This window comes from Chionomys nivalis, chromosome X (assembly GCF_950005125.1).
Source record: "Chionomys nivalis chromosome X, mChiNiv1.1, whole genome shotgun sequence".
NCBI classification, from domain to species: Eukaryota; Metazoa; Chordata; class Mammalia; order Rodentia; family Cricetidae; genus Chionomys; species Chionomys nivalis.
In genome coordinates, this window is record NC_080112.1 from 19,157,473 (window position 1) to 19,211,891 (window position 54,419).

Below are 54,419 nucleotides of genomic sequence, written 5' to 3' on the forward strand. Positions count from 1 at the left end.
GGGAGAAAGCAGAGAAAACAGATGAGAGAAGAGGAAAAAAGACAGGAGAGTAAGAAAGTGAAAAACTGAGGTAGAGAAGCAGAGGAGGAAAGGGAATAAAAAAAGAGAAGAAAGAGGGAGGAAGAGTATGGATGACTGACATAGAGGGAAGACAAAGGAATAGGTAAGAGGGAAGATAAGGAAGCATGAGAGAAAAGGGAAGAAGAGTGATGAGAAAGTGGGAAGGATCAGGGAAAGCGAGGGAGAAGAAAAGAGGGAAGAAGAGGAAAAGTTGATGAGGGTGGAAGAAGGGCAATAAGGAAGAAAAAAGAAGAGGAACAGGATAGCGGAGGAGAAGTTAATAAGAGGGAAGGGGAAGGAGGAAGGAAGACTGGATTAGGAAAGATGAGAGGCGGGAAGAGAAAAAAGATGAGGTAGCAGATAAGAGAAAGGGAGGATGGAGAAGAGAAGGGAATAAAGAAGAGAAGGTAAGAGAGAATATAAAACAAAATGGAGGGGAAGATAAGTGGACAAAGGGGTGAAGGAATAAAAGAGGAAACCTAGGGAAGTAGATGGGTACAGGAAGGGGGAAGAGGAGAAGATAGAATGTGGAAGAGGAGGAGACAAGAGAGAACAGGGAAGAGGAGTGGGAAGAGGAGGAAATTGTAGAAAAGTATCAGGTAGAGGAGGCAATAAGGAAGAAAAGGCAGGAGGGGAGAAAAGGAGAAATATTAGAAGTAGAAGGAGGATGGAGAGAAGTTGATAAAGGAAAAAAAGCAGGATAGAGGAGGGAGGACTAGAGATAGTCAAGACAATTGAGGGGTGAGGAGGGCAGGGGAAATAGAGGGAGAAAGGAAAAGGTGCAAGAAAGGAGAACAAAGGGAGTGAAGAGGAAAAATGTGAGTGGAAGAGGAAAGAGCTGGGAAGAGGGGGAAGGAAAGAAGGGTAGAGAGGAGAGAGGACAAATGAGAAGGGAAGAGAGAAGATAGGCAAGGAAAAAGGGGAAGAGGAAAGATGACTCTAGAGGAAGGAAGAGGGAAGAAATGGGAGAAGCATAAAAAAGAAAAGAGAAGAGAGAGAAATGTAAGTAGAGAAGAGGAGCTAAGGCTACAGAAGTGGGAGGAAGGAAGGGAAGAGGTTGAGAATGAGGAGTCAGGAGGGAAAGGGAGAAATAGGAAGAGTGTTGAAGAAGAAGAAATAATTAGGAGAAAAGAAGAGACAGAAGGAAAAAGATTGCAGAAAAACAGAAAGAAGGAAAAAGAAGGAGATGAACGGAAGAAGAGGGTGGAAGCAAAGGGAAGAGGGAATTGGATGAATGGGAGGGAAGGAAAGATAAAGGAGTTATAAGGAGATATGAGGGAAGAGGAGGGACTAGGGAGGAGGAAAGAGGATGGAGGAGGAAGAAGAAGGTGGATGAAAATAGAGAAAGTAGGTTATAGGGAGAAAGAGTGAAGTTTAGAAACAGAGGATGAGTAGGGAAGAAAGAAGATGACCTAACAGGAGGGAAGAGGAAATATGAGTGAGCAAGAAGACAGAGGAGAAAAAAGGATAGGGGAGGGAAGAACAGGTAGAAAGGAAAAGGGAAGAGGAGGGAGGAGAAGGAAAGAGGCAAGACTAGAGAAGTAGTCAGTGGTAGTTAGAGAAGGGAGTATGGAAGAGGAAGGAATAATTTAGAAGGAATGGGAGATGTGACTGCAGGGAAGAGGGATTTCATTAAGGAGGAGGGATGGAAAGGGAAGAATAGAAATACAAGAAAAGGGCTAAATAGAGAAAAGGAAATGTATGGAGGGGGGATGAAGGGAGGAGGAAGGACAGAGGAAAATCATAGAAGAAGAAAATTGAAGTAACAGGAGAGAAGGGTGAACAGGAGGAATGAGAGAAGATGGTAGAGAAAGAAGGAGGGAAGAGGAAGGAGGAAAATGGAGGGAGAAGAACTAGACAAGATGTGTGAAGAGGAAGGAGGAGATCTGAAAAGGGATGTGGAAAAGATTGGTGGGAAAAAGAGGGAATAGGAGGGAAGAGAGAAGTGGAGGGAGGAAGGATGTGGAAGGAGGGGATAAGTGGAAGAATGCAAGAAGAAAGAGGAGGTAGGAGGGAAGAGAAAGAGAATGGAAGACTAGGAAGGAAGAAATTTGAGAAAAGGTAGGAGATGTAGTAGAGGAAGTAGAAAATAATGAAGTGGGAAGATGAGGGACTAGAGAGGAAGGAAGTATAGGTAAGAGGGAAGATGAGGGAGATATGAGGAGGAAACAAGAGAGGGAAGAAAAAAGAAGATGGAATAGGTTTGAGAAGGGTGGAAGGAAGAAAGAGTATATCAGAGGAAGGCAGAGGATGTAGTAGCAAAATGAGAAAGATGAGATGTGGAGGGAGGAGGGGAGAAGGGGAGGGTACACCAATATTAGAAAAGGAAAATGTAAGGAGGGGATAGGACAAAGGAGAGTCATGGAGGATACAGAAGTGAGGGAAGAGAAGAGGGGGTAAAGGAGAAGGAAATATGAGGGAAGAAAAGAAAGAATAGAAATGATGGAAGGGAGAGGAAGGAAGAGGGAGGAGGGAAGAAGGTGGAGAAGGGGTTAGAAGGGGAAGGGAAAGTGAATGAAAACGGAAGGGAACAACATGGGAGGGAAGAGGTGAGAGGAGAGAGGAAGAAGAGAGAGAAGAGGCATGCAAAAGAGGGAGAGAAGGAAGGATCCAGGTGGGAAAAGAAGGGAAGTGAAGAGAGGGCAGAAAGCAGGAAAAGAAGGGAAGAACAAGGAGGGAAGATGCAAGAGGAGGGAATGGAATAAGTGGGTGGAGGTGGGTGAGAGAGTAGGGGGAAGGAGAAAAGAGGAAAGTGTAGGAAGACGGAAGTGAGGATAAGTGGTTGGTGAAAAGAAGAGAAAGATTATAGGATAGTTGAAGAGGAGGGAAGAGATTGGCGGAAATAGAAACGAGAAAAGACAATCAGAGAGAGAAGATGAGGGAAAAGGAAATAGAGGAATGAAAAAAAAGAGGGAAGAGAGAGGAGGAAAGTGGGAATTTAAAGAAGTAGATACCAGGTAAAGAGGGAATAGAAAGGGGAAGCTAAGCAAATAGGAAGAAGGAAAGAATATGTACCAGGGAGGAGGAGGTAAAAGAAGGGTAGCATATGGAGGGAGATAATAGGGTGCATGAGTAAAGAAGATGCATAAGGAAAGGCTGGGGATGAAGAAAGATGACACAATAGGAGGAAAGAGGGAAGAGAATAAAGGAAAGGAAGGGGAGAAGTCAGAGGAGAGGAGGAAGAGTGATAATGGAATATAAGGGAAGAGGAATGTAACAGGATGAAGGAAGGAAGTGGAGAACAGAGGAAGAAATGAAGGGAAAGGGAGGATTGAGAGGAGAGAGTAGGAAGATTGAGGAGGAGTGAAAAGAAAAAGAGGAGAGAGTCCATGGAAGGAGTGAAATGGAGAAAGAAGCAGGGGGAAGAGGAACAAAGAGGGGAGCCTGGAGAGCAGGAATAATGAGAAAGAAGAGACAGGCACGGTGATAAAAGGAGTGTAGGAAAATTGAGAACTAGGCAGTAAACGTGTGTGGAGGGATAAAATAATGAGGAGAAAAGATAATAAATAGTAGGGAGACTAGGAAGTAGGAGAGAAAGGTGACACAGCAGCAGACATAAGCAAACATTTGACAGTGAAGTGGACGGCAGAAGAATGGAAAGGTCTTAAGTATTCAGAAGACTCCATGAGTCTGGGCAAATGGCCAGAATCATGGTGACAAAACAAAAAGGAGCCTGGGGTGAGTTTGTAAAGCTATAGGACATTTAATGTATGTAGAGTTGACTGAAGAGGAAGGGCAGATCATAAGGTTGATGGTAGATCACTGGGGAAGAATACAGGAGAATAGAATGTAGATGAAGAAGAGAGAAGGAGGCACACTGAAAAAGGAAATAACTGTCATCAGGACAACAGAAAATTGGGGAAGAGAGCAGGAAGCTCAGGAACAGGGTAGAGGTGAAGGGAAGAGGCCAGACACTGCAGGGTGGTGAGGAAACAGATAGCTTAGGGGGCATTAGAAGGATGGTGTGGAAAGAAGATGGGGCTAAACACAAGATGTTGGAGGTGACAGGAGATTAGGAAGAGGGGGACAAATGGAAATGTCAAAAGTCTGAGAGGAAGGCAAGATGTATGCTGCAGGGAGCATCATGTACCAGACACTGTGTACCATTGTTGACAGTTGGCTGGGTTGTGAAAGAAGGGTGAAATTGATGGATAAGGAAGAAGAATAAAGACAACGATACCTGTGTGCATAAAGAGTAAAAACCAGGGATGGGCAGGAACGGGGCATGGGATAGGTTCAGTTTGCTCTCTGCAGGAGAGGAAGTGGCTCATATATATGGCAAAATGGCTGGGATAGACAGGAAGCTAGGAAGGAGGACAGGAATAGGTACAGGTGATCAGAAGCAATGTGTGAGGGAAGGAGAATGAGGATGTAAAGAAGAGAATAAGGAGTGTGATAGGAGCCCTGGGTTTGATTAGAGGCTGATAGGATCAGGGTGAATGGTGAAAAAGAAGACACATGTCCTATAGACCCGGCTAGCTCAGTTGGTAGAGCATGAGACTCTTAATCTCAGGGTTGTGGGTTTGAGCCCCACGTTGGACACCATCTGTAGAAGGAGCTGTGGGTTGCGTTCCTGCCACCCGGCTCCAAGCCACCTGGCTAGCTTATGCCCCAAAATAACAACATACAAATTGTATTCATTTAAAAACTGCCTGGCCCAGTAGTTTCAGCCTCTTATTGGCTAATTCTCACAAACTGCTTTAACCCATATTTAGTAATCTGTGTAACACCATAAGGTGGTGACTTACTGGGAAAGATTGAGCATGTTTGACCTGGCTGCTGGCTCCATTGCATCTGACCTCACTTCCTTCTACCCAGCATCCTGTTCTGTTTACTCTGCTTACCTAATTTTCTGTCTGTAAAAGGAAGAAAATAGGGGGAGGAGAAAAAAGGAAGGAACAAGTATGATGATAGAGGGAAGAAGCTTGAGAGAAGAGGAGGAAGAAGGGAAGTGTAGGGAAGTGGGAAGATACACAAGGAGGAAATAGGGGAGAAAAAGAGGGAAGTGGAAGGATAAAGGAAAAATAGATAGGAAATAAAGGTGAATGAAAAGAAAAAGAGGAGCAAGGAGGGAAAACAGGAAGGAAGAATGAGGAGGGAAGAGGAGGAACAAGGAAGGGACAAAGAAGGGAAGACAAAGAAGAGTGGTGGGAAGAAGAGGGATGAGTAATAAAGAGGCAGAGGAGGAAAGAGGGAGTAGAAGAAAAGATGAAGGTTGAGGAAGAACAGAGGGAAGAAGATGGAAGAGAGAGGGAAAAAGAGTATGGAAGAGTTAAGACTGACAAGGGAGGAAGAAGAGAGAAGAGAGAAGAGGATGGGAGGTGGGAATTGGATTGAGGAATGAATAAGACAAAAGAGGGAAGTGTGAGAAGGTAAGTGGAGGAAAAACCAATTAGAAAGAGAAATGAAGAGGGAAGAAGGAGGAGGAGAAAATTGTTAGGACTGGAGATAGAAGAGAGTGAAAAGAAGAGGAGGGAATAAGGAAGAGAAAAGAGGAGGGAAGAATAGAAAGCAAGGAAGTGAAAAGAGAGAAGAGGAAGGAAGAGGATGGAGGAGGGCAGAAGAGAGAATAAAAAGAAAAAGGGGTAGAAAAGAGGACGATCAAGAGAAGAGAGGGGAACAGCATAAAGGATGCTGGAGCCAAGGCAAAAAGGAGAGATAAAGGAGCAAAGAAGTGGACAGTGGATAGAAGAGGCAGGTAAAGTGGGGAGAGAAGAAAAGGGAAGAGGAAGGAGTAGGAAAAAATGGACAAAAGTGGAGGGGGTAGGAGGGAAGAAGTTGAGAGAAAATGGAATAAGGGGGGGGAATTAATGGAAAGAAGAGGGAGTGACACAGAGAAGGGAGGAAAGGAGGAACACTACATAAGTTGGAAGAGGGGAGAAGAAGAAAGAGAAGGGAGACAGGAAAGGGAAAAAACAAGAAAGAGGAAAGAGTAGGTAGAAGTAAATCAGAAGGATTGAAGGAGTGGAAACAAGGCCAGAAATATAAAAGAGGAGATGGAGTAATGAAAAGGAGAAAACCAGGCAAGACCCAAGTGATAGAACAGGAGGAAAGTGAAGGAAGGTATAGGGATTTAGGACAAAGAGGAATGATGAAAGAAAAGAGAGAAATAAAGAGGAGGGATTAGGAAAGAGAAGGAAAGAGAAGAAAGGCGAGAGAAGGGAAAGAATTGAATAAGGTAGATGAGGGTGGAAGATAGAGAAGAAAGGTGTATGGCAGGTAAGGAGGCTAGACAAGGGGAAAAGGAAAAGGAGTAAGAGAGGGAAGATAGAAAGGACAGTAGAAGAGGGGAAATGAGAGGATAAAAGGGGACAATGTGAATATAGTGGGGAAGTTGAATGAAGCAGTGAGAGATAAGGAGGGAATGGGGAAGAAAATGAAAGGGAGAGAGAGTTGAAGAGGGGAGACTAATAGAAGATAAGGGAGTGTGAAAGTGAGGTAAGGGAAAATACTAGGAGAAGGGGATTTAAAAGGAGAGTGAACAAAAAGGAAGAACAAACAGAAGACATTAAAGAGGAGAGAAGAGGTATAGTGATGAGGTGAGCAGGCCTGCTTTTCGTCCTGCCCAGCTCCTGCATGGTTAGCTTTACACCCGAAAGAATAACACACAAATTGTATTCTTTTAAACACTGCTTGGCCCATTTGCTCTAGCCTCTTACTGGCTAACTCTCACATCTTGCTTAACCCATTTCTAATAATCTGTGTAGCACCATGAAGTGGTAGCTTACCAGGAAAGATTCAGCATGTCTGACCTGGTGGCTGGCTCCATGGTGTCTGCCTGAGGCATCTGCCTCATTGCCTTCTTTCCAGCATTCTGTTCTGTCTATTCCACCTATCTAAATTCTGCCCTATCAAAAAAGCCAAGGCAGTTTATTAACTAATGAAAGTAACAAATAGACAGATGACCCTCCTCTATCAAAGAGGAAAGAAAGGAGAAGAAGGAACAAGGAGGAAAAAAGTTGGAAGAAAGAGGAAGGCAGAAGAAATGGGATGAAAGAGGATGGGATGGATAAAAGAGGAGAGAAGAGAAAGGACAAAGGAAGATCAGGGAAGAGTGAGTGGGAGGGGAAAAGAGGGCAAAGAAAAGAGAAATGAAAAGAGAAGAGGGAAAGGGGCAAGACAAAAGAGGAAAGAAATGGGAGATAGGGAAGAAAATGGAAGAAGACTGAGGAGGACAGAAAAGGGAAGAGGTGGTAATGAGGACCCTAAGAGAGACACACATAGATATAATCTATGTGGGAAATAGAAAAAGGCAAGATCTCCTGAGTAAATTTGGAGCATGGGGACTTTGGGAGAGGGTTGAAGTAGAGGGGAGAGCTAGGGAGAGGAGCAGAGAAAAATGTAGAGCTCAAAAAATCAATAAAAAACAAGGATGTAAGAGGATAAAATCATGGAGGGGGTATTGTGAAGAGAAAAGAGGAAGGAATGAGAAAGGTGAGGCTATAGGGAAGAGAAGGGATGGGGCAAGAAAAAGGAAAGAATAGGGTGGGAAGTGGAGAATGAAAAGATGAGAGAAGAGTAAAGTACAGAATACTTGCAGAATGAGGGAAAAGGAAGATAGAGGGGGAGGAGTGAAGAGCCATAGGAAGAGATGTGGGAATAGTGAAGAGGAGGGATGAGTAAGAAAAATGATAAGAAATAAAGAATAAGAAAAAGGAAGATGGGAAGAGAAGAAAAGAGAGAACTGGAGGGAAAGGAGGAAGGATAGGAGGCAGGAAGAGAAAAAAATGGGAAGGGCAAGGAAGAGAAGGGAGAAGAATGTAAGTAAGAGAAGGAACAGGGAAAGGCTGGAAGAAAAGAGGAGGTCAGAAGGTGAGTGTAACAGAAAGGAGAGAGGAGAAAAGAGGAAGTAAGAGAATGAGGATGGAAGTAGAGGAAAGAAAAGGAAGAAAAGAGGACAGCATGGAAGAGGGAAAACAACAAAAATATTAAAAAATAGTGTAATATAAAAACAAATTAATGTTTTATAGACCCTGGGAAAAGAATTTTCAGCAAAGTACAAGAATTTAAAGCATTACTTTTTGTAATTTTGTAATTCTTTACCATGGAATAGCTTGGGATGTCAGTTCTGTTTTAAGTAGCAGAACTGATAACTAAGCAAGGAAACATAATTTGGATTATAAAATTCTTGCTTTAATAAAAATTCCTTAAACAGTGAAAAAAAGAGGAAAGAGGGAGGACAGAAAAGGAAAGATAAGAGAAGAGAAGATAGGAAGGAAGGAGAGTAGAGGTAGGATGGAGGCTGAATGGAGGAGGAAATAAGAGTTTGAAAGGGAAATGAGGGTTTATATAAAGAGAGGAAGGAGGGGACCTAAGCCAGAGTGGGACTGAGGAAGCAAGCTCCACAGGAGGGGTAGAAAATCTACTTCAGGGACATCAGCAGATCAGCATTGAGCCAGCAACCTGGGCCAGAGTAGACCTGAGACAGGGAACTCTACAGGAACAGGTACAGGGGAGCAACTGCTGACTAAGAGAGACAGAGATAGAGATCAGTGAGGGTCCAGGCATTAATCTGAGACCTTCAAGGGAGTAGAACTAAGCCAGGAAAACTGTGAGTCTGGGAGTCAGCCTAGGACTTCTGAGGAACTAGGTCTGAACCAGTCCTCTGTGGGTCTTGGCATGAATCTGGGACCTCTAAGGGCGTGGGCAGGAACCAGAGATCTCTGAGGTGCAAGGCATGAGTCTAAGACCTCAGAGTGCAGTAGGCTTGATCCAGGACCTCTGTGTTTCTTGGTGTTGTTCTGGTACTTCAAAGGGAATAGACAGGAACAAGAAATTTCTGTGGGTATGAGCATGAGTCTGCGACCTCTGAGGGTGTAAGCCTAAGCCAGATCCTCTGTAGGTCTGGGTGCACCTGAGCCTGAGAACTCCAAAGGAGTAGACAGGATTCAGAGACCTTTGTAGGACCAACTCTAATTTAAGGACCTCTACAAGAGCAAATACAGACAAGGATTTACAGAAACAGGTCAAAGCCAACAACCTAGGCTAGAACAGGCCTAAGATAGCAAACTCCAAGTGAGTGGAGCAAAATTTGGGAGTGCTGAGCAACATCCAGGAACACAGAGTGACCAGAGCAATAACAGGAACCGTGGCACTAACTGTACCCATGAGGAAAACCCATCTGATCCTTGGATTCATTGACACCTAGAAGATATTGATCAACAGAATCACTGACAGCCTGAGCAACACCTAGTAGAAGAAAAGATGATGAAGCAAAAAATATCACATGAAAAAAAGAAAGCATATTTAACAAGTGGTGCTGCCATAACTGAAAATCAACATGTAGAAGAATGAAAATAGACCCATATCTACCACCATGCACAAAACTCGAGTCCAAATGGATCAAAGACCTCAACATAAAGCTGGCCACACTGAACCTTATAGAAGACAAAGTTGGAGTATACTTGAATGCATTGACACAGGAGACCATTTCCTAAATATAACCCCAGCAGCATAGACACTAAGAGAAACAATTAATAAATGGGACCTCCTGAAACTGAAAAGCTTTTGTAAAGCAAAGGACACAGTCAACAAGACAAGATGACAGGCTACAGAATGAGGAAAGATCTTCATTAACCCCACATCAGACAGAGGTCTGATCTCCAAAATACACAAAGAACTCCAGAAATTGGTCATCAAAAGAACAAATAATCCAATAAAAATGGAGTACAGACTTAATAATGGAACTCAAAACAGAAGAATCTAAAATGGCTGAAAGACACTTAAGGTAATGTTCAACATCCTTAGTCATCAGAGAAATGCCAATCAAAACAACTCTGAGATTCAATCTTATACCTGTAAGAATGCCCAAGATCAAAAGCACTGATGACAACTTATGCTGGAGAGGCTATGGGGAAAAGGTTACACTTCTGCATTGGTAGTATGGAATGCAAGCTGGTACAACCCCTTTGGATGTCAGTGTGGCGATTCCTCAGAAAATTAAGAAACAACCTCCCTCAAGATCCAGTAATAACACTTTTGGGTATATATCCAAAGGATATCCAATCAGGCCACAAAGACATGTGCTCACCTATGTTCATAGTAGCTTTGCTTGTCATTGCCAGAACCTGGAAACAACCTAAATGCCCCTTGACTGAAGAATGGCTAAGGAAAATGTGGTACATTTATACAATGGAGTACTACACAGCAGAAATATAATGACATCTTGAAGATTGCTGGCAAATGTATGGAGCTAGAAAACATTATTTTGAGTGAGGTAACCCAGACTCAGAAAGGCAATTATCACATGTACTCACTCATAGGTGATTTTTAAATATAAACCAAAGAAATCTAGCTGTCAAACCACAATCCCAGAGAACTTAGACAACAATGTGGACACTACGAGAGACTGACATATATCTAATCTACATGGGAAGTTGAAAGTAGAAAAAGACAAGATCCCCTGAGTAAATTGGGAACATGGGAACCTTTGGAGAGTGTTGAAAAGGGTGAGGACATTGGCAGGGTGGGGAGTTGAGAAAAATGTAGAACTCAAAAAATTAATAAAAAAGTAAAAAAGGTAAGAAAACATGCAACACCACAAAAAGCAATGCGACACCACTAAAACCTTAAGACCCTAAAACAGCAAGAATTGAACAACCAAATATAGATGAAGCAGAAGAAAATTACCTAAAATATACCTTCAGGAGAATATTTGAAACTCTTAAAGAAGAAATGAGAAATTCCCTGAAAAAAATGGAGGAAAAGATAAATAACAATTTAAAGACATCATCAAATCCCTTAAAGAAAACCAAGAAACAAATCAAACATATGAAGGAAACTATTCAAGACTTGAAAACTGAACTAGAGACAATAAAGGAAACCCAAGCCGAGGGAATTATCAAAACAGAAATCATGAGAAAATGATCAGGAACCACAAATGTAAGCATGAACAGCAGAATACAAGAGATGGAAGAGAGAATCTCAAGTGCTGAAGATACAATAGAGAGAACAGATTAGTCAGTCAAAGAAAACATTAAATCAAACAAAAGTGTAACACAAAATATCCAGAAAATATGGGACACCATGAAAAGGCCAAACCTAACAATAATAGCTATAGAAGGAGAAGAAGTGAAACTGAAATGCATAGAAAATATATTTAACAAAATCATAGAAGAAAACTTTCTCAATCTAAAGAAAGACATGCCTATGAAGATAGAATAAGCTTACTGAACACCAAATAGACTGGATCAAAAAAAAAGTCTCCTTACCACATAATAATCAAAACAGTAAACATACAAAGTAAAAAAAAATATTAAGAGCTGCAAAGGAAAAAGGTCAAGTAACATATAAAGGTAAACCTATTAGCATTACATCTGACTTCTCATTGGAGACAATGAAAACCAGAATTCATGGTCAAGAATTATGCAGCCATTAAGAGACAATGCATGCCAGCCAAGACTACTATACCCAGCAAAACTTTCAATTACCATGGAAGGCCAAAACAAGTTATTCCACGACAAAAACAGATTTAGCCAATACCTAGCCACAAACTCAGTCCTATACAAAATACTAGAAGGAAAACTCCAATTCATCGAAGTTGGCTTCATCAACAAAAGCACAGACAATTGGTGGTCTCAAAGCAGCAAATCCAAAATAAGGGAAAAACGCACAAATTAACATCATCAACAATGAAAACTAAATTAATAGGATATCGTAATCACTGATCATTAATATCCCTTAATATAAATGGGCCCAACTCACCTATAAAAAGACAAAGGCTAACAGATTGGATACAAAAACAGAATCCATCCTTTTTCTGCATACAAGAAACACTTTTCAATCTCAAAGACAGACATCGTCTCAGAGTAAAGGGTTGGGAAAAATATTCCAATCAAATGGACATAAGAAACAAATGAGTGTAGCTCTCCTAATATCTAACAAAATAGACATCAAATTAAAATCAGTCAAAAGAGACAAAGAAGGACATTTCATAATAGTCACAGGAAAAATTCATCAAGATGAAATCTCAATACTGAAAATCTATGCCCCAAATACAAGGGCACCCTCGTATGTAAAAGAAACACTTCTGAAGCTTAAGTCATACATTAAATCTCATACACTAATAGTGGGAGACTTTACCAGTCAACTCTCACCACTAGACAACTCATTCAAACAAAAAATGAACAGAGAAATAAGGGAACCAACAAATGTTATGACTCAAATGAACTTAACAGAAATCTATAGAATATTCCATATAAACAAAAAAGAATATACCTTCTTCTCAGCACCTTATGGAACGTTTTCCAAAATTGACCACATACTTAGTAACAGAACAAACCTCAACAAACACAGAAAAATTGGAATAACCCAATGTACCTTATCAGATCATTATGGTTGAAACTAGAAGTTAACAGCAATACTATTTCCAGAAATCGCACAAACACATGGAAATTAAACAATGCTCATGTGAATCATCTATGGTGGTCAAGGATGAAATAAAGAGAAAAATTAAAGACTTCCAAAAGCTCAATGAAAATTATCACACAACATTCCCAAATTTATGGGACACAATGAAAGCAGTGTTAAGAGAAAAGTTTATAGCACTAAATGCCTACATACACAAGCTGGAAAAAGCTCACATTAGTGAATTAACAGAACATTGGAAAACTTTAAAAGAAGAAGAAACAAACTCACAAAAGAGATTCCTCCCTCTCATATCCTCTTCCATTTATCTTCCTCTTTCCTCCTCTTCTCCACTCTCCTCTCCTGTCTTGTCTTGCCCAGTTCCACCTTTCCCCTCCTTTTCACTTTTACCTCCTTTTCCCTTCTCTCCACATACCTCCTCTTCCCACTTACCCCTTTTCCCTCTTTCCTCCACTTCCCTCTTAACTCTACATCTCCACTACTCTTTCCTATTTCCTCCTATCTTCCCTCTTCCACCCTCTTTTCTCAGGTTCCCAACTTTCTCATCTTGATTCTTTCTTTCTTGTTCCTCTTCCCTCCTGTCCCCACTCCCTGGTCTCTCCTCTTCCCTTCATTTTCTCATCTTCCCACTTCCTTCTTTCTTTCCTTTCCTTCTTTTCTTTTTCCTTCTCTTCCTGCCTCCTCTTTCCTTTATTCTACCTTCTTCTTCCATTGTCTTTTCTCTTCCCTCTTCTTTTCTTTCCCATATCCCTATTACCTCCTGTTCTATTTTCCCTTCTCTTCACTCTCTCCTCTTCCCCTTCTTTCTTCTTGCTATTCTAGTCACTTGCACCCCATTTCCTTGTCTTTATTTTCTCCCCTTCTATCCCACTCTTGTTTCCACTTAAATATCCATCCTTTTCACTCTACCTTTTTCTTCTCGCATTCTACTTCTTACATCCTCTTTACTCTTCCCTCATGTTTCCATATTATCTTTCATCTTACCTTCTTTCCCTTCATCCTTTCTCTTTCCTCTGCCTTCTTCCTTTGCCATTTATGCTTTTTCCTCTCGTTTTCTCCTCTCTGCTCTCTCATCCCCATCTTCCCTGTTTTCTTCATTCTTTTCTTTTTTCTGTCCTCTTATCTCTCTCCTCCATCCTATTTTCTATCTTCTTTCCACTTCACTCCTCTTTCCTTTTCTATCCCCTTAACTCTTCTTTTTTCCTCTTCCCTCATTGATTCTCTTACCAGAATCCATCTTTGCCTCACTTCTTCTTTCCTATCCTCCCTCTTCCTTTTGCCCCTTCTAATACCCTCCTCTCTTCTCTTCCTTCTTTTCTATTCTATACTATTTCTACTTCCTCTTATTTATTCTTCCTTTCTTTTTTCTCTTCTATACTCTTCCTCTCTCTTTCCTCTTTCTTAATCCTTACTGCTCTTCCATTTTCTTTCTTCATCCCTTTTCATTTTGCATTACTTTTCCCTCTTCTCCATGCTTCCCCTTATCCTTAATCTCCTCTCATTTTTCCTCTTCCCACATCTTCTTCCTCCCTCTTTTTCTTCCTTTCCTTTGTTCCCATTGCTGCTTCTGTCCATATTACCCTTATTGCCTCCTCTTTCCACTGCATTACACTACTCTTCCCTTCTCTTCCTTTTCTCCTGTCTTCCCTAGTTTTCTTCTGCTCTCCTTTTTGTCTTCCCTACTCCTCACTAATCTATCATTTCCCTACCCTCTCATCTGTTTTTCTACTTCTGCCTTCTTCCCAAATCTTCCTCTTTTCTCCTCTTGTCCTGCCTCTTATTTTCTTCCTCTTCATTTCTCTTCCCTTTCCAATCCACTCTCTTACTCTATATTTATCCTTCCTTTGGTTCTTTCCCTTGGTCATCTTCCTTACTTTCTCTACTTCAATCTTTCTATCTCCCCATGTCTCTCCTTCTGTTTTATTATTTTTTATTGAGATCTACAGTTTTCTCTGCTCCCCTCCCTATTTCACCCACTTGTTTCTTACTTTCAGCCACACTGAATGTTTTAGAAGACAAAGTGGGAAGTACATTTGAACGCATTGGCACAGGAGACCAATTCTTAAATATAATCGCAGCAACAAGACACTGTGAAAAACAATTAATAAATGGGACCATCTGAAACAGAAAAGTTTCTGTAAAGTAAAGGATACAGTCAACAAGAAAAAAAAACAGCCTACAGAATGGGAAAACATCTTCACTAACCCCACATCAGACAGAGATCTGATCTCCAAAATACACAAAGATCTCAAGAAATTGGTTATCAAAAGAGCAAATAATCCAATAAAAATGGAGTACAGCTGCTCTTTCTTCCCATCGCTCATTGCCCACACAAGCCGTCCAGCTAACTAACTTTCATAGCATGGCCAACTTCGAGCGTACCTTCATTGCCATCAAGCCAGATGGCGTGCAGCATGGCCTGGCAGGAGAGATCATCAAGCGCTTCGAGCAGAAGGGGTTCCACCTGGTGGCCAGGAAGTTCCTTTGGGCTTCTGAGGAATACCTGAAGCAGCACTACATTGACCTGAAAGACCGTTATTTATTCCCAGGGCTGGTGAAGTACATGAACTAGGGGCCTGTGTGGCCATGGTCTGGGAGGGGCTCAATGTGTTGAGGACAGGCCGAATGATGCCGAGAGAGACCAATCCAGCTGATTCTCATCCAGGCACCATTCGAGAGGATTTTTGCATTCAAGTTGGCAGGAACATCATTCATGGCAGTGATTCAGTGCAAAGAGCAGAGAAAGAGATCAGTCTATGGTTTAGGCCTGAAGAATTGGTTGACTACAAATCTTGTGCTCATGACTGGGTATATGAGTAGAGATGGATAGTTCTCGCATTACTGATGGATCCTTGGGCACAACTCTTCATTCCAGAGAATGAATCATCTTTTCTAAAACAGTAAAGACTTTGGAACTGAAAAAAAAATGGAGTACAGACCTAAACAGAGAACTCAAAACAGAGGAATCTAAAATGGCTAAAAGACACTTAAGGAAATGTTCAACATCCTTAGTCACCAGAGAAATGCAAATTAAAACAACTCTGAGATTCCATGTCATACCTGTAAGAATGACCAGGATCAAAAACCCTGATGACAACTTATGCTGAAGAAGTTGTAGGGAAAAGGGAACACTTCTGCATCTCTGGTGGAAATGCAAACTGGTACAGCCCCTTTGGATGTCAGTGTGGCAATTTCTCAGAAAATTAGGAAGCAACCTTCCTTGTGACCCAGTAGTAACACTTTTTGGTATATATCCAAAGTATGCTCAATCGTGCCACAAGGACATGTGCTCAGTTATGTTCATAGCAGCATTGTTTGTTATTGCTAGAATCTGGGAACAAACTAAATGCCCCTAGACTGAAGAATGGATAAGGAAACTGTGATACTTTTACACAATGGAGTACTATACAGTAGAAAAATTATCGATATATTGAGTTTTGCAGACAAATGTACAGAGCTAGAAAACATTATTTTGAGTGACGTAACCCAGACACAGAAAGACAATTATTGCATATACTCACTCATAGGTGACTTTTAAATATAAAGCAAAGAAAACCAGGCATCAAACTACAATCCCAGAGAATTTAGACAATAATGAGGACACTAGGAGAGACTTACATAGATCTAATTTACCCAGGAAGTAGAAAGACAAGATATCCTGAGTAAATTTGGAGCGTGGGGAATTAGGACATGAAAAAAAGTGGAAAGATTAAGTACAGGAAAGAGGAGGGAAGAGAATGAAAGAGGCAAGGGAAGAAAGGAGAGAAGTAGATGATAGAGGAATGTGAAGCAAAGAATGTGCAATAAAGGATGAGGGAAAGGAGGGTATGAGGGAATCTGAGAGAATTTGGTAGAAACAGGAATAAGGAACAAGGGATGAAGAAGGCAGAGGCAATAGAGGAAAGACGACAGGGCAGGGATAGAAGATGAAGGAAAAGGAAGTGGGAGCTACTAGAGATTGGAATGGAAGAGAAGGTAAGAAGAAATATTAGAGAAGGGGAGTGAGAAGGCATGAGGAGGGAAGAAGTAAGAGAAGGAAAAGGAAAGCTATAGATAGGAAGAAGAGAATAGTGGAAGGAACTAGGAAGTGCAGAATAGTATAAAGAGAAAGGAGGAGGTAAGAGAATGGAAGAGGAAAGGTGGGGGAGAATAAAAGAGAAGGGGACTGGAAAATAGTTAGAAATGGGTAGTAAAGGAAAGAGGAGAATAGAGGAAGTAATGGGAAGATGACTGAAGAAGAGAAAAAGGGAGAATAGGGATGATAAGGGAAAGGGGGAAGAAGGAGGGATACTGCAAGAAGAGGAAAGGGAGTGATACAGAAAGAGCAGTGAAGATTGAAGGGAAATGAGAAGGAAAGTGTAGGGATGAGGAAGGTTAGGGAATGGGAGGAAGGGGCGAATAGAGGGGAGAGTGGAAGGTGCAGAATAGGATGAAAGAGGACTATAAAAGAAAGTGGGACATAAGGGAAAAGTAGGAAAAAGGAAAGGAGGGTAGAAGATGAGGAGAAAGAGAAGAGAGTCAAGGGAAGAGTGTAGAATAGATGATAAGGGAGGGAAATGAGGAGTGGAGTAAGGATGGAAAGGGGAAAGAGGAGGTAAGGAATGAATAGAAGAAAAGAAGAAAGAGGGGATAAGAAGAACAAGGAGGAAAAAGAAGGAAAGAGGATGGAAGAGGGAGGTAGAGTGGTGAAGGAGAAGAGGATAGTAGAGGATGAAAGAAAGAAAAGAAAAGGGGAGTTGAACAGTGAGGGAGGAGGAAAAGCAAGAGGAGGAAAGAATGATTTTGGAAGTGGAGGGAAGAAGAAGTTAATATAAAAGTGTCTACAAGGGAAGAGGAAAGAAGAAAGAAAAATAACAATGGGTAAAGAGGATGGAAGAAGAAAGAGGGAGGGCAAAAGCGGGAAGAGGTGGCAAAGAGAAAGGGAGGGAGGAGGCAATAGAAAAGAGAAAAATGAAGTAAGAGGAATGATAAGGGAAGTATTGGGGGGAGCAAAGAGCAGAGAAGAGGGAAAAGAATAAAAGGAGAGAGAAGGAGGGGAGGGAAGTGTATTGAGGTATGAATAGCAGAGGAGTGGAAAACAGAAAAAGGAGAGAAGAGTATAGTAGAGGACTAAATATGAATGAAAAGGTCAGAGGGAAAAGAAAGCAAGAGGGACAAGGAGGGAGGATGAAAGAGCAAGGGAAAAGAGGCATGAGATAAGAGTAGGACTGACTAAGCAGAGAGAAGTGTGAAGGAGTGGGAAAAGGAAGAGTAATGAGGAGGGAGGAAGCTAGAGGAAAGAAGAGGAGGAAAAACGAAAAGAAGATAAGAAAGAAGGGAATGGAGAAGGGAACAGGACTGATTAGGGAATAGGAGAGAGGTGAGTAGAGCAAAAGATTTGAGAAGGAAGGGAGAAGAGAAAGGATGAAGAGTTTGAAATATGGAAGAGAATGGTAAAGGAGTAAGTAAATTGATAGGGAAAGAGGTTGAGAGGGAAAAGGAGAGAACCTGATGGCATAGGGAAGAGAAGGGAAAAGGGAAAGGGTGGAAAAAGAGAAAAGTGGAGGGAATATGAGGGAAGAGGAAAGTTGAGATAAGAAGATGAAAGATGGAAAATATTAAAGTGGAAATGAGGGGAGAGAAGGAAATAGGCAAGAGAAAGGAAGAAATAATGGGAGGGAGGAAATAAGCGAGAAAAGGAAGGATGAAGAATGGAAGTCTTGAGAAGAGGAAAAGGAGGGAAGAGCAAGAGGAAAGAGTAGGGAGAGAAAAGAGGAGCAAAAAAGGCAAGTGGAGGGAGAAGTGATGAGGACAGAGGCTGGCAGAGTAGAGTGCTGAGAGTGATTGAAGAAGAAACATGAGGGAAGATCAGGGAAGGAGAAAGTTAGAAGAAAAGGGAAGTGGGAAACAAAGGGAAAGAAAAGGAGAAGAAGGAGGAAGATGGGAAAATGGAAGACTGAAGTAGTGGGAGGAGGTAACAGGAATGTGGTTGAAAAAGGAGGCAAGAGAAAACAAGAGAATTGTGAAAGATGGGGGAAGAAGGAAGTAGAAGAAAGTGTGGAAGGGAAGTATGAGGGAAGAGGAAGGGGAAAGAAATGCGAGGGAAGATGGAAGGGGATGAGATAAGAGAAGGGAGAAGGGGAGAGAAAAGAAAAGGTAAGAGGGAATGGGAGGGAGGAGGGAAAGTGACATATGAGGAAAGAGGAGGTAAGAGGGAAAGGGAAATTTTAGGGAGGACGAGGTGGTACAAGGGAGGAGCGAGGATGGAACAGGAGTCAGGAGTAGAAAGGGCAGGAGGAAAGAATAGGGAAAAATAGTAGGGAAGAGGGATGAAAAGTAAAAACTGAGGTAGATGGAGGGAAGAGGTATGAGGAAGGAATAGAAGAGAGAAGGGAAGTGAGTCAGATAGGGAAGTGGAGAGAGTAGTGAAGAGGAGGGAAAGGGAAGGAGGAAGAAATAGAATGGAGGGAATATGGGAAGGTAGAGAAAAGGAAAAAGAAGTAGAGGAAGGAGGGGAGAATATGAAGGAGGTAATATGGAAGAGGAGAAAAGAGAGAAGACTGAAGATAATGGAGGATGGAAATGGAAGGAAAGAAGAAGCAAAGAATATGTAGGGAAAATAAGAAGAGAGGGGTGGATAGGAGGGAGAAAGGAAGCAGGAGGAGAAAGATCAAAAGAGTAGGAAATAGATTAGAGGAAGAATGAAAAGGAATCAGGAAGAGGTGAGAAAATAAAAAAAGAGAAGGAAGTTGAGGGTATAGGGATCAGGAGAAAGTAGGATGGAGGAGAGAGGTGTGTAGATTAGGAAGAAATATGTAGAAGGATGGAGATGAGGAGGATGTATCACATGGAAGGGACAAAAATGAGGGAACATGGAAAAAGGAGCAAGAGTAAAGAGAACAAAGAGAATGGAGGGGAAAGAGGAAGGAAGTGGATGGAGGAGGAAAGCAAAGGAAAAAGAGATGAGAAAGGGTTGGGTGAAGGTAAGAGAAAGGAATAGAGAAGAGAAATATGGTAAGAGGAAGCATGGAGATGTGTTAGCAGGAGGAAAGAGGAAGAATAAGCAGATTGAACAAGTAAGAGGGCAGAAGTGGAGAGAATAGAAAAAGGAATGAGATTGTAAGAGAGATGAGGAGGAAGAGGAGTAGAGAAAAGTATAGAAGAGGTAAGAGAAAAGAAGTATGAAAGTGATGAAGAAAAGAAGAGAAATGGGAGAAAGGAGGGAAGAGGAGGGATGTCAAAGAGTAGGGAAGAGAAAAGAATAGATAATAGGGCCTACAGAGAATATTAAGTAAGAGATACAAGGAAGGAAATAAGAGGAGGTAAGAGAAGAATAAAAGAAGGAATAGGAGGGAAGAATACAAAGGAGGAGCAGAAAAGAGGAAAGAAAATGGAAAAGAATTTAGAAGGAGAGAGTATAGAAAAGTAGGAAGAGGAGAAGTCCAGGGGAAAGGGAAGTGAATAGAGGGAAGAGGATGGTTGAATGAAGAACTGGAACATGGAAAATAGATGGTAGTAGAGAGAAGAAAAGGCAAGATGAAAGAATACAAAGAGAAAAGAGAGGGAAGAAGAGTAAAGAGGGAAGCTGAAATAAGAGGAGGAAGAGGGAGGAGAAAAGAGGAGGGAAGAGGAGTGCAGTGAAGAGTGAAGATGAAGGAATAAGAGGAAATAGAGAGGGAGGGAACAGAAGGGAACAAGAATGAGGCAGAGGAAAAGAAGCAGGAAGAAGTGGGAATAGAAAAGAATGGGACAAGAGAAGGGAAGAGGAAACAAGAGGGTGAATGAAGATGAAGGAATAGACAAGGGGGAGGAAGAAGTGGGATGCAGATTGAGGAGGAAATAAAAGAGCAGATGGAAGATTAGGGTTGGCTGTAAGAAAGGAAAGGGGAAGAGGAGTGAGAATGGAAGAAAAAGGAGTGGGAATCAGTAAAGAAAGTCTAAAAGATAATAAAGAGAAAGGACAAGAGGAGAGAGAAAGGAAGTGAAGGGAAAGGAATGAAGAGAGGAGAGAAAAGGAGGGTGGAGGGAAGAGAAGGAGGATGCAGGAAGAGGAGTGATTAAGGGAGAAGAAGGAGGTGAGAAATGGAGAGAAGAAGAAAGAAGGAAGAGGGAAGGGAGAGTTGAGGAAAGAAGAGCTAAGGGGAGAAATGAGAGAATACAGGGTTGAAGAGTAGTAAGAATGGAAGAGGGATTTAGAGGGCAGGAAATGAAGAAGTCATTATAAAAAGAGAAGTGGAAAGAAGTAGGAAGGGTAGAGAAGTAGAAATGGAAAGGAGAAGGGAAATAAAGGGAAACTGGAAGGGAAAAGAGAAAAGGGGAGAGAAAATGGAATAGGAAGGAGAAGGGAGGAGGGCAGAAAAGTTAAAGGATTTAAAGTGAATGGAGAAGAGATGAGGTAATAGATAGTGGTAAGGAGGATGAGGGAAGAGAATGAGGGAGGCAAGCAGAAGATGAGGGAATAGGGGAGGGTAGCAAGCAATAAGGAAGATAAATGGAAGAAGATGAAGAGAGGAGAGAAGACAAAGAAGTGGAAGGAGGCAGGAATAGGTAGAAAGAAAAGGAAAGCAGATAAAAGTGGCTGGAGGATGAGTGAGGAGGAAGGAAGCATAAAGTAGGAGGAGTTCTGAATAAGAGAGAAGAGTGTAATGGAGTGTGGAGGAAAAAGGAGTTTGGAAGGAAACAAGAGTGAGGAAAGAAGACAAGGGAAAGAAATAGAGAACAGGAAGATGAAGAATGGTATTGGGAACAAATGGGAAGAGGAAAGAGGAGGGGAGAGTGAAGGAAAGTGGAGGGAAGAATCAGGAAGGATGAGGATGGAAGAAGTAAGGGGAAGAGGAGGGATATGGGAAGAGGGACAAGGAGGAAATTAGCAGAAAGAGGAGGGAGGTAAGATGAGAGAAAAGAGAAAAAAGGAAAGGAAAAGGAGAGTATAGGTTGGAGGAAGATTGAGAAGGGAATAAGAGAAAAAGAAAAATGTGAGAAGAGGAGAGGAGAAAAAAGTGGAAGATAATGGAATTGAAAGAGAAGGGAGATAATAGGACCAAATAGTAAGGGGAAGGATGAGGGAAGAGGAGAGATGAGGAATGAACAGAAACGCAGGGTGAAAAGGAATGAAAATAGAGTATAGGGAAGAGCAAAGAGATGGAAAGTATAGCGACAAGTGAAAAGAAAAGAGGGTAAAAAGGAAATTGAAAGGAGGAGGGAAAGAAAGTGGAGCTGCAGAGAGATAAAATAGAGGAGGCTAAAGGATGGGGGAGAGAAGACATGAAGAGGCAAGAGAATAGAAGTGTTGAGTGGCGACGGGAATGATGATGGAAGAGAGACAAGGAAAGAGGAAAGAAGAGGAAGCATTAAGAGGAGAAGAAAGAAGATGAAGTCAAGGAAAGGGAAGAAGTTGGAAAAAAGAAGAGGAAAAAAGAGTGAAAGGCAAAGAGGCAGTAGAAGGAAGAGAAGGGAGGTGTGGAGGGGAAGAAGGAATAACAGGAAAGGATAGAGGAGAGAAGAGGCAGCAAGAAGGGTATGGAAGTGTAGGATGATGAAAGAGGGTAGAGTAAGAAAGAGGGAAGGCAAGAGAAGAGGATGGAATACAAGAAAGGACAGAAGTGTAGGGAGGAGGGCTGAAGTGGGAGGAGAAAATAGTTTGGATGACTGAAGAGAGAAGCAGAAATTGGATGTAAAAAGCAATAGAAGGGAAGATGATTGAGAAAGGAAAGGTAGGACGGAAGACAAGGAAGGAGGGTATTGGGGGATGGTACATGGAATAGAAACAAGAGAGAGGGAGAGAATGGAGGAGAAAGCAGGTAGGAGCATAAAGGGAAGAGAAAAGTATAAGGAGGAGGGAGAGGGAGAGAAGACAATAGTGGAGAGAGGATTGAATTGGGGAGGGGGAAGATGGCAGAAGACAGGAGAGGAGGGAAGAGGAAAGAATATGGAAAAGGAAGGAAGAAGAAGAAATTGTAGAAAAAAATCAGGTAGAGGAGGCAATAGGGAAGAGAAAGCAGAAGGGAAGAAAGTGGAAAAGAAATATTAAGAGGAAAGAGGATGGAGGGAAGTTGAGAAAGGAATAAGAAGGTTAGAGGAGGGACAAATAGAGATGGTCAAAAGAAAGGAAGGATGATGAGGGAGGGGAAAATAGATAGAGAACAGAAGATGTGCAAAGAGGGGGAAAGGAGAAAGGGGAGGACATATGAGAAGGGAGGAGGGAAGATGAGCAAGTAAGGGGGAAGAGGAAAGAGGGCTGTAGAGGAAGGAAGATGGAAGAAGTGGAAGGAGAGAATAAAAAAGGGAGAACAGAGGGAAAGTAAGGAGAATGAGTGAAGGGGGAAAGTGGGAAGAGGAGAGGAAAGGGGTTAGGGAATAGAAGGGAGGAGGGAAGAGGCAAGCTTAGGGAAGAGGGGGAGGAGAGGAGTGTTGGAGAGGAAGGAATATTCAGGAGAGAAGAAGAGAGAGGAGGGAAGAAGGAAGAAGTTTTCAGAAAAACAGAAGGAAGGAAAAAAGAGGCAGATGAAGGACAGAAAAGGGTGGGAGTGAAGGGAAGAGGAAATTGGATGAAGGTGAGGGACAAAAAGATAAAGGAGTTATAAGGAGATATGAAGGAAGAGGATGGTCTAGGGAGGAGGAAAGATTGTGGAGGAGGAGGGAGAAGGTTGATGAAAGTAGAGGGAGGAAGTAATGAGAAGAATGATTGAAAATGAGAAACAGAGAATGAGTAGGGAAGAAAGAAGATGACCTAACAGGAGAGAAGAGGAAATATGAGTAAGGAAGAAGGAGACAGAGAAGGAAATAGGATAAGGGATGGAAGAGCAATAAAGAGCAGGTAGAAAGGAAAAGGGAAGAGGAGGGAGAAGAAGGAAAGAGGCAAGAATAGAGAAGTAGTCAGCGGTAGTCAGGGAAGGGAGTATGGAAGAGGAAGGCACAATTTAGAGGAAAGGGGAGAAAGGTGACTGCAAGGAAGAGGGATTTCACTAAGAAAAAGGGATGGAAAGGGAACAATACAAATACAAGAAAAAGGTTGAATAGAGCGGAGTAAATTATGGAGGAGGGAGGAAGGGAGGAGGAGGACAAAAGAAAATCATGGAAGAAGGAAATTGAAATCACAGGAGAGAAGAGGAAACAGGAGGGAAAAGGAAAGAAGAAGGTGGCAGGAAGAGGGAGGAGGAAAGAGGATGGAGGAAGACTAGGAAGAATGAATGAAGGAGGAAAAGAAGACCAAAGAGGAATGTGGAAAATGTTTGTGGGAAGAGGAGAGAAGAGAGAAATGGAGGAAAAAAGGAATTGTAGGAAGGTGCATAAGTGGAAGAATGTAAGAGAAAAGATGAGGGGGGAGGAAATTCGAAGGCAGGGAAGGAATAGAAGAGGAGAGGAGAGGAGAGGAGAGGAGAGGAGAGGAGAGGAGAGGAGAGGAGAGGAGAAGAGAGAATAGAAGATGAGGAAAGGGGATTTGAGAAATGGTAGGGAAAGTATAGAAGGAAGGAGAAAAGAGAAAATTAGGAAGTTAAGGTAATAGGGAGGAGGAAAGTAGAGGAAGGAGGGAAGAGGAGGGAGATGGCAATAAGAACAGGAAATAATAAAGGGAAGAAGAAAGAAGGTGGAATGGGTGTAAGAAGGGTGAAAAAAAGAAGAAATAGAGAAGAGGCAGGCAGAGGAGGTAGTAGCAAAGATGAAGATGGTGAGATAAGGATAGAAGAGGGTATAAGCAGACAGCATAGAAATATTAGAGAAGGAAGAAGGAAGGAGGAAAGAGAAAGAAGGGGATAGGACAAAGGAGAGTCATGGAGGACATAGAAGTGAGGGAAGAGGAGTGAGGAGGGGTAAAGGAGAAGGAAATATTAGGGAAGAAAAGAAAGGATAGAAATGATGGAAGGGAGATGAAGCAATAGGGAAGAGGAAAAAGGATAAATGGAGGATCAAGGAGGGGTGAAGAGAAAATGAGAGATTCAATGGAAGAAGAGAAATGGATAAAAAAGCAGGGGAAGAGTATCAAGGAAGGAAGACAGCAGAGCAGGGATAGGAAGCCGAGGAGAAAGGCAACATGCTTAAAGAAGGGTATGAAAATTGGGAGATAGGCAGTAGATGTGTGGGGGATAAAATGATGAGGGGAAAAGATAATACTAGAGAGACTAGGAAGTAGGATGAAAAAGGTGACAGAGCAGAAAATGCAAGCAAACATTGGAGAATTAAAGAAAAGCAGAAGAATGAAAAGGACTTGAGTATTCAGAAGAGTCCATGAGTGGGCAGAAGTGCAGAACCCTAGTGACAAAACAAAAAGGAGCCTGAGGGGCTGGAGAGATGGCTCAGAGGTTAAGAGCACTGCCTGCTCTTCCAAAGGTCCTGAGTTCAATTCCCAGCAACCACATGGGGGCTCACAACCATCTGTAATGTGGTCTGGTGCCCTCTTCTGGCCTGCAGGCATACACACAGACAGAATATTGTATACTTAATAAATAAATAAATAAATATTAAAAAAAAAAACAAAAAGGAGCCTGAGGTGAGTTTGGAAAGCTATAGGATATTTAATGTATGTAGAGTTGACTAAAGAGGAGGGAGAGATGGTGAGGGTGATGGTAGATCACTGGGAAAGAATACAGGAGAAGAGAATGTAGATGAAGAAGAGGAGAGAAAAAGGCACACTGAAAGCGTATAATGTCAGCAGAACAACAGTAAGTTAAGGAAGAGAGCAGGAAGCTCGGGACCAAGGTAGAGGTGGGGAGAAGAGGCCAGACACTTCAGGGGTGAGGATACAGGTAGATTGGAGGGATTGGAAGGATGGGGTGGAAAGTAGATAGTGCTGAGGGCAAGATGTTGGAGGTGACAGGAGATTAGGGAGGAGGGACAAATGGAAGTGTCAGGAGACATACAAAGAGGTTAGTGGTGACAAAAATGATCAGAATCATAAGAGTGCAGAATACCTAGGAAGAGGTGAACTGTTTTCTCTGTGTGCCAAGTGAGTGGAATCAAAGGCTCTGGAAATTGAGAATTCTGGGAAAGAGGTTCATAGGAAGTATAAAGGCTGGGGACATACACAAAGTCAGGTCAGAAAGATGGGCAATGGGCTGACTTCTGTAAGGCTCATGAGGAGGTTAGAAGGTTCCAGGAATTCCCCAGAAACACAGGGAAATGAGCAGACTGGAAATGATAGATATCATGAGGGATGGCAGCTGAGAATGTGGGTACATGTTCTTGAGCAGAGTGTGAGTCTCTAGTAGAACATAAGGATAATGAGTATAAGAGATTAGAAGGTCGAGATAGATGGCTCAGCAGGTTAATGCACTGGCTACTCTTCTGAAGATTCTAAGTTCAATTCCCAGCAACCAATTGTTGCTCACAACCTGTAATTGTGATTAAATTATATATAATACAATTGTATATTTATATATATAATTATATCTATAAATAATTAAACCTGATGCCCCCTTTCAGCATAGAGATATTTATGCAGTCAGGGTGCTCATATCTTAAAACTCCCTAAAAGAGAAAGGAAGGAAAGTATGGGGAAGCGAAGGACTGGGGAAGAGATTAACAGGATATGGGGAGGAGGGCAGGAGACATAGTGGGATTGCTGGAAATTAAGAGAAATGGCAGGATGTCAAGGGGTAAGCAGATATTATGGGCAGAAGACATAGGTGGGAAGTGATTGCCAAAGATGGAAAGATTGGAAATGCTAGGTCTGAGGATGGGGATAGGAGACTTCTGCATGTGAGAAGGGACAGGAGAGAAGTGTGTTCCTGGGGAGAGTACAGCACTGGGTTTGGAGCAGACCAGGGTACCAAGGAATCTGAATACCAGACCAGGAGGATCCAATTGAAATTTAACAGATGGAGAACAGAAAGAAGGCATGTCAGAAGGCCAAGGATGGTACAGACAACTGTTGAAAGCTTGACATCTGGGTTGAGATGTCAGGAACTTGTGGGAAGAAGGCAAATGCTCTGAAGGAAGGCAAATTGCCAAGAATTTCGGATCAGAGACCGAGGTAAAGGGAAAACCCTCTTATCAGGGTTATGAATGGGTACTGGAAAGGAGGGAGGAGTCTGAGGAGGACAGTGAGACTCAACAGGATTGGAGGCTTCAGGTGCTCCTAGAAGAACAGAGGAACTCAGAAGTTTGAGAGGATTGCTGGGACAATGACGGAATAGCCAGGGTGAATTCATACTCCAGGAGTAGAGGGAAGTGTCTCAGGTTTGGGGACAGCCTGTTTGGATGCACAGAACCTGAATATGAGTGTAGACACATGAGGAAAATTCAGAGACTGCCCTAGGATACAGTGCTGCTTAGCAGAGCAGGATACACACCAAGAGCAAAAAGACTGGAATAAGGGAGGAAATTTGTGGAAACATAAAAAGGCTAGGAACATTTAGAGGGGCAGGGAGGATAGGGACCAAGAGAACAGGAGGCTTTGGGGAGAGTAGAAGGCATAGGGAGGAACAGAAATCTGAAGAGGCGGTCACATACTTGTCAGTTTAGCAGGAAAGGATACAACAAAGAGGAGGATCATAAAGATTAGAGCAAATAAATATTGAAAGGGAGTTTAGGAGACTGAGAGGAAGGCAAGATATATATATATATATATATATATATATATATATATATATATATATATATACTGCAGAGAACATCATAACCAGATAGACTGGGTTGTGAAAGACAGATGAAGTTGATAGATAAGGAAGAAGAATAAATACAACAATACCTGTGTGCAAAGTGATTAAAAACCTGGGATGAGCATGGGATGGGCCCAGCTTGCTCTCTGCAGGAGAAATGGCTCAGATATATGGCAAGATAATTGGGAGGGACAGGAATCTAGGCAGGAGGACAAGCATTTGTTTAGGTGATGAGAAGCAATATGTGAGGGAAGGAGAGTGAAGATGTAGGTAGGAGAATAAGGAGGGTGATAGGAGGCCTATGTTTGAATGGAGGCTGAGAGGATCAGGATGAATGGTGAAAAAGAAGACACATTTCAGACAGGGCAGAAGGCCAATAGAAAGGTGGGAGACTGCTGCACAAGACTGGGCTGGGAAACATGCCCACAATTTCAGAGAGACCAGGGGAGAATGGGGGTGAACAATCTGTCTCAGCACTTAGGACAACTGCCTGATCCTCCACAGGCCAGAGGTTTACTGCCAAACTCAAACCTGAAGTTCACAATGTCTTCAGCTCAGTGCTAAGGGCATCTGAGAAACTCTTTTAGGCCATCCAGGCACAATAGATGCAGTTGCTTCCTCAAACATACACAGGCATTCATAGAAAAGTTTTAATGATTCTTAAGAGGAATTTTTACTAATTGTGAAGATATTTGCCTGCACCTGTTAGGTGAAGACTGAGCTCTGAAGGGAGTTTATGGTAAGGGTGAATTCTAAATAGGCTTTACAGGATGATGTGGAGAAGGTAGTCTAGAGAAAGAGGTAGGGAGCAGGTCACACTATGGCAGATTAAGTGCTTAGACTATCAAGGAGGGAAGGCACCATAGAGGAGGTTTTCAGGGACAAATCATGCCACTTAGTTTAGATAGTTTGCAAATACGTCTTGTGTTGAGTCCAAGTTGTCTACTAGGGCAAGAAACATGGGAGAGGGCCAGGTTTTATGGTCCATATATTCAATCACAGCATAATGGAGGTATAGGAAGGTAGATCTCTGAGTGGCAGGCCAACCTCTTCTACTGAGTAAGTTTCAGGGTACCCAGGGTTCCAGGGTTGTTACACATAGAAATTCTGGCTAGGTAAACAGAAGTAGAAGAAGAAGAAGAAGAAGAAGAAGAAGAAGAAGAAGAAGAAGAAGAAGAAGAAGAAGAAGAAGAAGAAGAAGAGGAGGAGGAGGAGGAGGAGGAGGAGGAGGAGGAGGAGGAGGAGGAGGAGGAGGAGGAGGAGGAGGAGGAGGAGGGAGGAGGAGAATGAGAAGAAGAAGTAGCAGAAAAGAAGAAGAGGAGTAGGAAGAAGAAGAAGAAGAGGAAGAAGAAGAAGAAGAAGAAGAAGAAGAAGAAGAAGAAGAAGAAGAAGAAGAAGAAGAAGAAGAAGAAGAAGAAGAAGAAGAAGAAGAAGAAGGGGAGGAGGAAGAAGAGGAAGAGGAGTAGGAAGAAGAAGAAGAAGAAGAGGAAGAAGAAGAAGAAGAAGAAGAAGAAGAAGAAGAAGAAGAAGAAGAAGAAGAAGAAGAAGAAGAAGAAGAAAAGACAGGTGAAGAGCAGAGGAAAAGGGGAAGATGCAGGATTGAGGGTTGAAAAAAGGAAGTTAAGGAAAGAGGAAGGACAACAAAAGGGGAGGTAGAAGAAAAGTGAGAGGAAGGAAGGAGGAAGAGGAATAAAAGGCAGGACAGAAATGAAAAGCAGAGGAAAAAAGTGGAGAGAAAGGGGAAAGAACATGGTGGAGGAAAAAAAAGAAGGAATATGAATAAAAAGTGGAAAAGATCAAGACAAAATAGGTACAGGAAGAGAAAAGAGATTAGAAGAAGAGAGAAAGACAGAATATTGAAGGTGAAGCAAAAGGGAGGAGAAGACGGAAAATAAAGGAGTAGTGAAGTATGGGAAGAATAAAACAGAGGAAGAAGGAAAGAGAGTAAACAAGCAAATGTTTAGAGGGTGAAAAAGGAGAAATGAGGGAAGAAAATGAAAGAGGAAAGAAGCAGAATAAAGAGTAGGGGAGGACAAAAGAGGAAGAAACAGGTATGATAAAAGAGGAATGAAAGAATAAAGACAAAGGAGTATGGAAGACAGAAAATAAGGGAAGAGGAGAGGAGAGGGAAGATAGACAAGGAGGGAATAGGGTAGAAAAAGAGGGAGCAGGAAGGATGAAGGACAGAGAAAAAAGCTGAGTGAAAAGAGAAAGAGGTGAAAAGGAAAAAGGAGGAAAAAAGATGGAGGAAAGAAGATGGAAGAATGAAAATATAAGAGGAGGAAAAAGGAAGGGACAGAGGAGGGAAGAGAAAGAAGAGTGGAGGTAATAAGAGAAATGAGGGATAAAGAGCCAGAAGGGGAAAGAGGAATAAAGGAAGGGACGGAGAAAAGAAGATGAAGGAGAAAGGAAGAAAGTATGGAGGAGTTAAGACAGACAAGGAAGGAAGAAGGAAGAGGATGGAGAGGTGACAGAGGATGGAAAGGGGAATTGGATGGAGGAATGACCAGCAGGAAAGAGGGAAGTATGAGGAGGTAAGTGGAGGAAAACATAAATAGAAAGAGGAATGAAGTGGGAAGAAGAAGAAGGAGACAGAAGTTATTGGGACTGGAGTTAGAAAAGACTGAAAGGAAAAGGAGGAAATAAGGCAAATAAAAGAAGAAGGAAGAGTAAAGAGCAAGAGAGTGAAAAGAAAGAAAATAGAGGAAGAAGATGGAGGAGGGAAGAGAAGAGTATAGGGAAAATGATGAAGTAAAAGAGATAGTGGTGCAGGGATGAGGAAACAGAGAAAAGAGGAGGGAAATGCAATAGGGAAGTGAGGGATGAGAGAAAGAAGGAGGAATGAAGAGGGCAGAAGATAGATGAGGAAGGTAAAGAGAGGAGAGAATAAAAGGGAAAATGACAGAGTAAGGAAGGAAGGAGACAGGAGTTTAGGAGGTATGATAGAAGAAGATGGGAGAATATGGAATAAGAGGGAGGGGAAATGAATAGAAAGAAGAGGAAGGAACACAGAGGAGGGAGAGAGAAACACTAGGAAAGATGGAAGAGGACAGAAGAGGAAAGGGAAGGAAGGCGAGAAAGAAAAGGAGGAAAAAAGAACAAAGAGGAGGTCGGAGGATATAGAATAAAGGAGTGAAAAAGAGGTAGCAAGGAGGGAAATATAAAAAAGGATGGGGAGTGGTGAGGAGGAGGGAAAGAAGAAGAGCAGAGAAGTAGAAATTGGAGAAAAGTGGAGGAAGGAAGAGAGAAGCAAGACAAGAAAGATCAGTGAACAAAAAGGGAGAAAGGAAGAGGATTCACTAGGAAAGAGGAGGGAAAAGATGAAAGGATAGAGAGAAGTAGGATGAAATAGGGTACATGAGGGTGAAGGGAAGAGGAGGAAGATTGTAAGAGGCAGAAGGAGTAAAAATCAGTGAAGAAGGAAGAGAAGGGAAGAAGTGTGGGTGGGAAGATGAAAAAGAAACTAGAGGAGGGAAAGTGGATGATGGAAGAGGAGGTTGTGGAAAGAGTGGAGAAGTGGGAAGAAAAGGGGGGAAGAGGACAGAAGAGATAAGAAAAGTGAGAGGAGGGAGGACAGAAGAGGGAAGAATAGTATAAAGGAGTAGGGTGGAAGAGAAGAGAGGAACACAGGGAGAGATGGGGAGAAGTGAAAAGGAGAGTGGAGGAAAAGGAAGAAAAAGCAGGGAACATTAAAAGGGAGAGAAGAGGGAAGAGAAGGGAAGAAGCAAAGAGGAGACAGGATGAGGAGGGAAGTGGAAGGTGCAGGGAAGGGGAGGTAAGAGTATGGGTTTGAGAAAAGAGTAGAGAAATGACAAAAGAAGATGAGGAAAGAAGGAGTAGGAGGGAAGAGAAAGGAGAAGAAAAGAGAAGTGAAAGGGAAAATGGAGAATAAGAAAGAAAAGGGAAGAAAGTGGAAGCAGCCTGAAGAGGACAGAAAAGGGAAGGGAAGGCAAGAGGGGCAAGGAATAAAGGAATGGAAGCAGGGAGGGAGGTTTGTGAAGGAAAGGATGAAAGAATAGGAAAGAGGAGGGAAGGGGTAAGAAGAGGAAGAAATAAGGAAGGAAGAGGAGGAAGGAGAGAAGATGGAAGAGGAGTATAAAAGATACCAGCAGGATGAGGAAAAGGGAATGAATAAGAGAGAGGAGGAAAGAGATCTAGGAAAAGAGGAGGCAAGAGTGAAGAAGAGGGATGAGTAGGGGGAAAGAAATAGGGAGAATAAAAAAGAAAAAAAGAAGGGAAATGGTGGGAGGTGAGGATTAAAGGGAAGAGGAGGAAGGAGAGGTGATTGGAAAGGATAGTGAAGAGGAAGGGGAAGCATAAAAGGGAACAGAAAAGAGGGAAGAGAAGTAAGGAGGGAAGTGATGCAATAAGGAAAAAGAAGGAAATATGGAAAAGGAGGAAGAAAAAGAGGAGGTAGGAAGGAGAAGAAAACAGGAAGAAGGATGGAAGGTATATGAAGGAAGAACAATAGGGAAATGGGAATACAGGGAAGATGAAAGAAAGAGAAGAAAAGAAGAGAGAACAGTATGGAGGAGGGATGAGGTAGGAGGGGTGACAGCAGAGGGAAAATTAGAGAAGAGGACAAATGAAGGAGAGAAATGGAAGAGGAGTAAGTATGGTGGGAGGGAAAGGAGATTTTATGTAAAAGGAGGGAGCAGGAACATGGAGAAAAATGGAAAGAGGGAAGAGGGGTGAGCAGGGAAGAAGAGCAAGGAGGAAAACATGGAGTAAGCGATTTGAAGGAGGAGAAAAGTTGATGGAGGAGGAAGAAGAAGGAAAGAGGTGGGAGAAGAGAAGAGGAGGGAATGGTAAGAGAAGGGAAGAAGAAATAAATAGGGAAACAGAGAGAAGAGAGGGTAGGAAAAGAACAAGGGAGGGAGCAGTATGGAAGAGGAAAATGATGACAGAGTAAAGAGGAGGGAATAGAGAGGAAGAGGGAAGAGTAGGCAGAACAGAGTAATGAGTGAAACAGGGAACAGGAGGGAGGAGGGAAAGTAAAGCACAAGGGAAGAAGAAGGAGGAGGAAGAGGAAAGGGGAGGAGGAAGGACTAAAAAGGATGAGTGAAGATGAAGGAGGAGGACTAAAGAGGGATGTGGATGGGTTTGGTGGGAAGAAAGAGGAAAGAGGATGTAGTGATGAGGTAAGTGGGCCGTGTCCTGCAGCCCAGCTAGCTTTACCCAAAATAATTACACAGAAACTGTATTCATCTAAACACTGCCTGACCCATTAGTTCTAGCCTCTTATTAGCTAATTCTCACATCTTGATTAACCCATTTCTAATAATCTGTGTAGCACCATGAGGTGGTGGCTTACTGGGAAAGATCCTAACCTACATCCATCTTGGAGAGGAGAGCCATGGCGTCTGCCTGACTCTGCTTCTTTCTCCCAGCATTCTGTTCAGTCTACTCTGCCTATCTATGCTGCTGTCCTATCAAAAGGCAAAAACAGTTTCTTTATTTGACCAATGAATGAAGGCATAAGTCATAAACAATCCCACACCAGTTTGGAATTATGATTAATAGGGTGGTATTTATTTAAAGGGGAAAAAACTTACAGATCACCATCCCAGACAACAGCCCTCTGTGCAATCAGGAAGAAGTCTAGTCGCCGGAACTGGAGCAGGAAGTAAAGAGAGAGCGAGGAGGGAAGTAGCCGCTTTTTTAAAGGGAGAGAGACCACGCCCCAATGAGCTGGTATCTCAGCGGTTATTGGCTGGAGGAGCAGAAGGACCTCCCGCAACACCTCCCCCTTTTGTTTAAGTAAGAGAGTTCTTTTTTTTTTTTTTTTTTTTGGTTTTTCGAGACAGGGTTTCTCTGTGGCTTTGGAGCCTGTCCTGGAACTAGCTCTTGTAGACCAGGCTGGTCTCGAACTCACAGAGATCCGCCTGCCTCTGCCTCCCGAGTGCTGGGATTAAAGGCATGCGCCACCACCGCCCGGCAAGTAAGAGAGTTCTAAACCTACTATGAAATTATATACAATAACTACAAATATCCTATTCTAACTAGCTTAGGTCTTGTATAATAAATAGCTTGACCAAGTCATGAGTGGAAAGTAAGTACATTTATATAGTCTTCAACTCCATCAAAGATCTGAGAAGGGAAATAATGTTACCTGAGTAATTAGGAAGTGCAATCAAACAACTTCCAAAACATGCGACAAATCACAGAGACAACTAGTTACCTGGGCAATCACCCAAGGTCACGTTTGCAGCATTGAAGCAACCAACTTTGGCTAAGGCCTAACATAACTGACATACCATTTTCAAAGGCAAGAAACTTGTCAAAACTATCTTACCCTGTCTTGGCAGGATATGACAGTCCTGTTTTTTCCATTCACAGATACTCTGTATTTCTGTCAGTGGTTGAGGTATGGGCATTTCTTTGCCCAAAGGCCAGTTCAGTCAAGAAGAAAGGCTCCAGATGGAGTGTCTTTGGTGCTCAACATTCTCTCAGGAATAGAGCGGTATTGCCAGGAGCAATTGTGTCTCACTACCACAAAACTCTGAGTTAGATTAAAGGCCATTTTCTACAGCTCTTTGAAGAGGTTGAAGATTATCTATCTATACTTAGTATAATCTCTATGTATCTAAAGAACCTGATTAGTCTAATTATAAATGACAAACTTAGAATACTATTGATCTATATAATTCTCAATACCTATCTAACTTAAAGACTAAGACAATAAATGACTGTGAAACAAATGAGGACAATGACCCCCAAATATAAACATTGTACAAATATACATTGCAGTATGGTAAATATATATCAATACACAAACAATATGTAAGTATCCTAATCAGAGGTAGAAATGTACACTACAATATGGTAAATATATACAATATATATATCAATACAATATATGTCAATACATAAAAATGTTTTTAAACAGAGGTAGAAACATGCATGCATACAATAGTCAATATAATTTCACTTTATATCAATATATAAGAATCGATACCAATATATTTGTCTCAAAACAATAACTCACAAGTACCAACTAGTACCAATCTATTATCCCATCATCCCATTATCCCTCTTTTTTTTCAAATGATTCCTGAGCTTATAAAATTCCTTCCCCAACCCTCAACCGTATACCAATTATAATCAACCCCTAAGTGATGTCCCTAAACCCAAGGGCAAACTTTACTGGGAGAGGGGATGTCATCCTCTAGAGTTACTTCCAGCTGTCATGGGGGCAGCGTTCTTTCTGGGGGATCCTATGAAAGTAAAATGATGGTTAAATTTCAAGATCAATGTCTTTTAAAATTGCAAATAGTCTCTGAGTATTTTGTGCAGGTCTGGCCAGAATGTTGTACAAGATGTGCACCGTTTCAGCTAACCAAGTTGGAACTGTCTTGTGCAGCTGGTACCCAAAACAGGTCTTGTAGTAGTGCTATCAGTATCATGACGTCATATCAACCAGGTGGAGTTGTTGTTATGGGACCCCATCTTCTTCCTGGAAACTTCAAATGTCACTTCAGGAAAAACTCATTGTTCATAGTGAAAAACTTAAACATTAATCATATAGACATATATATATATATATATATATATATATATATATATATATTCAATGAAAGGCATGATAAATATATTCAATGAAAAGTATGATAGATATGAAGAAAAGCAAAGATGTTTTCTAAACTCATATTTCTTTCTGTCCCATATCATGACTCTTGACATGAGACAGAAACTCCAGAAACTCTGGGTTTTTCTCTTACCAACAGGCTTGGAATTGGAGAGGGACTGAGCCAGAGTCCAACTTCAAAACCAGCTCTATAAATTTAGAAATATGGTTTAGTATATTTTATTTACACAACATATTCAGTTTTCTTGATAGTTCCTATTGGCCAAGTATTTTTCCATCTGTCAGTATCCAAACATCCAGGGTCCCTTGAATTTTTCAAAGATGAGTGTTTTCCTGTGGAGATAAGAACAGAACCCTGCTCCCATTCTATATGTTTTTTCTTACCACTTGTATGAATATCATCATTGTGGATGAGTTGTCATTTCTCCTTTCCAAGAGGTTTCTCCTCTTCAAATCGAACCTTTATTAATTTTGATGGTATCCACAATTTTTCTTCTCCTGTGGAAACAAGAGCAAAACCCCTTCCCCAACGTAGCACATCTCCTCGCTTCCATTGAGAGGTCAGCACATCTTTGAAATAAATTGGTTGATTTAGTTCAGCAGACTTTTCCATTATCCAATGTCTTTCTCCTGCTGTCGTTCCTTTCTCATTAGCGTTAAGAAAATTCAAGGTCAATAAAGCATTATGTAATCTATTTCTGGGGATATTTTTGGTCCCTTTCTGTTTGTTCAGCATATCCTTTATAGTACGATTTGATCTTTCTATAACTGCCTGACCTGTGGGATTATGTGGTATACCTGTAATGTGTTTTATATTATAATAAGCAAAAAAGTGTTTCATTTTCTTAGATACATATGCTGGACCATTGTCTGTCTTTATTTGTGCAGGTATTCCCATGATGGCCATAACTTACAATAGATGTGGGATTACTGAATCAGCCTTTTCTGAGCTCAGGGCAGTAGTCCTTTGAAAACCTGAATATGTGTCTATGGTGTGGTGTACATATTTTAATTTACCAAATTCCATAAAGTGGAACACATCCATCTGCCAGGTTTCATTTCTCTTAGTACCCTTTGGGTTACTCCCTGCAGGCAACGGTGTTTGATTATAGAAAGAACAAGTAGGACATCTCTTTATAATGTCCTTAGCTTGTTGCCATGTAATGGAAAATTCTTTCTTTAGGCCTTTAGTATTGACATGATGCTTTTTATGAAATTCTGAGGCCTGCAACACGCTTCCAATTAATAATTGATCAATCTCAGTGTTACCTTGTGCTAGAGGACCAGGCAGACCTGTATGGGACAGGATGTGTGTTATGTACATCGGACAAAGCCTATTCCTAATTATGTCTTATGCCTGGATAAACAATGAAGTCAACTCTGTGTCATCTGGTATAAATTCAGCAGTTTCAATATGCAAGGTAACTCTTTCTGCATATTGTGAATCTGTAACTATATTAAGAGGTTCTTTAAAATCCCTTAGCACCATAAGAATGGCATATAATTCTGCCTTCTGGACAGAATTATAAGGGCTTTGTTCCACCTTACTCAATTCATCTGACTTATAATCTGCTTTCCCTGATTTATTTGCATCAGTATAGAACATACGGGCTCCAGTTATTGGAGCATCAAGTATAATTCTAGGAAGAATCCAAGAAGTTCTCTTTATAAGGTTAAGTCTACCACTTTTAGAATACTTGCTATTAATTTCTCCAAAAAAAATTAGCACAAGCTCTTTGCCATGGTTCATTGTCTTCCCATAACTTTTTTATTTCTTCAGTAGTAAAAGGCACTATAATTTCTGCTGGATCTAAACCAGCTAGTTGATGAAGTCTCAGCTTACCTTTTATAATTAAATCAGTTTTTAATTTTTCTTGGTTTATTAGGTATAAATATCCACTCTAAAAATAATATCTTCCCTCTGCATTAGAATCCCTGTAGGAGAAATTCTGGAAGGCAATATGACTAGAATGCAGCTAAGATTTGGGTTCACCCTATCCACATGTGCCTCCTGTAATTTTTCCTCAATCATTGTCAGTTCCTTTTCTGCTTCAGCTGTCAGTTTTCTTGGACTATTCAAATCTTTATCACCATTTAAAGTTTTGTTTAAATGAACTATTAGATCAGGTGTTATCCCAACAGCTGGTTGTAGACTGGAAATGTCTCCTAACAATCTTTGGAAGTCATTAAGAGTCTTTAACCAGTCTCTCCTAATTTGTGCCTTTTGCGTTTTAATTTTCTCTAACCTTATTCTGTAACCTAGGTAATTAATAGAATTTCCTCTTTGAATCTTTTCAGGGGCAATTTGTAATCCCCACCTAGGCAAGGCTTTCTTCTTCAAACATCCTTCCTAAAGTATCTTTATTTGAATCAGATAACAAGATGTCATCCATGTAATGATAAATTATGGACTTGGGGAATTGTTTATGAATTATTTCCAATGGCTTACTTACAAAATATTGGCACAATGTAGGACTATTGAGCATACCCTGTGGGAGCATAGTCCATTGATATCTCCTATTAGGCTGAGAATTACTATAAGTAGGCACTGTGAAGGCAAATTTTTCTCTATCCTTTTCTTGTAATGGTATAGTGAAAAAACAATCTTTCAAATCAATAACTATAAGAGGCTATCCTTTTGGTAATAGAGAAGGCAAAGGAATTCCAGATTGTAGTGGGCCCATAGGTTGAATTACCTTGTTGACAGCTCTTAAATCTGTCACCATTCTCCATTTACTGGATTTCTTTTTTACAACAAACACAGGAGAATTCAAAGGGCTGGTTGATTCTTCAATATGGTGAGCATCTAGTTGCTCTTGCACCAGCTGTTCCAATGCCTGTAATTTATCTTCAGCTAGAGGCCACTGTTTGATCCATATTGACTTCTCAGCCATTTTAAAGGTAGGGCTGTTGATACCTCTAAAGGTTGGTATTTGCTGTATGTTCTTGTACAGCCTGAATGGCTGGTGACCTTTTCGCATAATACCTCATCATATCCTTCCCAGAATTATGAGTTCCTGGAACTACAGGAATGTTAATCTGGATATTCCATTGCTGTAGCAGGTCACAGCCCCATAAATTTATTGCAATATTGGCAATATATGGCCTTAGTCTTCCTATTTGCCCTTCAGGCCCTATGAATTCAACCCATCTTGTGCTTTGTTTTACACGAGATAGGGTTCCAATTCCCAGGAACTGAACATCTACCTCTTGAAGAGGCCAATTCGGATGCCAAGATTCTGGAGTAATGATACTTACATCTGCACCTGTGTCTAATAAGCCTTCAATAAAAGTGCCATTTATACAGACTCGTAGCTTTGGTCTTTGATCATTAATAGAAGTCTGCCAAAATATACGTTTACTCTGTCCTACTGGGTTTTTTGACTCATCCTCCATGCGTAATTCATCATTTAGACCAGTAATATTTTTTACAGCAGAAACTGAAGCTTTTAATTTTCTTGGTGAGGCACGTTCTCCACTGTGACTGGGAATGACTGGGCCACTGTTGGCTTGGGGGCCTGCGAGAGGCCCCTCAAGGAGTTTCCTGACGGTATCGGGTTGCCTTGTCTGTCTGTTGTTGACCTGCATTCTTTGGACCAATGTCGGCCTTTACCACATCTCCTACAGATACCTGAAGGCTAAGGTCTCCTATTTTTGTCATTCTAAGAAGGGATATTATTCCTAGAAATCCTTTGCCTGCAATCCCTTTTCAGATGTCCTAATTTACCACAATTAAAACACCTGGCAGTTTGATGTCTCCTCATTGCTTTGGAAATCGCTTCTCCTACCCAAGATTCATCATTATAGCTAAACGTCTCAACATTCATTGTATGCTGAATCCATTCATCCATAGGTGCTGATCTAAACTTTAAAGGCCCAATTATCTTTTTGCATTCTATGTTTGCATTCTCAAAAGCTAGAGATTCAAGAAGTAGTCGTCTAGCTTCTGGGTCTGTTACCCCTATTTCCAGAGCCTTAATTAATCTTTGCAAAAAGTCAATAAAGGGTTCTCTCTGTCCCTGCCTAATTCTGGTATATGATTCAACCCTTTTTGCTGGATCTTGTAGCCTATTCCAAGCATTTAAAGCTGCTTGGTGACATAGACACAGTACTTCATCATCATAAAGAGCTTGGACCTGTGGATCAGCATATTCTCCTGCACCAAGAATTTGATCTTGGGAAACCTCCACACCTTTTGCTCTTCCTTGCTGTTCCATATGTTTGGATTCTTCTCTGAAATAGATTCCAAACATCAAGGAAGGTCCATTATCTAAAACTGCAGACACTAACTGATGGAAATCATGGGGGGTAGCTCTAGCATTAGAAGCCCAAGTCCTAATCATTTCCTTAACATATGCAGAGTGCAAGCCAAAGGTAACAATAGCTTGCTTAATTTCTTTTAGATCATTCATTGCTATTGGCATCCATCTAGCTTCTCTGACTCCCTTTGAGCTTTTAGAAGTTGATGCTTTGTCAGAATGAATTACAGGGTATGTCATTAAAACCCTGGGTAAGCCAGTTCTAATAGCTGGTGGTGGCATTGTATTGTGTCCTTGTGCCTTCTTACTCTGTTCACCAGCTCCAATAATTTCTTTAATCATTTCAAGTCTTTTTATTATTGTCTCTATTAAATCCTGAATCTCCTGACCTGCATGTGTTTCTAGTGATTTCACTGAGGTATCAATTTTTGGTGCCCCATTCTGCACCTGTGATTCCAAAGCTTTTGAATCCTGAATCTCCTGACCTGCATGAGTTTCTAGTAAAGATTGTATGGTTCTTAGGAGTGCTATAATCTTCCTAAATGATAGAATATTCAAAAGAATACTGAAACCTAGTAACCAGTAAATTAAGTTATTCCCATAATCATATAAACCTTGCATGATATAATCCATTGTTTTGGTAACCAAAACTGTAAAATTCGTGTTGGAAACGAAAACTGCCATATTACCAATTATCCAGCAGGTGGCGCTGTTGCCAAGTCACAATGAAAACGGGGTCCTGTTTCAGTGTCTTCCTTGTATTCGTTAAAAACTGGGAAATGCAAGTTGCTCAACAAAGTAAATGTAAATAAATTAATTCCGTACACGGAACCATAAACCCAGAATCCAGGGGTAGAGAAAAGTAACCCAGAAGCTGTGTATGCCTCCACATGACAGAGTCATCGCAAGGGGTTGCAGCTTTCGGCAACTGGTAACTGCGTGCTCTGGTTCGCGCTGCTTAAGAGCTGCACTTGCAAGGGAGATTTGAAAACGACTCAGAAAAGAGCAAACCACATGGGCAGAGACTACGCAGGAGGCCTGTGGAGTTTAAATCCACGTAGGGAGGCAAACGATAGGCTGTGTGGGGACTTGAAGTCAATCTGAGGTGTCTAAAGGGAAAATATAAAGAACTGCAGCAAGAAAAGCCACTGCGTGATGATTTATGTTAAACTGCTGGCTCCACGCACAAGGCACAGGCCACAAGGCAGAGGCCACGGCTGAACTGGAGGCAGGCAGCCGAGCAGGGGAAGGAGGGGTCCTAAAACCAAACATTGGGTGCCAGGTGAAGGCAGGCGTAAGTCATAAACAATCCCACACCAGTTTGGAATTATGATTAATAGGGTGGTATTTATTTAAAGGGGAAAAAACTTACAGATCACTGTCCCAGACAACAGCCCTCTGCACGATCAGGAAGAAGTCTAGTCACCGGAACCGGAGCAGGAAGTAAAGAGAGAGCAAGGAGGGAAGTAGCCACTTTTTTAAAGGGAGAGAGACCACGCCCCAATGGGCTGGTATCTCAGCGGCTATTGGCTGGAGGAGCAGAAGGACCTCCCGCAACAAATGAAAGTAACACAAAACAGAAAACCCTCCTACATCATTTCACCTTTTTCTGGTTAAACAAAAAGACTTTAACTTTAACATAGTAAAATTACATATAACAAAACACTTATCAAGCAATAATTAGTTACAATATTTGTATCTATTTTATCTTTTATCATAACAATGAAAACTATAACTATCTATCCATTCTTCAATGCCATCAAAGACTCCAGAAGGATATAATATTGCCTAAGTAAACAAGAAGTAAGCAACTTCTAAAACTCTACAAATGACAGAGACATTGCACTGTCTGGACAGTCACCCAAAGTTTCTTTGTACCATTGGGGCATCCATCTTTGGCCTTCAGGCCCATAGTATCCAGCAGACATTTCCATAAAGCAGGAACTTTTAAAGGCAGTTCAGTCACTATCTGCTGTGTCCTGCAGAATGTCTCACAGACTCTTTCATGAATCAGGAACCCTGAAGGAACATCTCACCTTTAGGCAAGTTCAGCAGTCCTCTCTGTGGGTTCTTTGTGTCCAGTTTATGCAACAGTCCAGGCAAGAGCAGTTTCTTGCCCAAATGCCTATCAAACTCCATAAGGAGCCTCTTTGATGTCCATCTTCCTCTTGAAGTAGATTGGTGCTACCAGGAGCAGACATGTATCACTGTCATGAAAAACCCTAAGTTATTAAAACATTTAAAATTCCATATTCTGTAGTCTTTGAAAGATATGAAGAATGGCTATTTAACTGAAATATATCTATATATATTTAGAAAATCTAACTAACATGACTACAAGCTTGACTATTATTGATGATTATCCATTAACAACCTATATTTCCTAATTATACCTTACATTTTTAAGTGAGTTACACAATCACAATACCTTAATCAAGATCAGAAATACATATACATATAACAAAATTGACCTTAAACTTGTGTCAACAAAGTAAAATTTATACCAATGTAAATTATTCATATCTATATCATATCCCCCTTTAAATGTAAAAGAACATTTACAAACAATATTTGGAAATATGGGCACAGTTTTTTCTCTCCAAACTGCTTCCTGCTGTATGGGGGCGGTGTTTATTAAGGTCTTTCACGGTATAACCTGTGTTCTAGGTTCATCCCAGTTGGCAGTTGAGTGAAGTAAGTTTTTGAGGGTGTTCACAGCAATCTTTCAGGAGGACGTGGTCTATCATACCATTTTGGAACAGAAGCAATTCATAGGGGCTCATCCTCTGTGAAAACAAAAGGAGAACCTCCTTTCCAAAGTGTCATATTCTTAGACCCAAATTCTGAAGTCAAGATACTGTTATAATATAAATCCTGGTTTATCTTAGCTAATACAATGAAATGTCTCTTTTTACTTATCTCTGTCACAGCAAAAACATTCAAAGAAAATACAATAATACACAGAATCCAGGCTCTCTGTGAATTTTCCATTTTTACATGGCTTATTTTTCTTTATTTCTTTTAGTCTATAACCATCTTTACTCTGTCTCTTTAAAGACTTTACCCTTTCTTAAGGCATTAACTTTATTTTCTATATTGTTTTTCTTCTCTCTCCCAAGCCTCCGTATGTCTAACGGTATGACCCATTTAGAGGTCTTTTATGTCTGAATCTGTCCTATTGCATTGTCTTTAATTTTCTACTGTCCTGGAGCATTTTTTGCTTTATGCTTTTAAATCACTAAGCTCTTAAGAATCTAAGCAGTGACATTCCTAGGTCAAAAATAGGAAAATAGGTACCTACATCAAGAGGAGGGAAGAGAGATGTGGAGGGAGAAAGAGAGGGAGAAGTGTAATCGTGCAAAAAAAAGGAGAGAGGACAAGAAAGGGAATGAAGGAAGGAAGAGAAGAGAAAATGGAAGACTAGAAAAGAGGGAATTTGAGAAATGGTAGGGGAAGTAGAGGATGGAATAAAAAAAGAAAGAAGTAGAAAGATGAGGTAATATGAAGGAGAAAAGTGGAGGATGGAGGGAAGAGGAGCAAGATAGAAATAGGAGGAGGAAATAATAGAGGGAAGAATAAAGAAGATGGAATAAGTCTGAGAAGGGTAGAAGGAAGAAGGCACAGGAAAGATGAATAAGATGAGGTAGTAGCAAAGAGGAAGGAGGTGAGGTGAGGAGGGTACAAGGGGAGGGCACACCTATACTAGAGAAAAAAGAAGATAGGAGGGCAAAGGACAAAGGAGGGTATTGTAGAATATAGGAGTAAAGGAAGAGAAGTGAGGAGGGGTAAGAAGGAATGAAATATGAGGGAAGAGAGGAAAGAATAGAGATGATGGAAGGGGTAATGGAAGGGGAGGTGGAAAGAGGATGGAGAAGAGGTTTGGAGGGGAAAAAGTTGAAGGAAAATGGAAGAGGAACAAGATGGGATGGAAGAGGTGAGAGGAGGAAGGAAAAAGAGAGAAGAAGCATGAAGAAGAGGAATAGAAGGAAGTTTCCTGGTGGTAGAGGAGGGTAGAGAAGAGAGAGATAGGGTCAGGAAAAGAAGGTAAGAACAAGGAGGGAAGATGGAAGAGGAGGTAACAGAATAAGTGGGAGGAGGTGGGAGATGAGAATCGGGGTAAGGAGAACAGAGGAAAGTTTAAGGAGGAGGAAAGTGAGGATAAGAGGTTGTAGAATGGAAGAGAAGAAATGTAGGATGGTTGAAGAAGAGGAAAGAGATTAGTGGAAATAGAGATGAGGGAAGAGAAAGAGAGAAGATGAGGGAAAGGGAAATAGAGGAAGGAAACAAGAGGGAAGAGAGGGAGGGATGTGGAGATTTGAAGAAAGAGATGGGAGGGAAAAGGAATAGAAGGGGAAGAAAAGAAAATAGGTAGGAGAAAAGAGTATGGAGCAGAGAGGATGAGGGAATAGGAAGGTAGAGGATGGAAGGGAATAGTAAGTATGAGTAAGGAGTAGAAATAAGGGAAGGCTAAAGATGAAGGAAGATGACAAAATAAGAAGGAATAGTGAAGAGAGAAGAGGGAAGGAAGGGAAGGAGCCAGAGAAGAGTGGGGAAGAGGGATAATGAAACATAAGTGTAGAGGGAACTGAGGGCTGCTTTCCTGCAGCCTGACTCCCAGCCGACTGGCTAGTTTATGCCCTGAAATAACAACACACAAGTTGTATTCTTTTAAACACTGCTTGGTCTGTCAGTTTTAGCCTCTTATTGGCTAATTCTCACATCTTGATTAACCCATTTCTAATAATCTGTGTAGCACCACAAAGTGGTGGCCTACCAGGAAAGATTCAACATGTCTGACCTGACAGCTGGCTCCATGGCAGCTGCCTCACTGCCTTCTTTCTCCCAGCATTCTGTTCTGTTTACTCCACCTACCTAATTTTCTGTCCTATCAAAGGGCCAAGGCAGTTTCTTTATTAACCAATAAAAGTAACACATAGACAGATGACCCTCCTCCATCACATAAGGGAGGAAAAATTTAACAGGAGGGAGGAGTGAAGTAGAAGAGAAAGAAAGGAATGAAAGGAAAGAGTGGATTGAGAGGAGAGAGTAGGGAAGATTGAGGAGGAGTGAATAAAAGAGGAGGAGAGATTCCATGGAAGAAGAGAAGTGGATAAAGAAGCAAGGGCAAGAGGATCAAGGAGGATAGACAGGGGAGCAGGGATAGGAAGCTGAGGAGAAAGGCTTGGTGCTCGAAGGAAGGTAGGAAAATTAAGAGGTAGGCAGAAGTTTTGTGTGGGAATAAAAGGATGAGGGGGAAAGATAATAGTAGGAAGACTAGGAAGTAGGATGAGGAAGGTGACAGAGCAGAAGATTCAGACATTGGAGGATGAAGAGGAGGACAGAAGGGTGGGAAGGACTTGAGTATTCAGAAGAGTCCATGAGTCTGGTCAGAAGAGCAGAACCCTGGTGACAAAACAAAAACAAGCCTGCAGTGATTTTGTAAGGATATAGGATGTTTAATGTGTGTACAGTTGATAGAAGATGAGGGAGAGATGGTGAGTTGATAGTAGATCGCTGGGGAAGTATATAGGAGAATAGAATGTAGATGAAGAATTGGAGAGACGGAGGCACCTTGGAAAGGTATAAGCATTAGCAGGAGAGTATAAATTTAGAGAATGTAACAGGAAGCTCAGGAACAGGGTAGACGTGAAGGAAAGAGGCCCGATAATGCCGGGTGGTGAGGATACAGGTAATTTAGAAGGCAGTTAAAAGGATGGGGTGGAAAGAAGGTGGAGCTGTTCATAAGATACTGTAAGTAACAGGAGATAAGGGAGGAGGGACAAATGGAAATATCAGGGGATACGTTAAGAGGTTGTTGGGGAGGAAAATGATCAGAATTATAAGAGTGTAGAAGACCTGGGAGGAGGTGAACTGTTTCATATGTGTGCCTAGTGAGTGGAAATTGAGAAGCCTGGGAAAAGAGGTTTATGGGAAGTCTAAAGACTGGGGACATATGCAAAGTCACATCACGCAGATAGATAATAGGCTGACTTGAGTAAGGCTCATGGAGAAGGTTCCAAGTTCCAGGAAGTCAGCATAGACACAGAGCAGTGAGTAGACTGGAGATGATGTCATGACAGATGGCAGCTGAGAATGGGGTGCATGCTCCTGAAGAGAGTATAAGACTCTGGACAACATATAAATAATGAGGATAGGGGTAAAAGTTATTGAAAGGGCTAGAGAGATGGCTCAGCAGGTTATTGCACTGGCTGCTCTTCCACAGGCCCTGTGTTAAATTCCCAGCAACCAATGGTTGCTCACAAGTTATAATTGTGATCATGTATAATTGAATCTGATGCCCTCTTTCAGCATGTAGGCATACATGCAAACAGAAGACTCACACCTTAAATGCATAAAACAGAAGGGAAGGAAGGTAGGGAGAAACAGGGCTCAGGAGGAGATTAACAGGATTATGGTGAGGAAGACAGGAGACACAATTGGATGGCCAGAAATTAAGAGGGAATGCAGAAGGGTGAGTGGTAAGCAGATGCCATAGGTAGAGTCAGAGTGGGAAATGATGGCCAAAATGGGAAGATTGGAAATGCTAGGTCTGAGGATGGGGATAGGAACCTTCAGCAAGTGAAAAGGGATAGAAGGGAAGTGTGTTCCTATGGGGAGTACAGCATTAGAGACCAAAAGCAGAACAGGGTGCCTAGGAATCTGAGTACCAGACCAGGAAGACTCAATTGAAACCTAACAGATGGAGAACAGAAAGAAGGCATGTCAGAAGGCCAAGGACAGGGCAGACAACTGCAGAAAGGCTAACATCTGGTTTGAGATGTCAGGAATGTGGGAGAAAGAGTACAAATGTGTGGAAAGGATAGCAAGATTGTCAAGAATTTTGGATCAGAGAATGAGGTAAAGGAGAAATCTCACTATCAGAGCTATGTAGGGAGAGTGGAAAGGAGGGTGGAGTCTGAGGAAGATTGAGAGACTGAGCATAATTGGAGGCTCCAGATGCTCTTAGAAGATCAAAGGAACTCAGGAGTTTGAGAGGATGGGTAGTAGATTAGGACACTGACAGGATAGCCAATGTTCATTTATACACCAAGAGTTTTGGCAAGTGTCTGACATTTGAGGACAGTCTTTGTGGAAGCACAGGATCTACATATGAGTGTAGAAGCACAGAGGAAATTTAGAGACTGCCCTGGGACACAGTGTTGCTGAGCAGGGCAGGGTAAGGCAGGAGTTTCATGGAGACATGAGAAGAGTAGGGGATATTAGAGGAACAGGGAGGACAGGGACCAGGAAAATATGAGAATTTAGGGAGAGTACAAGGCAGAGGAATGTAGAGAAATGTTAAGAGGTGGTCACATACTTATCAGGTTATCAGGAAAGGGATGGAGCACTGTGTAGGACCACAAAGATTGCAGGGCTGGAGAGATGGCTTGGTGGTTAAGAGCATTGCCTGCTCTTCCAAAGGTCCTGAGTTCAATTCCCAGCAACCACATGGTGGCTCACAACCATCTGTAATGAGATCTGGTGCTCTCTTCTGGATAGCTGTATACATAATAAATAAATAAATAAATAAATAAATAAATAAATAGATAAATTTAAAAAAAAAAGATTGCAGCAAATAACCGGTGTGCAAGTATTGTAGAGGGAGGTGGGGGGTCTTAGAGGAAGGCAAGATGTATGCTGCAGTGAGGATCATGTACCAGATACCATGTACCAGTATTGGCAGTAGACTGGGTTGTGAAAGAAGGATGATGTTGATGGATAAGAAAAAAAAATAAAGAAACCGATACCTGTGTGCATAAAGAATAAAAACCTGGTATTGGCAAGAACGGAGCCTGTGCTGGATTCAGCCTCCTCTTCACAGGAGGGAAAGTGGCTCATATATATGGCAAGATGGCTGGCAGGGACAGGTAGGTAGGCAGGAGGACAGGAAGTGGTACAGATGATCAGAAGCAATGTGTGAGGGAAGGAGAGTGAGGGTGTAGGTAGGAGAATAAGGAGGGTGATAACAGGCCTGGGATTGACTGGAGGCTTAGAGGATCAGGGTGAATGGTGAAAAAAGAAGACATGTGTCAGACAGAGCAGAAGGCTCATAGAAAGGTGGGAGACTACTACACAAGACTGGGCTGGGAAACATTCTCACAATTTCAGATAGACCAGGGAGACTGGGGGCAAACAATCTGTCTCAGCACTCAGGACAACTGCCTGATCTTCCACAGGCCAGAGGTTTACTGCCAAACTCCAACCTGGTGTTCACAATGTCTTCAGCTCCATGCTAAGGGCATCTGAAGGATTCTTCTGCCCTATCCTGGGACCAGAGATGCAGTTGCTGCTTTGAATATATACACAGGCATTTATAGAAAGTGTAATGATTCTTGAGGGGGGATTTTAGTAATTGTGAAGATATTTGCCTACACCTGTGTTTGGTGATGAACTGAGCTCTGGAAGGTGTTTCTAGTAAGGGTACATTCTAAGTATGGTTTACATGAGGATGTGGGAAAGGTGGAATATAGAGTCTAGGGAAATGAATAGGGAGCAGGTTACCCTATGTCAGGGTAAAATGCTTAGACTAGTAAGGATGGCAGTTGTGTTGAGATCAATTTGTCTGTTAGGTCAGGAAATAGGGGAGGAAGTCAGGTTTCCTGGAAGATGAACCAGAGCAGGTAAGTTAAAAAGTTTCAGAATAGAAGGGGAAAGAAGCTGTTAGAGAAGCAAGTAGGAAAGAGGGTAAAAAGTAAAGCAGGAAAGTAGAAAGAGGGGGGTTTTAGAACAGAAAGAGAAGAAGCACAATGATGGAGGAGGGGAGGTGAATGATGAGGGGAGAGGAGATAAAAGGGAAGGGGCAAATGAAGCAAGAGGAGACTAGAGGGAAGGGAATGAAGATGAAGGAACAGGGAAGAGAAAGGAAAAGGGAAGGTAAGAGGAGGGAAGAGGGAGAAAAAGGAAAAAAGGAGAGGATGAAGGATGGAAGGTGAGAAAAGAGGAAATTAAAGGGAATATCCATGAGAAGCAAGTGAAGGGGAAAAGGAAGAAGAGGGGGATGGGAACAGGATTGTGGAAGGAAAAAGAGAACAGATTGGAAGAGCAGGTAGGAGAAAGGAGGGAAAAGGCACAATGAGGCAATAGAAAGGGAAAGGATTGAAGAAGGAAATGGAGTGAAGAAGAGGGAAGTGGGTATAGGAATTAAGAGGGAAGAGAAGAGATGGGGGAAGAGGATGGAGGAAAGAAAAGAAAAGAAAGAATGGGATACAGATAGGAGAAGGAGTGAGGTGCATGGAGTAGAGATGGAAGGGCATGGGAACTGAAGGTATGAAAAGGTAGTAAGAAAGATGGAAAAGGAAGAGAAATGAAATGGGAAGAGGGAAGAAGGGCAGAGTGGAAAAAGAATGGTGGAACAAGAGACAGTACAAAACATGAGGAGAATAGAGAAAAGAAGAAAAAGGAGAGAAATTTTGCAAGGAGATAGAAGAGAAGTGAACAAGATGGAATAGGAGGAAGGAAAGAAATAGAGGTAAAGAAAAGGGAGGAAGGAAGAAAGAATAAAAAGAGGAGTGAAGAGCAAAGAGGCAGTAGAAGGAAGAGAAGGGAGGTCTGAAGGGGAAGTAGAAATTAAAAGGAAAGGACGGAGGAGAGAAAAGGTAACAGGGAGAGCATGGAAGTGGGGGATGGTGAATGAGGGAAGAGTAAGAAAGGAAAGCCTCGAGAAGAGGATGGACTATAAGAGAGGATGCAAGCGAAGGGAGGAGGGCTAATGTGGGAGGAGGTACAAGGTTGGAAGTCTGAAGAGAGACTAGCAGAAATTGGATGCAGGAAGAAAAGAAAGGGAAGATGCCGGGTGGTGGTGGCACACGCCTTTAATCCCAGCACTCGGGAGGCAGAGGCAGGCGGATCTCTGTGAGTTCGAGTCCAGCCTAGTCTACAAGAGATAGTTCCAGGAAAGGAACCAAAAGCTACGGAGAAACCCTGTCTCGAAAAATCCAAAGGGAAAAAAAAAGAAAGGGAAGAGGATTGAAAAAGGAAAGAAAGGAGGCAAGACAACTAAGGAGGGTAGTGGAGGAATCTAGATAGAGTATTGATGAGAGAGGGGAAGAAAATGGAATAGAAAGTAGGCAGGTGGAAATAGTAAGAAAAGGGAGAAGGACAATAGTGGAAAGAGGAATGAATGGAGAGGAGGCAAAATGGCAGAGGACAGGAGAGCAGGAAAGTAGGAAGAATGTGGAAGAAGAGGAAAGAAGAGAGAACAGTGAAGTGGAGAAGGAAGAAGAAGAAATTGTAGGAAAGGACCATGTAGAGGAGACAATAGTGAAGCAACGGTAGGAGAAAAGAAGGGGGAGGAGGAATGTTAGAAGATGAAAGAGAGTGGAGAGAAATTGAGAAAGGAAAAAGGAGGTTATAAGCGGGAGAAACGAGATGCTCAAGAGAAGGGTGAGAAGGAGGGAGGGAAAGGAAGAATAGAAATAGAGAAAAGGGAGTGAGTAAGGAGGAGAAAAGCATATGGGAAAAGATGGAGGGAAGAGGAAGGACAAGAGAAAAACTTGGAAGAAGGAAATTGAAATAATAGGAGAAAAGAGGAAACAGATGGGAGGAGGGAAGAGGGAAGAGGAAGGAGGAGGGGAAAGGAAGGAGGAGGGAAGAGGAAAGATGAGAGAGGGGACTAGAAAGGATGAGTGAAGAGGACAAGAGAGGTCTGAAGAGGGATGTGGAAGAGTTTGATAGGAAGAAAGAGGAAAGAGGAGGGAGGCAGAAAGAGAAAAGAAAATGGAAGACGAGGAAAGAGGGAAATTGAGAAATTGTGGGGGAAATAGAGGAGGGAATAGAAAAGAAAGAATTGGAAAGGTGAGGGAATAGGGAGGCAGAAAATGGAGGCAGGAGGGAAGACGAAAGATATGATAATAGGGTGAGGAAATAATAGAGGGAAAAAGAAAGATGAATGGGTGTGAGAAGGGTGGAAGGAAGAAGGGGTAGGTCAGACAAAGGCAGAGGAGATAGTATCATGGATGAGGGAGGTGAGATCAGGAGGGAGGAGGGTAGAAGAGGAAGGTACACCAATATTAGAGAAGGAAGAAGGAAGGAGGTAAGAAGTCAAAGGAGAGTCATGGAGGATATAGAAGTGATGGAAGAGAAATGAGAAAGGGTAAAGGAGAAGGAAATATGAGGGAAGAAAAGAAAGGATGGAAATGATGTAAGGGGAATGAAACAAGACGGAAGAGGGATGAAGATAGTGAAGGGGTTAGGAGGGGAAGTAACATGGAAGACAATGAGAAGTGGAACAAGATTGTAGAGAAGAAGTGGGAGGAGAGAAGAGGCATGAAGAAGAGGAAGAGGAGGAAAGATCAAGGAGGGAAGAAGAAGCAGGAGAAGAGAGAAAAGAGAAGAGGAGGCAGGAAAAGAAGGGAAAAACAAGGAGGGAAGATGAAGGAAGATGAAAGTGGAGGGGGCTGAATAATTGGGAGGAGGTGGGAGAAGAGAGGAGAGGAGAAGGAGAACAGAGGAAAGTATAAGGAGAGATGTGGGGATTAGAGGTTGGAGAAAAAAAGAAATAGGATGTAGGATAGTTGAAGAGGAGGGAAGAGATTGGTCGAAATAGAGATGAGGAAAGAGAATCAAAGAGGGAAGATCAGGGATAAGGAAGTCAAAGAGGAAAAAAAGAGGGAAGAGAGGGGTGAAGTGTGAATTTGAAGATCGGAGGGGAGAGAAGGAATAGAAGGGGGAAGAAAAACAAATAGGGAGGAGGAAAGAGTATGGAGCAGAGAGGAGGAGGAGAAAAGAGGGGCTAATGGGAAGCATGAGTAAAGAGGATGTATAAGGGAAGGCTGGGGTTGAAGGAAGATGACACAACAGGAAGGAACAGGGAAGAAAAAAGAGAGAAGCAAGGGGAGGAGTCAGAGGAGAGAAGGACAAGGGCTAATGAAACGTAAGGGGGGAGAAATGTAATAGGAGGAAGGAGGGAAGTGGAGGAAGGGGAAAGGAATGAACCTAAGGGGAGAATTGAGGATGAGTTAAGAGAAAAAGAGGAGAGATTCCATGAAAGGAGAAAAGTGGATAAAGAAGCATGGGGAAGAGGATCAAGGAGGGGAGACATGGGAGCCAGGAAAGAAAGCTGAGAAGGGCATGGTGCTCAAAGAAGGAAAGGAAAAGTGAAAGCTAGGTAGTAGATGTGGGAGGGAATAAAAGGATGTGGGAAAAGATAATAGTAAGGAGAGTAGGAAGTAGGATGAGGAAGGTGACAGAGCAGAAGTCTCAGCCAAGCACTGGAAGATGAAAAGGACAGAAGAGTAAAAAGGACGTGAGTATTCAGAAGAGTCCATGAGTCTGAGCAGATGGGCAGAACCCTGGTGACAAAACTAAATCGAGCCTGGGGTGAGTTTGGAAGGCTATAGGATGCTTAAAGTATGTACAGTTGACAGAAGAGGAGGGAGAGATGGTGAGGTTAATGGTAGATCACTGGGAGAAATACAGGAGAACAGAATGTAGATGAAGAAGAGGAGAAAAGGAGGTACACTGAAAGGGTATAAGGGTCAGCAGGACAGTAAAAATTTGAGGAGGATAGCAGGAAGCTCAGGGACTGGGTAGAGGTGAAGGAAACAGGTCAGACAATGTAGCCTGGTTAAGGATACAGGTATCTTAGAAGGCAGTTCGAAGGATGGGGTAGAAAGAAGAGGGAGCTGATCATAAGATGCAAGAGGTGACAGGAGATGAGGGAGGAGGGACAAATGGAAATGTCAAGAGACACACAAACAGGTTACTGATGAGGAAAATGGTCAGAGTATCATAAGAGTGGAGAAGACCTGGGAAGTGGTAAACTTTTCTGTGTGTGCTTAGTGAGTGGAAACAGAGTCTCTGGAAATTGAGAAGCCTGGGTAAAGAGGTTTATGGGAAGTCTAAAGGTCACGTCAGGAATATAGGCAATATGCTGGCTTCTGTAAGGCTCAGGGCAAGGGTATCAGGTTCTAGGAAATCCCCAGACACAGGGCAGTAAGGAAATTGGAGATGATATCGTGACTTGACAGCTGAGAAGGCAGATACATGCTCCTGAGTCTGAGGCTCTGGGACAACGTAAGGAGAATGAGTATAGGGTAAAAGAGATGGAAAGGTCTAGAGAAATAGCTCAGCAGGTTAATTCACTGAGTTAAAGAACTCAGAGGTCCTGAAGTCAATTCTTAGCAACCAATAGTTGCTCACAACCTATGATTGTGATAATGCCCTCTTTCAACATGTATACATACATGCACACAGAGCACTGATTCCTTAAACACGCTTAAAAGAGAAGGGAGAAAAGGTAGGGAGAGGCAGAGGACTATGGAAGAGGTTAACAGGATCATTGGAGGATGGCAGGAGACACAGTGGTTGGCCAGAAAAGGAGAGGGAAGGCAGGAGGGTAAGGGGTAAGCAAATGTCATGGGGTAGAGGCCAGAGGTGGGAAGTGATTGCCAAAGATGGGGAAATTGGAAATGCTAGGTCTGAGGATGGGGATAGGGGCCTTCTGCAAGTGAAAGGGATTAGGAGAGAAGCATGTTCCTGTGAAGAGTACAGCACCTGGTTCAGAAGCAGACCAGGGTGTCTAGGAATGTGAGTAACAGACCAGGAAGATCCAATTGAAACTTAACAGATGGAGAACAGAAAAAAGGCATGTCAGAAGGCCAAGAACAGGACAGACAACTGCAGAAAGTCTAACATCTGGGTCGAGATGTCAGGAAATAATAAAAAAGGGCAAATGCTTGGGGAGGAAGGCAAGATTGTCAAGAATTTTGGATCAGAGACTGAGGTAAAGGAGAAATCTAGCTATCAGGGTTGTGTAGGAAGACTGGAAAGTAGGAAGACCTCTGAGGAGGATAGTGAGACTGAGAAGGGGGACAGGAGGCTCAGGGTGTACTGAGGTGGACAGAAGATGTCAGAAGTTTGTTAGGATGGGTAGTAAGCTAGGTCTACGATAGGATAGCCAAAATGAGTTTATACTCCAGGAGTAGAAGCAAGTGTTTTAGGTTTGGGGACAGTCTGTGTGGAAGCATGGGGCCTGAATATGAGTGTAGAAGCACAGAGGAAATTCAGAGACTGTCCTGGGGACGCAGTGCTTCTGATCAGGGCAGGGTACACACCAAGACCAAAAAAGACTAGAGTAAGGCATGAGGTTCATGGAGAAATTGAGTGACTAGGGGAACTTAAAGGGGAAGGGAGGTCAGGGACCAGGAGGAGAACAGGAGGCTATGGGGAGAGTAGCAGGCAGAGGGAGGAACAGAATTCTGAAGAGGAATGTCACATACTTATCAGGTTAGCAGGAAAGGGTTGGAGCTCTGTGTAGGATGACAAAGATTGGAGCAAATAACAGGTAGTTCAAGTATTGTAAAGCGAGTTTAGGAGTTTGAGAGGAAGGCAAGATGTATGCTGCAGTGAGAATCATGTACCAGATACCGTGTACCAGTGTTGGCAATGGGCTGCATTATGAAAGAAGGATGAAGCTGATGGACAAGGAAAAAGAATAAGAACAAGGATACCTGTGTGTATAAAGATAAAAACCTGGTATTCACAAGAAGGGAGCCTGGGATGGGGTTCAACTTGCTCTCTGCAGGAGGGGAAGTGGCATATATATATTGCAAGATGGCTGGGAGGGACAGTAAGCTAGGGAGGAGGACAGGAAGTGGTGCAGGTGATGAGAAACAATGTGTGAAGGAAGGAGAGTGAGGGTGTAGGTAGGAGAGTAAGGATGATGATAGGAGTCCTGGGTTTGAATGAAGGCTGAGGGAATCAGGGTGAATGGTCAAAAGGAAGACAAGTTTCAGACAGGGCAGAAGGCTCATAGAAAGTTGGGAGACTGATGAACAAGACTGAGCTGGTAAACTTGCCCATAATTTCAGAGAGAACAGGGGAGACTGGGGGCAAACAGTCTGTTTCAGAAATCAGGACAACTGCCTGATCTTCCACAGGACAGAGGTTTGATGCTTAACTCTAACCTAGGATTCACAATGTCTTCAACTCCATGCTAAGGGCATCTGAGGGACTCTTCTGCCCTATCGTGGGGCCAGAGATGCAGTTGCTTCTTCAAACATACACATAGGAATTCATAGAAAATTTGTAATGATTTGTGAGAGGGGATTTACCAATTGGAAAGAAATTTACCTGCTCCTGTGACAGGTGAAAAACAGAGCTCTGGAGGGAGTTTTTGGTAAGGGTGGATTCTAAGTAGCATTTACATGAGGATGTAGGGAAGGTAGGAGATAGAGTTTCAGGAAAATAGTAGGGAACAGGTTACCCTATTGTAGGGTAAAACACTTAGACCAGCAAGAAGGGAAGGTGCCTACAGAGGATGTTTTCAGGGTCAAATAATGAAGTTTAATCTAGGTAGTTTGGCAAAGAAGTCTTATTTTGAGATTAAGTTGTCTATTGGGTGAAGAAACAGGGGAGGGAATCAGGTTTGGTGTTCTATGTGTTTAAAAACAATATAAGGGAGGCATCGGAAGGAGGATCTCTGAGTGACAGGTCAGCATGTCCTACTGATCAAGTCTCAGGGGAGCCAGGGTGGTCAAACAGAGAAACTCTGTCAAGCTAAACAGAAAGAAGAAGAGGAGGAAGAAGAGGAGGGGGAGGATGAAGGGGAGAGAGGTAGGGAATGAGTAA

General features: G+C 42.1%; 2 protein-coding genes across 2 annotated transcripts; both read left to right on the forward strand.

Moving 5' to 3' along the window:
* The first annotated feature begins 14,788 nt into the window (after window positions 1-14,788).
* On the forward strand, window positions 14,789-14,998 carry LOC130868069 (nucleoside diphosphate kinase B-like). The gene has a single exon (XM_057760302.1). It carries the CDS (start codon window positions 14,789-14,791, stop codon window positions 14,996-14,998), a length of 210 nt encoding a protein of 69 aa, XP_057616285.1.
* Window positions 14,999-20,444: 5,446 nt separating this feature from the next.
* Fam9a (family with sequence similarity 9 member A) lies at window positions 20,445-28,612 on the forward strand. The gene is given in 5 exon segments (XM_057759561.1): window positions 20,445-20,495; window positions 22,959-22,981; window positions 23,017-23,060; window positions 28,132-28,323; window positions 28,362-28,612. Coding segments are annotated over 5 exon segments (561 nt in total).
* Window positions 28,613-54,419: the final 25,807 nt, after the last annotated feature.

Excerpts from the sequence above, each read along its gene's own strand:
- LOC130868069 (XM_057760302.1), top strand. The coding sequence starts at position 14,789 with ATGGCCAACTTCGAGCGTACCTTCATTGCCATCAAGCCAGATGGCGTG.